Genomic DNA, 60109 nt, shown 5'->3' with positions numbered 1-60109 from the left:
TGAATGATGGAATTCATGCTCCCATGATGGGTAAGATTGGAGTGTGGTACGGAAACACTTAAGACAGGCACAGTCATCTGAGAGACTCAGTGGGGTCTTAAAATAAATAAAAAAGGAGGAATTGTGGGAGCCCACAACTAACTCAATTTCCCAGTTTGAATCTGAAGTCTATTCTGAGTCAATAGAGTTCAAGCTTGTTTGCTCCAAGGCTGTGAGAAAGTTCTGATTAGCCTACAGAGCCTCTTTGAAGGACTGTGAGAAAGTCCTGATTAGCCCACAATAAGAAACACACTATCTAGCTAGATGCAGGCTGCTGATGCCAGCCGGAGGTACATCAAGATAGAAAATGAAACTGCCTGCTCCTTCACTCAAGGGCAGGATAGACAGTGGTTGAATGCCTGTGCTGTGCATTGTTCTACCTCTGTCCTTCAAGACTGTATATAAGCTGACTGTGAAATAAACTCAGGGCTGTCCGGCATTGACTGGCAGACCTCTTGACTCATTTCTGTCTTCTACATTGTCTCTTCAATCCGCACGCCTCTACCCAGCTACCCAGCTGACTGTCGGCAGGCCCAACAGAGCCAAATATAGGGCAGAAAGCCTTAGAGAGATCAGGGAAATAGGGAAATCCACCAGCCAACCTTACCTCACCAACTCTACAGCTTCCAATTGCGAGCTACTTCCTGCCTTACCCATGCCTTTATTGCCTTGCTGTTCTGCCCTCTCATTGGCTATCTTAGCCCAGCTACCTCACTTGCTTGTCACTGTCTATCTGTACAGACTTCCAGGTCTCTATGGTTGGTACTGGGATTAAAGCCGTGTGTCACTATGCTTGTTTGGCTCTGTTCCCTACTATGGCCTTGAACACACAGAGACCCTGCCAGATTGTAGATAAATTTCTAAACAGTCTTATTAAATAAGAAGCACAGAGCCAAATATAGAGGTGAAAGCCATAGAGATCAAAGCAATAGTGATAACCACCAGCTAACCTTACTCACCATGCCACCGTAGCTTCAGGAGAGGACCAGCTTCTTCCTGTCTAACCTGTGTCTTTATTGCCTTACTGTTCTGCCTTCTCATTGGCTCTTAGCCCAGCCACGTCACTTCCTCATCATTGCCTGTCTGTACAGACCTCCCGGTCCCTATGGTTGGTACTGGGATTAAAGGCGTGTGTCAACACACTTGGCTGTCTCCTTGAATGCACAGAGACTCTGCCTGCCATGTGATCAGCTTAAGGGCATGTGCTACTACCACCTGACTTTTGTTTATGGATAGCTATCTATGTCCTCTGATCTCCAGGCAAACTATTTATTAACATACAAATAAAATATCACCATACTTCCCCTTTTTTCTAATAAAAATAAAAAAGAATTAAAAAGGTATAACTAATATAAGAAAAATTATATACAATAAGTACAATAACTATATACAATATATACAAACAATACATCAACAATGTCTAGTCCATTTGCATTTGACAAAGTCAGAGAAAATATTCCATTATCTACCCTATTTTGTCAAAATGTATATGATTCACTTTGAATCCTAACTTATATGACTAACAGAGAACTATCTTATAATGTCTTTCAAATTTATACACTTTACACCTCGTTAGTGAGTTTCTTTTCTGAAATTCTTAACAAGGAAAACTATAACTACAACTATCTAATCTTCAACTAACTTTAATATAAATTTAATATAACTATCTATTCTTCAACTCCCTCAGAGACCCAAGAAGGAAATAATACTACCTAGTAAAACAGGAAGTGCAAACAAGCGACTTCCAAAAAAATGTGAGTTGACAGAAACAACCAGCTGCCTGGACAACCACCAAAGGCTTCTCCACAACATTGGGGCATCATCTTCAGCCTATAGGCTTAGCATTTCTGACAGACTCATTTGTGAAGTAGGATGTACACAAGGCCTACAGTTCGACCTCACATTCGGTGCGAGTAGTCCACGTACCAAATAAACCTGAATTCCACCAATGTCCTGTCATGATTCAAGATTTTAAATTCTGGAAATTGTTGGTGTTTTTGGAATTCGGCTGTCCATTCTTCTTGGTTTGTGGGTGGCTTCATCTTTCTTACTAAATGCCAGTCTACCATTGAGAGGTTAGACTCTGTCAGCCTAGTTACTCTTTCAAGAATAACCATTTCAGCTACTGTTCCACTGCACACCAGAAGCTATCCGTCCATTGCCTGTTCAGCTGCCTTCAAAGAAATGGGCACTGTAGCTTTTCCGGATTGCAAAGGCCACTGCAGCGATGGTGCCATTTTGCCCTGGCCTCAGAGGACACCTGTTGCTAAAGCTGCAACCACACTTGTCTTGGCAAGGATCAGTAGTCCTTTGTTTTGTGTCCTGTCTGTCCATTTTGTCCTGTTTGTCAGCAGTCAATTCAAGGACACTTTATTGCCCAGTGGCTAGCTTTTGCCTCCATATGCATTTTCTTCAATGCCCATATCTTCTCTGAAGTAGGTGCTGCCAGGAGCTGACATGTCTCATAGTCATAAAAAAGGAAGAAAGAAAGAAAGAAAGAAAGAAAGAAAGAAAGAAAGAAAGAAAGAAAGAAAGAAAGAAAGGAAGGAAGGAAGGAAGGAAGGAAGGAAGGAAGGAAGGAAGAGAGAGAGAAAGAGAGAAAGAAAGAAAGAAAGAAAGAAAGAAAGAAAGAAAGAAAGAAAGAAAGAAAGAAAGAACAGAGAGAGGGAGGGAAAAAGGGAGCAAGGAGGGAGGGAGGGAGGGAGGGAGGGAGGGAGGGAGGGAGGGAGGGAGGAGGGAGAAGAAAGAAAGACAAACAGAAAAAAATTCTAAGTTATTAAAACATTTTAAATGCCATATTTTGTAGATCTCTGAAGGGTTTGAAGATGACCTCCCTATCTAATATATTTCTGTTTGACCTTGAAAACATACCTAATATTACTACAATTTTGATTGTAATGTCTAACTACTAACTTTCATTTCTTTATATCCTAATCGATGGTAATAACAACATTCAAGGATTAGCAAATTGCATTACATTGTTAAATGAGCTGTCTAAGTACAATATCCTGAATAAGATTAGAAAAAATACGTACAGCATTTTCTAACAATATCAATCTCAATATATATAATTTGTATACAATATTTAAAAATCCAGCCCAATGTAAAGTATTTAAAACTAGTAATTGTCATTTAAAAGTAGATTCACTAAATAGTTATTAAAACTCATGCTTAAACATTGTAAAGAGAATAAAAGAAACAGGAAAGAGGACATGAGTACCTTACAGAAATGAAAACAAACAAACAACAACAAAAAACCAGTAAGAGCCTACTGTCTCCACTCAGAAATAGCTTCCTTGTGAAATACTATCCATCATGTGAACTTCTCCTTTGTATAGAGGTTTGCACTTTGCTCTTAAGGCAGGATGAGTACAGAAATAAACATTCCTGAGAAAAGAGAAGAGGTCTCATTACTCCATGGTGCCAATCTACTTCCTGTATTCCAATAAGCAAACCTAATATTCTCCTAATTGTATTTCTAATACATGACTTTCAAAATTCTGCCACACAGGAGCAATTCCAGGATCAGAGAAGACAGTAGTCAGACTTTGCTTTGGGCCACCATCTCCTAAATAACAACATGGAGACTTACTATTAATTATGAAAGCTCAGCCGTAGCTTAGGCTTGTCCCACTAGCTCTTATAATTTAAATTAACCCATTTCTATTAACTACATTTTCCCCTGTGGCTTTTTACTTTTCTTTCATACTGTATGTCCAACTCCCTCCATGTCTTATTGGCCTCTCCCTGCACCTCGATTATCTCATCTTACTTCCTCTCTCTGCCCGGGCTGCTTTGAATTTGTGATCCTTTCATCTTAAGCCAGATAAAAGGCGAGGTCACCAAAGTTGATTTGGAAAATCATCTTCAAGTGATAACCCTCCCACTTTAGCCTCTTGCTTATTTTAAAGTACAATTAAGTGAATGCCACCTGTTCCTGAGGGTAATAGGATTTTATAATTTGTAGACGACGGTTTGACCAGATATAACAAACTTTCCTGCGAAAGTCTCAAGTGACGTTCAAACACATCCTGTTTCCAATCGGAGATTAAAAGCACCCTGACTGCCTGCACTTGGTGCAGACAGGGCTTATTTCCATTCATCCTCCTCTGCAGACAGCAGGGAGACAACAGAATTCTGGGAAATGTAGTCGCGTTCACCTTGACGTCACAAGCAGTCGCTCTGCGATCCGCACTTCCGCATCCCGTCTGCAGACGTTTGTCTTCCCCCTAAGTTCGGTCTTTCGTGTTGGGTCCTGCTCTTCGCTCTCGGTCGGAACTCTGACATGGAGGTTGGTCCAGGGTGCATCGCAGCCCGGGGGACTGTGCGGGGTGCAGGGGTCGGCTTGGAGAGTGCGGAGCTGGGGTGGACCAGAGGCGGGGAGAAGCCGACTTGGAGATGCTGTGCAGACCTAGGCTGGGCCACTGAGCCTGGATGCAGGTCTGGGGTGGGAAGAGCAGTGTGGGGGTGGCGCTGTGAGTGGGAGCTTTGTTAGGACGCGGCTGCCAGAGTCCAGAGTACGCTTCTGGGGTGGGAGAGCTAGCTTTGTAGCCCAGAGTGTGGAATGGGGGAGAGTCCAGTATTGCCCCTCAGCGTTGCCCAGCTCACTGCCTGCACCTGAGGTGTTTCAGGAGCCCCCTTCAGCTTGTCTGGGGAAACTGCTCTCCCTAGCTGACCCACGCTCATTTGTCTGTTAGATTTCTCAGGACTTCTACAAGTTGGAGATCTGGCTCCTCCTGTACTTTATGGCCGGCCTGCTACTCTTGGTTTGAGTTGATAGAAGTTTCCAGGAACAGATTTCTTTTAAGGAGATTAGTGTATGGGATGTTAGTCCCATTTTCTTTGGAATAAATTATTAGATTTCTGGACTGTTGTTTTGAAGGGGAATCCTTTGTGGCCACATCTGTAATCAGAATCCTCAGACTTAACACTCCTAGGTAGAGACAGTATAATGTCCTAAAGGAGGTTTGAGCTTGCATCATTAAAGCAATTATTGATCCTATATTGCAAAGTGAAAAACACTGGAAAATAATACTTCATCCAATTATGTCAGAGATTGTGTGGTGTCAGAGGTTTGAATTCCTTTTGAGAAACAAGTGATGAGTTGGTGGGAGGGTAGAAGTGGCCTAGTGACTTCAGGGAGGGAACTTGAGTGTCCCCGGGGATGAGAAGTGACCCTGCATATCTCACAGAGTCTTTACATTGCTCTTTGACTGTGAGCTTTTCTACTGTCTCAGGGTACACTGCAGTGTCTAAACTCCCCTACCGCTACTCTCACTGTCCCTGAAAGTGGCATCTAGGATCCCTGATGCTCCCCTAACAGTCCTCTGGAAACATTTGCCCAAGCATTTATACACTTATCCGAAAGATTGAAAGGTGAATTTGAAGAGCTGTTGTTCATCCAGGGTTCTTTGATTTGTACATAGAAGACTCCCCAACATATCTTTTGTATAGATATGAAAATCATTTCATATTTCACAATACTTTAATTCAACCAAGTGCTTATGTGGCATTAAAGGCTATTCATAAGAAACATGGGCTCTAACTCATCTTCAATATTAATATTCCTGTTGACTCTGCAACTATAAATACAATACAGACACTTCCTAGTTAACGTCACTAGCCAACAGGACAAGAATGACGTTGTGTTTTACATTATTTAAAGTGAGAAGAGTACCCTGCCTTGTGCATCAAAACTGGTTTCCTACAAAGTAGGGATGATGCAGCAGTATGCTCTCATAGAACTCAAGACCCTTCAGGTATGTATAATTTAAACATACCTGCGAATGAAAACAAAACAAAAACAGGCAAACAAACAAAAAAACTGAAGCCTGCTCTTAGTGCATTTTTTATCATCTCTGCATTGTGAAACGAAGCCAGGGAATTAAGAGTTCAAGATTATCCTCCATATCATAGATTATTCAAAGACCAACTTAGGCTAAACTTAGATTCTGTATCAAAAAAGAAAAAAAGAAAGGTTTTTTTTTTAAATGTAGTTTATGGATGTATTAACTACTTGTGGCTTCTATCACTTAGCTTAGCACCAATGAACTGACAGAAATCTGCCTAATTGACACTGACTTTCAGAATGTATACTTGAGAAGGTCTATTGGCTGTATTTAATGTGTAATTTAAAATGCTCCAAAAAAATGTCAGAGGCATTAAATTTTGGTGATTAGAGAATTGTTTGCATTTACTCTGCAAGGGAGGATGCTATTCTTTGCCTTGCTAATATTCCTCCATTTTTGCAGGGAATGTTCATTATCCTTGATTATTAATTTGTATTAGTTTCTGTCTCGACCTCATGATGTTTTCTTCTGGTCTTCCCTGAGTTGTTCCTGTTTGTGCTTCTTAAACATTTAGTCTGATATTTCAATCCTTTCCCATTTCTCTCTTCAGTTCTTGACTGATGCAGCCCTTAGTGGTTTGCATTGCCCCCCCCCCCCCCTCTCTCTCTCTCTCTCTCTCTCTCTCTCTGTGACTTGGATGCCTGCCCCTGTCTTTTCACACCACAAGTTTAGCTGTGTAAGGAATGCTTCTTTACATTTAGCCTGAACAGAACTCCAGTTCTGTGTGTGGCTATGACAACCACATCCTTCACTGTCCTTCACATGTGTTATTGTCACATTCAGCCAGGACACCAAACTGCCAATGTGAGATTTCTTCCTCTAATATTTTATGCTACCCATTCCTGTCCCTTTCTTTACAGACTCTTTATTTTTATTCTTAATGTTTTTGTGCGTGACTGAGGTAAAGGGAAAGAATTGCTTTTTTTTTTTTAAAGCAAACTCAAGTAGTAACCTTGTTATGTTAAGCATGCCATTCTTGGAAAATGCTGAAGTGAAGTTGTGCTGGGTGATAACATTCAGTTACTGGTGATTTCTGTGGCATACATATGTCAGAGGCCATGGAAAGTAGCAATAGAAGGTATTTAGAAAGATTTAAATAGGAGTCAGTCAAAAACATATATACAGAGAATAACAATGAGAAGTACAGGTTTTCTTTATTTTCTCCATTTCAGTTGTTCTCTGGAACATTCTTTGTACACTATGAATATGTATTACTCTCACTGCTAATAAAAAGCTGATTGGCTAATAGCTGGGCAGGAAGAGATTGAGTGTGTAAATCCTGGGAAGAGGAAGGGTGGAGTCACAGAGTTGCTGGCAAACTCAGAGAAGCAAGATGAGAATGCTGTACTAAGAAAAAGTACCAAGTCACATAGCTAAGCATAGATAAGAATTGAGTTTCAGTGTAAATGTTAGCTAGTAACAAGCCTGAGCTATTGGGTGAACAGTTATAATTCATATTTAGCCTCTGAGTCAGTTATTTGGGACCAGGTAGTTGAGACAGGAAACATCCAGTTACACCGTTGTAAATATTTCTGTCAATGAGCCCCTCCATAGTTGTTTTCAAATGCAGTGGTATATTATGAGTTGAGCAGTTCCATGTGTTTGTCTAGCAGACTCTTTCAAAGACTGTATTTAATTGTTTTCTTTGAGGTTAGTAAATAAGAATCATATGGATGAGAGTTTGAGTCCTGTTTATAGGATGGACTGCACCTAATATTTCATTAGGAACATACAATAATAGTGTTATGAGTATTTTAAAAATCAGTCATACTGAGACATCTGTCATACAGAATGAAGCATCTGTCATTGATATTAGAAGTAGCAGTTTAAATAAATTTACAGTCTGTGTTTCTAATAAAGATATGACATTTGGTCTCTCATGTCTTTTTCAGGGTTCCAATTCTACACTCCTAGTCATTATTGCAAAACGTGTTGACTAAATACAAAAATTCATGATTGCTCTGTCACACACTTATGTGGATCAGGCTCAGGAGGAAGAGAGGCCTGAGGAGACACTGATGAATGAACACTCTGGTAAAGTTAGATAGGATAAAGAAGCTTATGGAATTGTGGCCCAGAGTAGTAGCTATAGATAACCAGAATATAGTGTATATTTCAGATGCTTGGAAAGCAAGATTTTGTACATTGTAAACAGAAGAAAAGTATTTGACCAGATAGATGAGCATAAGAAACTGGTATGAAGACTTATGCAAAGTACCCTTGTAACAGTTATTACAAAATTAAAATGAACATTTCTCATATTTTTGATATTTAATCAGGAAAAGTGTTATCACTACTCTCATAGATCATTTTTAGAATTCTATGTGATAAGAAAAAACACTGAAGTGTAGAAAGTATTAAAATAAAAGAAAATAGCAAGTAGCATCACAAATTGTAATTCTTGACGTCTGGATACCAAGGCATAGGTATCCTGAGCTCAAGGCCTGCTGTAGGATTACAGCAAATGCACAAATAGCTCTCTGAAAAAGGAAAACATACAAGGGGAAAATGGAGGTGAGAAAAGTTAGAGGGTTGTCTAAGTGTATTTTAAATCTTTAAACAATGTTATTACTACACTTAGTAATTTGTAATTTTTTGAAATACTTGTGATTCCATTTTGTCTGTGAGTTCATCCTACTGTTCTGCTTATCCATCTCATTTCTTGGTGTACTGGTATTAGCATCACTGTTGAACTCTGTACAAATTCAGTAACCCATACCTCTACCTGAGCTTCTACATCAGAATCTATACTTTCATTGCATTTCACATTCATGATTGTGCATATTAAAGGTTAATAAGTACATTCTCCCTCACCATGACTTTTTCCTGTGAGAAATGTTTATATGTGTTGTAAGTCAAATATCCATATGAGATAATAGGATCTCTGCATTCTCTCTGCTTGAAGATGAATTATGGGTGACCCTTTGTGAGACCAAGGATGATATCATATGACCATATCAGAAGTGTCTTAGGAATGTTACTTGTCGGCAGAGTTTCTCTGTAACCCAGCAGCTGCTCCCAAATAACCAAACTGAGACTTACTATTATTTATAAATGATAGGCCAGTAGGTTAGGCTTGTCTCCAGTCAGCTCTTACAACTTAAATTAACTCATTTCTATTCATCTATATGCTGCCCTAAGACTTGTTTACCTCATCTATGAACTTCCCAAGTTGCTTCTTCCAGGTTTGGCTCGAAACTCCTAAGACTCCTCCCTTTTTCCCAGAAGTCCTGTCCCAAAAATCCTGCCTAGATATAAGCCATTTAACTTTTTAGTAAACCAATCCAAGTGATAAATCTTCATAGTGTACAAAAAGATTGTTCCACAGCAGCTACTTATCTATGTCTGAAGCACTTCTAGCTTTTTTCTTATCCTGAACAAAACTTAGAATTGTATTCACAAACACAAGATGCTGGTGTTCATGTTATTCTTATGGTTTTAATTTAATATGTATAGTTAATTATTTGTTTTTATTTCAGGAAATGCTGTCATTCAGGGATGTGGCCATTGATTTCTCTGCAGAGGAATGGGAATGCCTGGACCTTGCTCAGTGGAATTTGTACAGGGATGTAATGTTGGAGAATTACAGCAACCTTGTGTTCTTGGGTGAGGATCACTTCTGTGGTGAACTCTTATTTCCCCCCTAATATGTAACTTCCACCCTTTGTAGAACATCCCATGAGAATTTGTGCCTTCCAGCAATGACTTTTGTATACCTGCTTCTTTGGGAAAATTAGGGACATTGTGGATATGCTAAGAAATATTTTATTGTATTTCTTCTTGTGTTTTTAATGTGGCTTTTTGATTGATTGTTTTTGGTTTTTAATATGTTTCCTTCATTCTGGTTGTAATTCTATAAACTCAGTAGTATGAGGCATGGAGCACAAAGGACAGACAGGGTAATCCTTTGCCTCAGTCTTCGGGAAACTCCCAGAGGAGCCTCATGCAGGCCTCCATAGCAAATCCAGTTCAAACCTTTCCTGCAGCCGCAGAGGGAACCCCTGCTCAGAACAATTAAATAACCAAATGCCTATTGGAATAAATCATGCTGGTCAGGATGATGAAACAGAGAGAATAAAAAATTCAGGAGAAAACATAAAGAAATTTTTTTGGCAAACTTCTATTAATGAACAAAGACCAAAATTAACAATAAAAGTAAATGGTGTTTTGTTGTCTGGTCTGGTAGACACAGGTGCGGATGTTACCATAATTGCACCAGAATTTTGGCATCCAACTTGGCCTCTTCAGGAGGTAAACGTTCAGCTGTTAGGAATTGGGACATTATCTCAGGTAAAACAGAGTGTGAGATGGCTCGAATGTATAGGTCCAGAAGGACAGAGAGGAAAATTAAAACCATATGTGGCTAACATAGCTATGAACCTGTGGGGTCGAGACTTGTTGCAACAATGGAATACTCAGATTAACAACCCTCCAATCTCAGAAACAAATCATAAACTAGCACATGTTACTGAGAGAAATATTAGAAGATATTATTCTAATGAGTAGTCACCAGCCATCCCATATTATACAAGAACAGGGCACAACAACTGATGATCTGCCAAAGACACCAACAGCTCTACCTTTAAAATGGTTAACAGACAAGCCTGTATGGGTCCAACAATGGCCTTTAACAACAGAGAAACTCCAGGCTTTAGAAGAGCTGGTAGAAGAACAGTTAAATGCTCAGCATATTGAAGAATCAACCAGCCCTTGGAATTCTCCTGTATTTGTTATTAAAAAGAAATCTGGTAAATGGAGAATGGTAACAGACCTTAGAGCAATTAACAAAGTAATTCAGCCAATGGGCTCTCTACAATCTGGAATTCCTTTGCCTACTCTGTTACCAAAAGGATAGCCTCTCATAGTTATTGATTTGAAAGACTGTTTCTTTTCAATACCCTTACAAGAAAAAGACAGAGCTAGATAAGTCTCTGTGTGTTCAGGGATACAGCCAGCATTGGAGACTCACGCCTTTAAGACCTGGAGGGCTGTACTTACAGGCAGTGACGAGGCAGTCATGTATTTGGGTTTGCAACCAATGAGAAGGCAGAACAGAAAGACTATGTAAAGACAGACACACAGGAAGTAGGTCTCTTTCAGAGAGGTAGGACCACCGCAGGAGGAAGGGTAAGGTTTTAGCTCTGAGCTCTCACCTCTTGGCTTTCTCTTTTACATTGGTTCTGTGTTACTTATTTAATAAGTATTACTAATTTTCTACAATTCTTTAGTCTTTTCTTATAAGCTTAATAATGGAATAGGATGCTCATTCCCAGTAGAAAACACTGACAATGATGTTCCCCTTCCCCCACAACAGGTCTTGCTTCCTGTAAGCCATACCTGGTCACATTTCTAGAACAGAGACAAGGCCCTTCAGACGTGAAAAGACAAGCAGCAGCCCCTGTGCATCCAGGTGTGTAGGAATGAGGGGGAGAGTGGGGGACTCAGAGATCCAACAAAAAGCTGGCCTTTATCTTGAGCGTTGAGACAGAGTGTTCTGGTAGAATCATTTTTTAAGGCTCTCCTTCTCTGTCTTTTGCTGTCACAGAAGGACATCTGCCAGATGTCTGGTGGTTTAAGTCTCTAAGCTTTGTTCTTACCCTCCAGTGAGCTCTGCCTATATTTACAGTGAGTCAGAGTTCTTAATTGTGCTGAGTTCATATTGTAACTGACTTTTTACTGTTTTCTACCACTGAGAAAATTCCCACACATTTTCAAAGACAAAGTGCAGTAACTTTAGATATGAATTTCTTCCATGTCTTGTGCATCTTGTTAATTACAAATTTCTCATCAAGCTATAAATGACTATGCTGTATTCTAGTGATTTTTTTTTTTTTGTATGACATACCTAGGTCATTTAAAATGCACTCCCTTTGTGGGTATAACATCCTAAATAAAAGCTACACACCTAGAAGCAAATTTTTGATGACCATCAGTAGGTCTTGAGAATTTTATGGACTCACTAATCTTTTTCTTATTTTGCAGTTCTATTTTCTGTGTTACTATTTTGTACTCTAAGTTCCTTAAATTATTTCTTCACATGCAACTTATATATTTCTGTGAGTCAAATGTCCAATGCTAAGTAATTCAGGACAATATAAAAAAAATTTTCTTATAAATATATGAGCATTAGTTCTGTGAACATCAGGAATATATATTTCCACTTCATGGGTAAATATGATCCCATGTTTTTATGTCTTCAGAGTTTTACATAAGTCTGTATCTTTCAGGAATTTATTTTCTTTTTATGAAAAGTTAACATAAAATACTGTCTTCTACTCTTGAAATCTATTATTTAACAGTATTATAAGTGGTTAACTTGTTAGGAAACAAATCTTTTCAAACATCCAAAACTAAAACTCTATTCTTTTTTTTTTTTTTTTTTTTTTTTTTTTTGGTTTTTCGAGACAGGGTTTCTCTGTGTAGTTTTGCGCCTTTCCTGGGACTCACTTGGTAGTCCAGGCTGGCCTCGAACTCACAGAGATCCTCCTGGCTCTGCCTCCCGAGTGCAAAACTCTATTCTTAAGATAAAAACTATGTGTTTCTACATTTATTTAATTTAAGACAATCAAAATTAACATCCAGATATTCAAGTTTGGCTGCTGCAGTTGAATGAGAATGTCTCCCCATGGATTCCTGTCTCTGAATCCTTGGTCCCTAGCCTTGCTGGATGCGGTACATAACTGGGAGTAACGTTAGAATCCTCCCTCTACTGCTAGTTTGTTCTTCTGCTTCATGGTTTGGGCATAGTATGAGCCACAGCTTGGACTCCGGCCCCCTTGCCTGCTGTTTGCTTTCATATGGTCCTCCATGATGCACTCATATGGTTCTGTAAATTTGCCTTAGTCATGGTATTTTTTCACAGCACAGAAAAGTACCCAATATAGATAATACACTTTTTGTGTTTGATCAAACAATTTGTCTAGTGGGCTTATGTCTCCTAGCATAATGCCCTTAAGAAGTTTTTATTATTTCTGATGGTACAACTTCCTTAGCCATCTAACTTGGATAATGGTTTCAATATTTTCTATATTATTTTTTGTCTTCATCTTTCAATAGAAGTTTATATTGTTTTCATCTACAATGTTTTCTGAATTTCACTACGGTGAATATAGGTATGGAAATGTAGTTTCTTATTTGTCTATAAAATTATAAGTATGAGTAACAGTGTCCATATTAAAGATAAGTACCATAAATATAAAGGACTGTTGCTCAGATTTTATTCATATCTCAACTTTTACTCACTAGGGGGAACACCCTATAAATGTCAAGAATTTGACAAGGCCTTTGATTGGAACTCACTCCTTATTCAACACCAGAGAATTCATCCTGTGGAGAAACCCTACAAGTGTGAAGAATGTGGGAAGGTCTTTAGTGCTCACTCAGCACTTTCTATACACCAGAGAATTCATACAGGAGAGAAACCCTACAAGTGTGAGGAATGTGGCAAGGCCTTTAGTACTCGCTCAGCACTTTACATACACAAGAAAATTCATTCTGGAGAAAAGCCTTACAAGTGTGAGGAATGTGCAAAAGCATTTTATTTCCCTTCATTACTTAAGCAACATCAAAGAACTCATTCTGCAGAGAATCTCTGCAAGTGTGAAGAATGTGGCAAAGCATTTTATTTACCTTCATTCCTTAAGCAACATCAAAGAATTCATTCTGCAGAAAATCCTTACCGGTGTGAAGAATGTGGTAAAGCCTTTTCCTACCCCTCAACCCTAAAACAACATCAAAGAATTCATTCTGGAGAGAAACCATATCGTTGTGAAGAATGTGGCAAAGCATTCCGTAGATCTACATACTTTCACCAACACCAAAGAATTCATACTGGAGAGAAACCCTACCAGTGTGAAGAATGTGGTAAAACGTTTTACTATCGTTCAAACCTGAAGGGGCATCAAATTATCCATTCTGGAGTGAAACCCTACAAGTGTGAAGTATGTGGCAGCACGTTTAGAACTAGCTCAGACCTTTCTAAGCACCAGAGAATTCATGCTGAGGTGAAACTCTACAGCTGTGAGGAATGTGGAAAAGCCTTTTCTACTCATTCATACCTCATTCGACACAAATTAGGCCATTCTAGAGAGAAACCATACAAATGTGAAGAATGTGGCAAAACATTTTGTTATCCTTCAATCCTTAAGGAACATCAAAGAATTCATTCTGGAGTGAAACCATACAGTTGTGAAATATGTGGCAGTATGTTTAGAACTCGCTCAGAACTTTCTAAACACCAAAGAATTCATGCTGAAGTGAAACTCTACAATTGTGAGGAATGTGGAAAAGCCTTTTCTACTCATTCATACCTTATGAGGCACAGACTTGGTCATTCTGGAGAGAAACCCTACAAATGTGAAGAATGTGGGAAATCATATAGCTACCCTTCACTCCTTAAGGAACATCAAAGAATTCATTCTCAAAATCCCTACAAGTGTGAAGTGTGTGGGAAGGTCTTTTGTACTCGCTCAGGACGTTCTAAACACCAGAGAATTCATAGTGGAGAGAAACCCTACAAGTGTGAAGAATGTGGAAAAGCTTTTTCTACTCATTCATACCTTACTCTGCACAAATTACTCCATAATGAAGAAAAACCTTACAAATGGGAAGAATGTGGCGAAGTATTTTATACTTGCTGAAGACTTAGCTAACACCAGTAAATTCACACTGGAGAGAAACCCCACAAATGTAAATAATGTGTCAAACTTTACCATATTTCAGGCTTTGAACAACACCAAAAAAATCATTCTGAAGAGAAACCTTACCTTTATTAATCTTTAAGTCTTTATTAAACATGAGATACTTCCTACTGTAGAGAAACCTTACAGATATGAAGAATGTGGTAAATTGTTTAACTGTACTTCAGACTTTAAGAAACATCAAAGGGCTCATTCTCAAGAGAATCCCTTCAAGTGTGACGTATGTGACAAGGTATTAAGTGGTACCTTGAGCTTTGTCTAAGAGAGTATTTATTCTGGAGAGAAACTTTGCAAGTGTAAAGAATTTGGAAAATACTTTTTAACTCATTCATCCCTGATTCTGGCAGAGTTTGGGGTGTTTGTTTTTGGGATTGTGGTCAGACCTGTTGATTATGGTAAGAACCATCTATTTTGAACTAGGATCCTGGATTGTATAAAAGGAGAAAATGAACTGAGAACAACCATTCATCCATCTTCCTTTGCTTCCTGACTGTTGAGACATGAGCAGCTGCTTCAGCTACTGCTGCCCGTTCTCACCATGATCCACAGTGTCATGGTTTGAATAAGAAATGCATCCTGTAGTCTTAGGCATTTGAACATTTGTTCCCTGAGGTGGTGGCCCTATTTGGGGAGGTTAGGAGTAGATCACTGTAGGTGAACTTTGAGAATAAAAAGCTCCCTCTGCATCCAGTTTGCTCTCTGCTTCCTGCTTCCATTGAGGATGGGAATGCCCAGCTTCCTGCTTCAGCCACCATGCAGCTTGCTGCCATCCCCTCCCTCTGTCCCGGACTTTTTTTGCTCCTTTTTGTACCATAAAGTCAAGTCAAGTCATTCCTCTATAAGTTGCCTTGGTCATGGTGTTTAATCATAGCAGAAAAGTAACTAATAAAAACATTGCCTGTGTACGATGAGCAATATTAAACTGTTTCTTCTGACATTACTCATGTAAGAGTCTTTTATCGCAGCAAGAGAAAAAATAGTGTTGCAAGCCAAAGAAAAGTAATAGTTTGTTATTTAATGCTATACACCATTATCTTTTGCTCCTGTTTTCCTATTTCCTTTTTGTCCCAGTCTGACAATTACCTCATTCTTTTCCAAAAACCATTTCTTTGCTTACACACACTCCACAGATGATGTAACAGTAAAAGATTACTTACTATGATATTTTTTTCTGCAGACTTTTGATAGTACATGTAGTATTCATGTTGATGCAAATCTGGTATTAGTGTTTATAATACTTTTTTGCATTTTTTTTGTTTTAATTTTTGGATTTTGAGACAGGGTTTCTCTGTATAGTCCTGGCTGTCCAAAAACTCCCTCTCTAGACCACGCTGGCCTGTAACTCATGGATATCTGCCTGTCTCTGCCTCCCAAGTGCTGAGATTATAGACTGCCATCAATGCCTGGCACTTTTTTGGATTTTTAATATTCAGTGATTTTCTCAAGTCCCAACTGATTTTTCTACAGGATGAAATACACAGATCTAGTTTTATCCTTTTACGGCTGTACATCTAGTTTTGCCCTCTCTAATTGTTGAAAAGGCTCTGGTACACGACATGGTTTTGACATTTTTGTTACCATATTGGTTCAAGTCTGTATATCACTTTACATTATATGGATGGGTTTTTTTGTCTTGTTTTTGTTGTTTTGTGTGTGAATATCTTGCAGTCCTTTGCACTAGGTTGTATAGTTTGAGGTCAAGTAATGTGATATATCTCACTGTTCTTTTTTTCTGTATAAGTTATGTTATCTGTGGTCTTTTGTGTTCCCAAATGAGTTGCTTTTTTCCCCCTGGTTCTATGATGAATGTCATTGGAATTTTGCCCTGGATAGCATTGACTGTGTAGATAGCTTTTATCAGTATTGTCAGTGTGAGAGTGTGAGCTCTGCCAGTCCATGAACATGTGGTTTCTTTCTATCATCTAATATCTTCCTTTGGATTGTTTTCAGTATTTTAAAAGTTTTGCTAATAGTAGTTCCAGGCTTGCCAAGACCACATACTGAGTGCTTGTAGTCTTTCACACCTTGGTTAATGTTACCCCAGTAAATACTTTCCCCTTCCTCCTCATTTCCTCCTCCTCCTTTTCCTCCTCTTCCTCTTCTTATTCATCTCCCATTATGAATGGGCATTTCTCCCCAATTTCTCAGAGAGTATGTTATTGTAAATAAAGGCTAATGATTTTTGTATGTTGTTTGTAAGCTACTATTTTACTGAAAGTATCAGATTCATAAATTTTTGGTGGTGTATATGAAGTATTTAAATAAAGAATCATGCCTTCTAGATATAAGGATAATTTAGCTTCAGATCACATTTTTGTCCTTTTGTTCTCTATATTGTCTTAATTCTCTAGTTAACAATAGAGCACATTATTCAGTAAGAATACAGATAGGTAACCCTTGTCTTATATCAGATTTTCATGGGACTGTTTTCATTGTTTTTCCTCTACTTACTAAAGTTTGGCCATCCACTTGTCATCCATTGCCTTTATTATGTTGAGAGATGTTCTATCTATTCCAAGTTTCTTCCTCAATGTGTTTTGCAGTTCATCAGGTACCTTTTCATCCATTGAAATGCTCAAGTGATTTCTCTCTTTATGTCTATTAATATGCTGCATTATGTGTTGATTTACATATGTTGAGTCAACCTTAGGAGATAAAGCCCTATTAGTTGTGATTTATAATCTAAGTGTGAAATTCTTTGAGAAGTTTTTAGGTTTGGGGGTTTTGTTTTGGTTTGTGGGGGAAAGGGAGTATCTAAACATTCATTATGGATAGTGATATGCTATGGTATGGGTGCCTGTGTGTGTGTGTGTGTGTGTGTGTGTATCTTCTAATTTTATTATGGTTATACCAGTTCCTTAGGATTAGCTTGGTGGTTCCTTCTGTTTCTTGGTAGTTTCCTTTCTGTTCTTCTTGGTAGTTTCTTCTGTTTCTATTTATGAAAAAATTTGAATCGTGTCACTCGATCTTTAAAGCTTGGTAGAATTTTGCAGTAAGTCTATCTGGTCCTGGATTTTACTTTGCGGTTAGACTTTTAGTTACTGCTTCAGTGTACTTATTGTTATAGGGCTGGTTAGGATATTTATATCTTCTGGCTTTATGTTCACTCAGTTGTATATATTTGGAAGTGTATTCATTTCTCCTAACCTAAATTTTTTTGGAAAATAAGTTTTCAAAGGCTTCTGTGATGGTTTTCTGTATTCCACTGGAGTGTGTTGTAACAACTCCATTTTGTCTTCCATTAATTTAGGTCTCATTCTTCCTTCCCTCCCCTCTTCCTTCCTTCCTTCTTTCTTTCCTTCTTTTCTTCCTTCCTTCCTTCCTTCCTTCCTTCCTTCCTTTCTTTTCCCTCTATTCTCCCCCCTCCTCCACTATCACCCCCATCTATCTCTGGTTGCTTCACTGGGAGTTAGACTCTCTTGTCTATCTTATGAGATATCTGCTTTTTGTTTAGTATACTGTTCTATCTCTAGTTCATCAATTCCAGTCCTCATTTTTTATTACCTTTAGTATATATTGTTTATACTTCATGTCAACTTCTGCATTTTGGTTTGGCTTCTTTTCTCCAGCTTTGAAGTCATCATTAGATTATTTATTTGAGACTTATATTCATTTAAGAATCTTAGTGTAACTTTTCTTTATAGGACTGCCTTCCTCTTGGATTTATTCCACTGTTCATTTAAAGATATATATTATTTCCTCACTGATTAGTTGTCCACTTTCTGAGGTTACTCTATTTCTACTTTGAGTACAATATCCTCTGATAGGATGTGCAGAATTATTTCTTTTCTTTTTTCAATTTCAGCTGGTATTGTGGGCATTTATCTTTGGAGTTTCTTACACAACATAGATTATTTGGAGGTCCAGAAATCTGACTCAAAACAAATCTTGCTACATCTGTCTTTGAGTAACTAGACACAATTTTTCCTCTGCACTACATTTGTACTGTCTTTTAGGTAGCTGTCTCACTTCATGGACATTATTTTCATGTTGGCCTAAATTAATTAATTCTGTCATAGCCTTTTTACCTTATAATGATCTGGCCCAAAGGGCTCATCAAAGCCACTAAAGCTGTATACAAATCTCCAGATCTCTGAAGAATCAATCTGTTTCTTTCTTTTTTTTTAAGATTTATTTATTTATTATGTATACAGTGTTCTGCCTCCATGTATGTCTACAGGCCAGAAGAGGGCATCAGATCTCATTACAGATGGTTGTGAGCCACCATGTGGTTGCTGGGAATTGAACTCAGGACCTCTGGAAGAGCAGTCAGTGCTCTTAACCGCTGAGCCATCTCTCCAGCCCTCAATCTGTTTCTTTAAGTCCTCTATGAACATAGTTCTATTTATGTTCCCAATGAACTGTGGTTTAAACACAGCTTTTGTTGTTCTTGGGTCCCTCAGTAGTACCTGTCACTCTATGGTCCTCTAGCCCCTAGTATTTATGAGCACCTCAGTTAAAGTGACCAAGTGTTTCTATTTTAAGGACTCTAATAAGCCTGTCCATCAGGGATGATTTCCCTGCTTGTGACGCCTTTGCCTTAAGGAATGATGAGTAGTTGTATTGCTCTGTTGTTCTGCTTCCACAGTGTAGCTGGAGTTTTTCCTCTCTGGGTCCCCCACGTTGGGCGCCAGATATTGGTTTAAATATTATGGCAACTCCATGTAGTTAAAAGACAGGTTTATATTGTGGGGTAACTTACAAGTGAAGGGATAGGTTACAGGGTCTGGGAAAGGTGTAGTGCAGTTCAGCGGTATTCTCTGGAGAACTCTGCTTGGTCTACCTCCAGCGTCTAGGATCCAGGAAGCAAGAGATCTCGCCCATCTGGATCTCAGGTCTTCAGAGGTCCTCTCTTGGCTCTGCCTTGTAGGCGTGACAGTTACTGAAGCCTCAAAGGGGGTGGTACTTCCAAGTCAAAGCTGGAATGGCTACCCACTATACCACAGTCAGACTGATGCTATCTACTCAGATGTCCCACAGTTTCACTAGCCAGGCTGTAACAGAATCTTTCATTTCTCATTTAAAAGTCTTCCCTAATTCCATTTTGACTGCTGAGTATTTCCTGATTACACTACTTTCATTTATTGACCATTACTATACCTGCACCTACATATTGGACCACAGCTTTTGCTTTTTTTTTTTTAATCAAAGATGGGACCCGAAGGGTGCTGACTATCACTTTTACTATCTTCTCCTTTTGGCCTCCAAGCTGTAAGAAAGGACAAGCTAAGACACCCCTCTCATCCTCTCCTTTATCTAATTTACTTGCCAGATCATAGAAGAGCCATGCAGCCACTGTCAACATGAAAAGGGATGACTGTGTTCGAATTCTGTCCTTAGTTGCGCCCGCTCAACCTGATCAACCTCAGTTGCATGCCTTGCTCCAATAGCCAGCCATGCATTCTTTTCTTCCCAAATTATTGGCTCTGTTGTGTCCCTTTTTGGACACCAATTATGTTGTGTGACAGACATTTTCTGGAAAGATGCAACATGTGTACAAGCACACACATCAAGTGCAGATGCACTCATCTACAACATAACCTTCTTGCCTGAGGCTTAGTTAGTGAATGTGGGTGGATGGGGGAGGGCATTGTAAATGTTGGAAAGCCAGAAAGTGTGCTGTTAGGTCATGTCTCCTAGAAATGAAAGGAAGCAACAACCATGGTACTGTAACAATATGGCTGCTGAAATAAAACCCAAACAATGACAATACCAAAAGATGTGCTGCAGTGGAAGGGCAAATCTCACTGACAAAGAACTAGGAACAATTGATGACTGCTGAGAGAGGAAGAATTAATCTTCCTTAGGGAGCTGCCAGCTAATTGGTTATCTAATACCAAGTGGTCAATCATGAAATCATAAATATATAAATAACACTGAATGGACTCAGCAGGTTGTATTTACATATTTATGTACTTACATGTATGTAACAGTAACAAAGAGACCATGACTTTGAGGGGGAAGAAGAAGGAATATTGGAAGCTTGGAAAGAAGAGAGGGAAATAATGTAATTATATTTTTATTTTTTTAATTGCAAAAAAAATAAAAATGGAAGAGGAAAGAACATTGTATGAAATTATCAAGGACTAAGAACAGTATTTTTAAAAAGCCAAGAGCCTGAGAATTAATGTAAGAGATAGTGTTTGCTTCTAATATGTGGTACTAATGATGCTGATTTTATCAGAAAGTATCTTTGTGATGGTGAAAGAGGTGACAGGCTAATCTGTCTTTTGAAAAGGCTGTAACCATTAAATTACTGTGAAGTAAACTGACCAGATACAAATTTCCTAAGTGTATTTCACTAAATTCTTGGTAAAACACTAACAATCCTTACGTGCACTCTTGTTATTACTGCTTCCTCTTCAACACTCTGTATTATTCACTTTCCTGGGTCTATTACAATATAAAGACTGCATTCTTGTCACCTAATCCAAACTCATATCATGAACAGTTATTGAAGTTCTTAAGAAGACAGAGGATAGGAGTTGCTAGTAAACTGATCACTTTTGCAACTCTGTGGATTTGGTGTCCCGGGTTTTGGCACCAAAAATGTTAGTAAACTGATTACAAAATGTGAGTTTTGCAACTCTGTGGGTCTGGTGTCCTGGGTTTTGGCACCAAAAACGTTGGTAAATTGGTTGCAACAACTCTGGGGAAAGGTGTCCTGACTACCTGGGGAGTCAGGCAACACTTTGAGCTGCTTAGGACAGCTCTGATGCCTGAAACTGCAAGGAGATAGTTCAGCCCTGGAGGGTGAGGTATCCCGGACATCTCAAGCTGCTCAGAACAACAGCTCTGCCCTGAAGGTGTCCTGGACACCTGGAGCTGTTTAGCACAGCTCTGACAGCTGGAACTGCAAAGAAGCAGCCCAACCCTGGAAGGGAAATTTTTCTGACTTCTTGGGAGTCAGGCCTGGAACTGCTTCATCAAGGAAGGGTATCCTGACTCTTCAGGAAAGTCAAGGTATACCTGATGTAATAGAGGATGGTTTCCCCACAAAATATAGCAATCATGCTCCTCTCCTGGAGAGCCTCTATAGCTGAGCTTTGCTCAGCCCCCTCTTAAGGGGGCTTTCTAGTAGAGCTCTGGTTCTGGACTAAGAGGTTGCTTCTTTTGCTTTACTCTGGTAAAGGGGAAACCCCTGCAGAAATGTAGCAATCTCCTCCAGCTCTGGAGAAAAGTGTTACTTTCTCTCTCTCTCTCTCTCTCTCTCTCTCTCTCTCTCTCTCTCTCTCTCTCTCTCTCTCTCTCGGTATTTTTTAAAGCAGTTTGTCCTGTAAATGATAGTTATCCCAGGTTTGAAATGGAGGGATACTACTAGCTGCAGGCTGATCAGGAATTTCTCCCTCTCTTTGCAACTAGCTTTGACTTCTCACAATCTTCTGGTAGTCAGATTTGTATGGATTCTCTCACAGATGCCTCTGTGGGACACAGGAAATGCAAGAGTTCTTATGATTTCTACTCTGTCACTCCTGCTGGTCTAGGCTTCTGTTCAGCAACAGCTTCATTAATGGAGAGAACATTACATTCTACCTCCCAATTATGGGATTAGTTTCAATTTACAGCTTTTTTTTTTTTTTTTTTTTTTTTTTTTTTTTTTTTTTTTTTTTTTTTTTTTTAGTGAATCACATTTTGCCTCACTCCATGCTAGAAATTATTTGTATTTCTTCCACATATAAATTAGATTTTGCCAATCTTAGGTGCCTCTGAACTTCTTGCCTCCAATTGTATTGGCTAAAACAAAAATCCAACGAGATCCTGGTAGCATGTCTTCTGTGTTTCACACATAGGCAGTACACAGTAAGGAGACTGGCCTGAACATCAAACACTTCTCCATACAAAACAGTGATGTCCTGTGCAGAGTATTCATGCATAGTGATCTCAGCAGTGAATTCTGCCTTTGGGGTCCTGCTTTAGTTCTTTCAAACAAAACTGTCTCCCAAGTTCAGCTCTTGCCATCCTTCAAGCTGAGTATTCCCTGGCTGGTGGGAGTGGAGCTATGGTTTTTCATTTAAGCTTTAGAATTCTAATGTGTTCAGTTAGCTACAAAGATGCTTTCTGTGGAGTCTGATTACCCTCATTTGTGCCAAGTTGACAAAAAGATGACCAGCGTAGTTGATTTCTTGTTACCTTGACAAGAAACCATAACTTTTCTTTTTCCTATTTATCCTCAAGATTTGATGTCAATATTCATAATATAGACCACAGTATATAAGTCTAAAAGTCCACAGCCTTTAAAGATTCAAATTTAAAGTTCATCTTTTTAATATCCTGAAGCATGATCCTAATTAGTCTTAACAATAAAAACCCAGAGTCGGATATCTTGGGTGGAAGCTGAAAGATTGGAGAAGCAGAGAAGCCAGCCACCAGAGACTTCTTACCTTTACAAAATCTCAGACCGAATGGCAGTATTCCTGTTTCTATGAAACCTCAGACTGAATGGGCCCGAAATCCTGTCTCTGCCCACCTTATATTTTTGTCTCCCCCTCATAATTGTGCTTGGATTAAAGGGGTGAGCCTCCCAAGTGCTTGGATCAACAGCATGAGATCCCAAGTGCTGGGGTTAAAGGTGGATGTCACCACTGCCTGGCCTCTGTGGTTAACCAGTGGCTAGCTCTGCCCTCTGATCTCCAGGCAAGCTTTATTGTCAGAACACAAATAAAATACCATACAACAATATCCAATGTCTCTTTCAAAGTCCCAAATCTCTCAACTGTTATTTCTTTCCAAATCAAAAAACAGGCTATATCTTATTCCAAGAGTGGGTAACCAGGGCTGGTTAAAGTCAGACCAAAGCAAAAGCAAAATCTAGAAGTCTGATACCTCAAGGTGGGAATTAAGTTGAGGTTTTATTGTATCTGTGTTCATTAGGAATATTGGTCTCATATGTGTGTGTGTGTGTGTGTGTGTGTGTGTGTGTGTGTGTGTGTGTGTGTAGTTTTCATATTAAGCTCACACTGGCTCCTTAAAATGAGTTTGGAGTTTCCTTCTCTCTGTACTTTTGGAAGAGTTTGAGAAATGTTGGTATTAGATGTTCCTTGGAAGTTTAGTAGAATTTAGCAGTAAATTCATGTGGTCCTGGACTTTCTTTACTTTGTGATAAAACTTTTAATGACTGCTTTAATCTCCTTTTTGATTTTGGGTCTGTTTAGATTGTATCTATCTCTGGCTTTATGTTCAGTAGCTCATAAGTATTTATAAATGGATCCATTTCTTTGAAATATTCTAATGTTCTGGAACATAAGCTTGCAAAGCATTTCCTGATCATCTTCTGGGTTTCATTAGAATCTGTTGAAACACTTGCCCTTGTTATGGATTTTATTAGTTTAGGGTATTTCTCTCTTTCTTTCTCTCTTGGTGGATGAAAAATAAAAATAAAAAGGAAAAACATGGCTGCTTCTGGGTATGGTAGGGGAGCTTTATTGTAGATAAAAGGGAGAGCACAGCCAGAGGCAGAGACATCTGGGAGAGTCCAGAGTGAACAAGACCCTTAGCTGGGCCATGAAAAGAGATAGGGGAGGAGAGTGTGGAGAAGGGACAGCCAGGAGGATAAACGGTAGACAGAAAAATGCCGGGTAACCAAAATGGCAGAATTATATAGGGAAGGGCAGCTGGGGAAAGGGCAGTCCAGCTCCTGAGCAAGCAAGATCAGGGTAGAGGCAAAGGAGGGGCAGGGCTGGGTTTGCCAGCCACAGCCTGTAACAGGTAGGGACTGAGGGATGCTGGGTGAACCTAGCAGCCTGGTCCACTTTGATATGTTAAATAGGCACCTTCAGTAGCCATTTGTCCCCAGTTTGAGACCTAACACTTGTTGGCTTCGCTAGGAGTTGGATCATCTTATCTTTTTAAAGAAGCAAAGGTTTGGTTAATTCTGTGTATCTTCAAATCTCCATCTCACAGTCTGTTCTTCATTTCATTATTTGTTGTCTACTTCTGTATTTCAGTTAGGCTTCCCTTTCCTTTTCAACAACTTTGAGATGGATCACTATTTACTTGAGACCTCTCTGGTATTAGAATTAGGAATATGTCTGTTTAACCATTCCTCTCAAGACGGACTTCCTACCTGATTTATTCCCTGAGCCACTGTGAGAATGCAGTACTGAAGTGGCCAGTGTTGCATTATTGTGTATCAGTGTGCAGTCTGCTTTGGCTTTTAGTGTTATCTGCATGATATTGGAGGTGAGATACCCATAACTCTGCTCAGAACTGCTGCATCAAAATCTGCTTTCATTGCATTCGTGATTGTGTGTGTTAGGAGCTGAGGGCTCCCTCCCTGACCAGGATTTTTTTCTGCTGTGATAAATGTATGTACTGTATATTATAAGCATACCATAGAAAATGCACATGTTCTTGTGGATGAATTCATTTTCCTTTTTATCTTTCTTAAACCCCCAGTGTTGATATGTTTATAGCCTCCTCGGCCATTCTCTTGAAGATAGGTCCAGTGTGAGGTCAGGTGGCTGCTCAGTTGGAACCCCCAGCTTGCCCTTCCACAATCTGGAGGGCCCAATCCCCCCCCCCTCTCTCTCTCTCTCATGGGCTGCAAAGATGGTGCCCAGAGGAAGTTGGACAGATGGAACCCAAGTTTTTTATGCTGAGATTAGATACAAAAGTCAGACATGATGATGTCAGTACATAAACAGCTCGTAGACAAAGGAATGAATATAGGGTGACCTTTAAAAAGTTTGGTTGGTTCCTTCCACCGTCTCCTAGGGTTCTGAGGTTTTCTGCTATAAAACATGCTTACTGGCTAGTGATAAATGAGTTCCTGCTTGACATGGCTCCCTGCTACATCTGATTGTCTCTGTCTAAGAAGAAGGCTGGGAAACGGGTGAGCGGCGCACTTATCTTTCCTTGGTTGCAGACCACCTCCTCAGAGGTGATCTACATTCCTGGTGGGGTAAGATCCCACCTCTCTCCAGATGCCACCCACTCTGAGAGCCTCTGGACAAAGGAAAGGCACCCAAAAGACCAGTTCCACATTGTTGGCTGCTACTGCAGCTCCATTCCCTAAAGTTGCCAGCCGCCCAAGTCTCTGCCTAAAGTGCTCAGCTTTGGACCACACATGGGCACAAACAGCTTGCGGAGGATGTGTCATCACCATTCACCCTCAACCTATAAAGTCTCCCTGTTTTAATATGTGGGCTCAGCTTCTTCAGCCTCCATCTCTGGGACTAGAGAATCTGCCTAGGAGTTGCTTTGTTCAAATAAACCTGTCATTATACTTTTTCAATTCCACTTGATCTGGCTAACTGCATCTGCAGAAAAACCTATTATGGGGGGGGGGCAGAAAGCCTATTAGTGGCCACATCAAAAGTATCTATAATATCATTCACCTATGTCAGAAACACTTCCAGCTCTCCTGTCATCTTGGAATTTTATCAACAGACACATGATGCTTTTTATATTCATTTATTATTGATAGTTTAATGTGTGTTATTCATTAATTTTTCTGGATTTTAGGAAACAATGCCTTTCGGGGATGTGGCCATTTATTTCTTAGCAGATAAGTGGGAATGCCTGTACCCTGCTCAGTGGAATTTGTACAGGGAAGTGATGTTAGAGAATTACAGCAACTTTGTTCCCAGGTGAAAATCACATCCATAGTGAATTCTTAATTCCCTGCAAAGATGTAACTTTCTCCATTTGTAAACTATCTCACGGGAGGTTGTTCTTTCCAATAACGAGTTTCATAGTCCTGCTTTTTTATTTGTTTGTTTGGTTGACTTTTTGAGACAGGGTTTCTTTGTGTAGCCCTGGCTGTCTTAGAACTAGCTCTGTAGATCAGGCTAGCCTCAAACTCACAGATCTCCGACTACCTCTGTGTCCTGTGTGAAGGGCTTAAAGGAGTGTTTTAGCTTCACCCTCCGATCTCCAGGCAAGCTTTCTTTGTCAGAACACAAATACAATATCACACAACAGTCTTAAATATTTGAAATATATTATTAATAGCATTATGGACTATCTGCTTGTTATGCAGTCAAGTCTTATGAGTTCTAAAACTAACACTCTACACTTAAGATAAAATTTGTGTATTTCTGTGTCCATCCAATCCTACACAATCACAATTAAATTCTCCCACCCCCCACCCCCCCACTCCACCCCCTCACCACCACCCCCCACTACCACCCCCCTCCCAATTTTGGCTACTTTATACTTTTTGTGTATGTCTAGTCATACAAATTTCTTTTTTATGGGCTTATTTCTGTTAGCATAATGCCCTTAAGAGTTTTCATTATTTTTGATGTAACAACTTCCTTAGCTGTTTAACCTTGAATAATATTCTGTTACTTTTGTAGTTTATTTTGTTTTCTTCTTATTATTTCATTGGAATTTTAGATTGTTTCCACTTTTATTCATATATCAACTTTTACTCACAAGCACCAAAATCCCATACATGTAAAGAATGTGATAAAGCCTTTGATTGGAACTCTCTGCTTATTAAACACTGGAGAATTCACACACAAGTGAAACCCTATAAGTGTGAACTATGTGGTAAGACCTTTAGTGTTCCATCAGTACCTTTTTAACACCAGAAAATTCTCACAGGAGAGAAATCCATCAAGTATGAAGGATGTGGAAAAGCCTCTTCTAGTCACACACCCTCTACTTTTCAGAAAGTGGGTCATACTGGACTGAAATCCTGCAAATGTGAAGTGTGGCAAAAGGTTTTACTATCTTTCTTGTCTTAAGGAACATCAAAGAATTCATTCTCAAAAGAATCCCTGTTAGTATGAAGTGTGTGACAATGTCTTTAAAACTCCATGGCAATTTTCTAACCACCTGTGAATCCATTCTAGAGAAAAATTTTACAATTTTGAAGAATGTGGGAAAGCCTTTTGTAATTTTACATACTTGGCTCAACACAAATTAATTCATATTGAGGAAAACCTTAGAAATGGGCAGAATATGGGAAAATGTTCTAATTTACTTCAAGCCTTAGCCAATATCAAATAATTCATTCTGGAAATAAGCCCTACAAGTATGAAGACTCTAGTAAAATGTTTCCCTATCTTCCTCAACTTAAGAAACATCAACAATTCATTAGGGAGAGAAGGGTAAGTAATTAGGCTAGGTATTTTATAGTCATTGAGGACTTCCTAGACATCGGATAACTCATACTGGAGAAAAAGCCCACAAATACGGAAAATGTGAGTTCCGAACGTAGTGAACCCATCTCTATGTTCGCTTTATACAAATTTCTAGTCAGAATGAATCCCACTGAAAGTTGGCTAGACATTGCATTTTTGATATAGATTGCATTTTGTAGAATTGACATTTCAATACAACCAATTCTTCCACTCCATGAACTTAAGATGTATTACAATCCACTCAAGTATTTTTTTTATTTCATGGATATTTTATAGTTTTCTTTGTACAAAGTTCTCACTTTGTTGGTTTAATTTACTCAAATATTTTGATACTGTCATGAATGGGATTATTTATTTGATTTTTTCAGACAGATTACTGTTCTGTTATGAAATGCAAATGTTCAATATTTTAAACTTTAATTTTTAGGCCCTGAAATTTATTGGTGTCCACTATGTACTAATGATTTTAGTAAAGTCCTTAGCATTTCCTGCCTGTAGGATGCCATGCAGAGAAGTGAACATGAGTACTCCTCACCTCTTGATTTAGGTGTTTTCTTTCCCTTTTTATTTTATGGAAGTGTTGGACAACACTTGAGGATGATGTAGGGATAGTGATAAGACTGATCTGTGAGGAAAGGATTGAAAGACGCTTTTGTGTATTTGTATGTGTGATATGAGCTCCAAGGTTTGGATTTGTTTGGCTTGACTTGGCTTTTTTGTTGTTGTTTGTAGGTTTAGTTTGTTGTTTTAACAACTGCCAATATTATGTGGAAATTTCTCTTTCTACACTTGTTTTGCTGAGATCTTAAAGGCTGTTGAACATTTAAAAATGTCTATTCTGCCTGTTCATTTGTTTCTTTGCATCTTTTGTTCTGTTAGAGAATCATTGTGATTTGTTTTTAATGTTAAATTTGCTTTGTGTTTGAAGGATAAGCTTTTTCTCATGATACCTAAACTTATTCTTATGTTCTTTCATGTTATTTGCTAGTGTAGTACCTTAGGATACATGTCTGAATCTGGGGCTGTAGAAATAGCTCAGTGGTTAAGAGCAGTGGCTCTTCTAGAGGTCCTGGCAGTTCACAACTGTCTCTACCTCCTGCTGTGGCATAATCCTTTCTGTACACTGTAAATATGTATTACTCTTAATTGGTTAATAAAGAAGCTGATTGTTCTGTAGCAATCAGGATATAGTTAGGCGGGACAATCAGACTGAGGATACTGGGATAAAGACGGGCAAAGAGAAGGAGCCACCAGGAGCCACAGGGGGAGCAGGACATGCTGGAGGACAGGAAAAGCCACCAGCAACATGGCAGAACATAGGTTAATAAAAATGGATTAATTTAAGTTGTAAGATGGAGTTAGTAATAAGCCTGAGCTATTGGCTGTGCGTTTCTAAGTACTATAAGCCTCTGTGTCAGTTATTTGGGAGCAGAAAGTTGGGACAGGAAACTCCACCTACGACCTCCAGTTCCCAGGATCTGAAGCCCTCTTCTGACCACCATGGACAATGCTTGCACATGCTGCACAGACACACATGCAGGATAAACAACTATATACATCATTTTTTAATTAAAGAAATTCTGAATCTCTATTCATAAGTTTCATTATTTCATACTTGAATCAGATATTTCCTTGCACTGAAGGAAAAACCTGTGGATGGGTAATGTAGATACTTGTCTTACTTGTGTGATAAAACTTCTGTTACAAGAAACTGAAGAGGAAGGAGGGGAAACTGTGCCCAGGGTGTAAAATGAATAATTTTTTTAAAGAAAGAAACTGAAGAAAGGAAGGGTTTATTTAGACCAAGAGTTTGAGGCTACAGATCACCACAGTGAGAAAATTATAGTGCACGACCTTGAAATACCTCACCACATTGATTCACAGTCAAAAAACAAAGTGGTGAGTGTTTGTGCTTCCCCCCACTTGTCTTAGTTTTCTGTTGTATTAAAATGCCATGACCAAAGCAACTTAAAAAAGAAAGCACTTAATTTGGGGCTCATGGTTCTAGGGAGTTAGAGTTGATGACTATCACAGTGGGGAGCATGGCAGGAGGCAGGCATGGCACTAGAGCAGTAACTTAGAACTTACATCCTGATCCACAAGCCCAAGGCAGAGAGAGTCAATGGGAATGGTGTGGACTTTTTGAAGCCTCAAATCCCAGCCCCATGACACACCTCCTTCAACAAGGCTAAGTCTCCTAATCCTTCCAGAACAGTTCCATCAACTGGGGACCAGGTATTCAAATACATGAGCTTGTGGGGGCCATTCTCATTCAAACCACCACACACTCCTTCTCCGTTTTATTAGTTCATGAGCCACGGAACAGTTACACCAACATACAGGGTGGCCTTTCCAACCTTAACAGTCTAGAAGCATTCTGTGTCCATCACATTCCCTGTACTTGATCTATACAATTAACAGAGATATATTTTTATTAATGTATCAAACACTATATGGCATTTTTCCACTTGACAAAGTAAAGTGGTAATAAATCATCCATGTCATGGCTGCAAGGTTGCTTGAGGAGGGAAGTGATAGAGCATCACCACTCCCATATATAACTGATTTATAACTTTGTTCATGCATGTTTGGCAAAGGTTCTTCCCCCACATAGGTGTATCTTCCCTTCTCCAGCATGTGAAAACTCCCAAGAGCTTTTTAAAATGACTAACATGGACTTCCAAATAGGAGAGTATGATGGTTAGATTTTATCAACTTGACACAAGTTAGTCCTCTAGGAAGATGGAGCCGTAATTATGGAGTTATCTGTATCAGACTGACCTATAGTTTGTGGAACAATTTCTTGATTGATGATTGATGCGTGAAGGCTCAGACCCCGAGCAGCTGGTCCTGGGTTGTATAATAAAGCAAACTGGGCAAGCCCGTAAGCAGCATATTTCTATATTTTCTGCTTCTGTCCTTGCTTCCAGTTTCTTTCCATGACCTCCTGCCCTGACTTCCTTCAATGATGGTTTGTATTCATTAGGCTTCTACTGTTGTTATAAAACATGATAACAAAAGGCACAACCTGGGGTGGAAAAGGTTTATTTCAGTTTACACTTCCAGATGACAGAAGAGTCATCACAGGAAATGGGAGGCAGAAGGCATGCGGGAATGCTACTCACTGGCTTCTCCAGCCTGCTCTCTTCTTTTGATCCCATCCCACTTAAACACACCAAGAACAGGGCCCACCCACATCAATCATCAATAAAGGAAATGCCCTACAGGAGATCGAGATGGAGTCAGTTTCTCATTTGAGCTACCTCTTCCCAGATAACTACCCCGTGTCATCAACAAAACCCAACCTGGGTGTGGTTCATAACCTGTGAGGCAAATAATGATTTCCCACCACCAAGGTGCTTTTAATCAGCGTGTGCTGTGATAGCAACAGAGAGGGAAACGATTCCATAGGCTAAGGAAATGAACAGAAGGAATATGCCTTCCTTTGCATGGATGTATGTATATGATGAGCCAGCATTTTTATGCTCTGATAGTTTCTAGTAGAAACAAGATAACAAGAAACGGTGAGTGACTAAATATATTTGCTCATTACCACTTACTGGTATCTGTAGAACAGCTCTTCTGACTATGAAGCCTTCTTTTGCTTCTTTGAATTAGAATGCTCACAAGCTGCACATGCTAATAAAAAGCCATGTAATCCTGTCTTAGCGAGAGGCCCAGCATTATCAGCATGTGAAGCTGACCTTGGTTGCAGATGACCTGCAACCAAGAAAAGAATAACCACAGAAATAGGCCAGAAGGTGGACAGCCAGAAGGCACATGATCCATAAGGTAAGACATACTCCCCATATACATAAATTGATAGTAAAATCTTTGTTTTTGTCAAGCAGAACTGGGGAAATATTTGGACGGCATTACATCATATAATGCAGTCCATTGATCAACCTTTTAAAGGAGTCACCATTTGCCTTGTCCTAAGATAGTTCAGTATGTCTTTAGAGAGGGTACAAAACTATTTACACAGTCAGGTCATGGACCAGAAATGGCTCTAAGTCTAATATTTCTGTCAAAGGCTTGACTCACATTCACACATCTCGTGTTGAAGATCAGGAGGTGAACTCCATCCTCACTCCCCATGGCTGCCCTGCAATCCCCGCTTCTTCTTCCATACTCGACTGCAAGTTGCCAGGGTCAAACGCAAGAACACCTGGGTTCCCGGAACTCCTTCGCGCAGACTTGTGGGAAATGTAGTCTGGTCCTTGTGACGTCACAGGGACCCACTCCGGAAACAATACTTGTTCATTCTGTCTGAAAGTGTGCTAATTCTTCAAAGTTGGGCGAGAGTCCTGTCCTGCTCTACATTCCTGCTGCGTCTCTTACATGGAGGTTGGTCCAGGGTGCAGCGCAGCCCGAGGGACTGTGTGACGTGCGGGGCTCCGTCTTGGAGGGAGCGGACCTGGATGGGAGGGCAGAAAAAGATGCCTTGGGGATGCTGTGCTGACCGTTTGTGCTGGTCCATAAGGTCCAGGTCAGGAGTGGGGGGAGGGCGTGCCTGATGCGGGCTGATGGTTTTGTTAGGATGCTGAAAGTTCTGGATTGCCAGGACTTGGTGGGTCAACCGAGAAGCTGCATTTCAGTTGGTCCTGGGAGCTTGGCTAGGGGGTGGGTAGGTACATTCTCTTTTACCCACTCTCAGATGGATGTTGACGGTTTTCTCGGTACCTCTAGAGTAGGCTGGGTTTTTTTTGTTTTTGTTTTTGTTTTTGTTTTTTTTTTAATCTCTCATATGCTCCGTAGCAAGCCTTGTAATGATCTTGGGGGTATTGATTCTTTTAGTTTTTTTCGGCCAGTTCCTGAATTAAAAGGAAACAAGCAAATAAACAAACAAACAGAGACATAACAGTTCGCAGCTGGAAAACTCTGGAACATTGCAGACAAATTTACCAGAATCAGCTGGTAAAGAACAGCTGTGACTGGGGGTGAAGGAACAATGGACACACAGAGGGAAGGAATTGGGGGAGTTGATGCTCAGCTTTACTTTGAGGACTGGGATGTCTTAAGCCTTTGAAGGAAGGACCTTCTATCCCTAAGTAATGGTTAATTACTCTCAAGAAACACAACTATTGTATAAATATGTCTTGATCTGGCCTTGAACTTGTTGAGCCAATCCATCAGCCGGGGCCCCAGGAGCAGGTGGAAAGGCTTTTGTGCCAGGGTGCCAGGCTTTTGTGTCAGGTCAGCAGGGCGAGGAAGAACTCACAGACCTGTGTGTGTTCGTGCGATTTAAAGTAAACGGACCTCATTCCCTCTCTGGACTTCTCCATGACTGATGCAGCCCACAGTGGTTAACATTCTTCCCTGCTTCTCCTTCGAGAAGAAGGATGTCTTCTCCTTCCTTCACCAGAGGTTAAAGTGTGTGTGGACTGCTTCTCTACAGTTACCCAAAACAGAACCCACTCTACGTGGGGATGATGACATCTGCCTCTTCCACTGTCACTCACGTGTGGTTCTGTGTCATCCAACCAGCAAGCAAAGTTCTGTTTATTACTCTTCCATGGGTAGGAGTTTAGTCCCCTAAGGTGTCCAGTCCTGCCGATTCCAGGGTATTTTTATTGTACACTAATGTTTGTGGAAGCGATGCTATGAGGGAAGGAGTTACTGGTTTTTACAGACTCCTGTACTACTCTTGCTATGTTAGACAGGTCATTCCTGGAAAACTCTGAAGGGAAAGTGTGCTGGATAATGGAATTCAATTCATGGTTGTCTATATGATTATGCCAGAGACCACTGAGAGAAATTACAGAAGATATTTGGACAGAATTAAATAGAAACCAAACATGTATGCACAGAATTAATTTCAGAAACATAGATCTTCATTACTTTGTCTTTTCTGTCATTGAGTCCATCCAAAATTATTTTCAAATACAGTGGCATATTTTGAGTTGAAAGGTATGTGTCAAATTGGCTAGCCAGCTGTTTAAATTCTGCATCCCATTGTTCTTTTCTTTGTGGAGCTACATAAGTCAGCGGATGAGAATGTGAGTCCCAACTGTTTGTTGGATATACACCACTTACTATTGTATTAAGATTTAGTAACAATGTACTGATTATTTAAAATCTGGATACATCAAGACCTGTCATACAGAGCAAAGCATGTGATATTTAAGTTGAAGCTAAAATTCTAATTATTCATTCCATTTTTCAATAAATACATTGCATATGATCTATCATGTCTGTTTTAGGGTTCCATTTACAGTATTTGGGTCATCATATTGCAAAAATGATGTCCAGTGCAAACACTGACACAGATACAAGAGGTCTTATGAGTTGGGCTCTGTCTACTGTGTTGTAGGCTTGTCTCTAGGACCAGCCTCCATTCAAGGGGAGGACAGTTGGACTCCACCTCCTGATTCGGGGATTAGAATTAATTTGCAGTAATTTTTAATGAATCACAGTTTGTCCCCTTCAGGCCAGAATTTATTTGCATTTCCTCTCCTTAGGAAGTAAACATTGCCAGTCTCAACTTCTCCTGAAATGTTTGCTTTAATTATATTAAAATTTCAATTAAATGGTGGCAGGCCTTCTGCCCCGCATCCCCAGGCAGCCCACAGTGCAGACAGTGGCCGGCTCAGCACAGCAACCACTTCCCCATCCAGAACAGTGGTAACGGGTGCTAGGCAGCGTTAGGGAGAGGTCCTTGCAGTCAGTTCACCAATGGGGACCTGCTCCAGTTCTCAGAGAGAATAGTGTTTCCATCTTCACTCTACCCTGAGTTCCCGCAGTTCTCCAAGCTGACCTGTTGTCGGTGATCTCCTAAGTATGGAAGAGTGAAATCTGTGGTTTTCATTTACTTGAAATGTGGGAAAGTGTTCTACTACCTACACAGAAGCTTTCAACAGAGTGTAATGGCTTTTTCTTCGAGAAATGACAGGGTTTTCTCTTCATCAACTTCCTTCAGTCTACTTATGACTTGGAAATCTATTGGCCTCCTCTCTGCTACTTTGCTCATAAGGAAAAATATTTTTCAGCATAATTTTTATTTACAAAGTATGTTTCTTTTGTGCCAAAAGTCTTTTGACTATAGCTACTCCCTTTTCCCATTGCTGAAAACACCAGGCATTTCCTACCCAAGACTCAGACGATTGGATCTGGATCTGACCTGAAAGTCTCCTCCTCTGTGAAGCTGCTTTGCAAGCTTCCCAGGGAGGGAAGGAATAAATAGTCCTCCTTAGCTGTTTAGCGTATGAACCACAGCAATGACCAATGTGAACAGATGTCCCTAAAGATGCTTCAGTGACATTCACATCTTCACATAAACAGCAGCTGTCTAATTGAACTTAAGGCCATATCAAGAATACTAGAAGCCTAGGCAAATATCCATAGTTAGTTAATTTATGGATCTTAGAAGAGAATATATGTCTGAAACATAAAGTCATGGAACTTAGAAGAGAATATGATTGGAGTTAGGAGAGAGATTGGGAGATTTTTTATTTATTTTAATTAATATTTCAGAAGAAAAGGAATAAAGTCATGTAAGTTGTGACAGTATGACTGAAACTGGAAATTATTTCAGGCACAGAAAGACATGTATCACATGATATCATCCATACGTTAAAAGTAAAGAGTTGTAACCAACAGAAGTTGGAAATATAATGGTTTTTCTCATTGGCCAGTGACATCAGAAAGCTGAGGCTTGAGGACATACTAAACTTGGATGCTCTGAAACAGTACCATAGGAGGACAAAGCTCACAGTACTGTTGCTCTGGATGCTGGATTTATGTAAACATTATGTGTATATTTCAGAAGCATACAAGACAGTCTTTTTGAGATTTTAATAATAAAAAATAGTATTTGAGGAAATTAGCATACTAAAACTGATGGAAAGATTATGCAAAGTTTATCCATAAAATTAATACAAAAACTTCATTAATATATAAATCTCTTATTTCTTTCATTTAAAAAGGGAGAAGAAGTATTATATGATTTCTCTCATAAGTCATTTTGGGGCCTCATGCAATAATATGAAAAAAAATTCTGAAATATTGAAAATTTAAAAGTCAGAAAAAACTGTTCCTGTTGCTATCCTAGTCACTGTTGTGTTATGATGAAGAGAGATGGTGCAGAAGACAACTGATAAAGCAGAACATTTAGTCTGGGGTCGTCTTACAGTTTCAGAAGGTTAGTTAATGATCGGCTGGTGACGAGCATGGCAGCAGGCAAGCAGATATGGTGGTGGAGCAGTAGGTGAGATCATGCATCCTAATCCACGGGCAAGAGGTAGAAAGAGAGATACTTGGCCTACATTGGGCTTTTGAAGCCTCCAAGTCCATTAACACATCTCCGCTGACAGGGCCACATCTACTCTAAAAAACCCACACCACCTAATCCTTCCCAAAGAGTTCCACTAACTATGGACAAAGTATTCAAATAGATATGCTTATGAGGGCCATTTTCATTCAGTCTTCCCCAGCCACCCATTATAATTCTTCAACACAACACAGTGAGACACAGATGTCACGTGGTGTAGACATGCTTCAGGAATATATCAAACAGGTCAGTATATGTCTGAGAAAAAGAGGAAAAGGGAAATAGCAAAGTCAGAGTGAAGTCTAGTGTATTTGAAATACTAAAAAAAAAAAATGTTGTTATTCCTATACCTGATTGATTTTTTTTTTTTTTTTTTTTTTTGGTTTTTCGAGACAGGGTTTCTCTGTGTAGCTTTGCGCCTTTCCTGGAGCTCACTTGGTAGTCCAGGCTGGCCTCGAACTCACAGAGATCCACCTGGCTCTGCCTCCCGAGTGCTGGGATTAAAGGCGTGCGCCACCACCGCCCGGCTCCTATACCTGATTCTTATTGGTTCTGACACCTAACATAATTTTCTGTGAGTTCTTTTTTTTTTTCTTTCTATCCCTTGGGTGCTCCATCATGTGTCTCTTGATGCACTGACATTAGCATCACTACTGGACTCTGTACAAATTAAGAAATCCAGACATCAGCTCATTGCTGCTACATCAGAAACTGCATCTTCATTACATTTCATATTCATGATTGTGCACATTAAGGGTTGAGGAGTTCCTTCCCTCCGACCATGTTTTTCTCCTGTGAAAAAATGTATATATGTTTGGTAGATAAAACAAGCATGTAGAACTAAATGCATGTTTTTCTATGGAAACATTCATTTTACATTTCATCCGTCTTAAGAGTTTCCACGTGGACTTATAGGAAACTCCTCTCTTTCCTTGATGGGTCCAGTGTGAAATCATATGACCACATTTGAAGTGTCTGAGGAATATGATTCACCTATGTTAGAAGCATGTCACTTATATCTAGCATTCTTTTCATCCTGGGCAAAATATAGAATTGTGTAACACAAGTACAGGATACCTGTTTTAGAGTTTCTTTTACAGTGATAAACTCCATGAGCAAAGCAACTTGGAGAAGAATGTATTTATTTCAACTTACAACTTCAGGTAATAGTCCAACACTGCGGGAAGTCAAGGCAGGAACCTGTAGGCAGGAACTGGAGTGTAGGCCATTAAAAAACACTGCTTATTGGCTTGGTATCCACGGCTTGCTCATCCTGCTTTCTTATACCATCTAAGACCACCACCTGCCCATGGGTTGCAACACCCACAATTAGCTGGGTTGTCAGTGAATAATTAAAAACAGCCTCCTATAGGGTCGCACACAGGACATTCTTCTGGAATGCACATTGTCAGTTGACGTTCCTTCCTCTCAAATGACCCTAGCTTGTGTCACATTGACAGAGAACTCGTCCCACAATGTCTGTTATTAATGGCATTAATCTTTATTTCAGGAAATGCTGTCCTTCTGGGATGTGGCCATTGATTTCTCTCCAGAAGAGAGGGAATGCCTGGAGCCTGCTCAGTGGAATTTGTACAGGGATGTGATGTTGGAGAATTACAGCAACCTTGATTTCCTGGGTGAGGCTCACGTCCACTGGGAATTCTTACTTTACTGTCAGCAATTAACTTCCCCACTCTCTACATCATCCCGTGGGAGCTTGTGCTCTCCAACAAAAAGCTTCATAGTCTTAGCTAAGAAACGTTGCTTTCTTTTTTTGTGAGTTTAGCCTGTCTGTGTTGGAAGAATACATCCTTCACACTAATGGGAATGGTAGAAACTCAGTTACAATGGGCATGTGCCTTATATACTAATGAAAACGTTTCACAAGTCAGTTTTAATGTTTTTTCCCCTTAAATGAAACTCAGAATCTGGATGTTGTAAATTCCTTCATGTACTGTAGTGGTCCTCTGAGAAAACATTTAAGGAACTGATTGTCTGCAGTCATTTATTATACCATCTCTTTCCTTATAAGCAGTGTACTGGAACAAACATGCCAATTCCCAGTAGAAGAACACTTAATCGTGTTTCCTTTTCCTACAAACAGGTCTAGTTCTCTCTAAGCCACACCTGGTGACATTTCTGGAGCAAAAGCAAGGGCCTATGGGTATGAAGAAACAAGTGGCAGCCACTGTGCATACAGGTGTGTAGGAATGGGGGGAGGGGGGGAGGCGTCAAGAACAGAGTTAAAGCGCAAATATTCAACAGAAAGGCAGAATTTCCCATCCACCTTGAATCATGATATAGACATAATTCTTGAGGTCTCTCTTTGTTTTTGTTGTCAAAGGACCTCTCAGACCTTTATGATGGTTTAAGTCTCTTAAGTAATTCCCCAGTGTTGAGCTGTGCTTGTATTCCCAGTGACTTCCAAAGGTCATTTTTTTTTTGAGTTTACATTGTAACTTCACACTATTTTCTAAACCTCTGAAAATTTGCACACATTTCTGAAGACCTATGTGTGAAACCATTGTAAGACAGTAACTTCACATATAAATGTATTTTATATCACTTATTCTCATGTTGATCAAAATCACCTCATTAGAGTCCTTTGTGAATGATGAAAAGGTATTCTTATTTTTAATCCCATACTCACTAAAGATTTACAATGCATACCCTTTATGGACATATAGTCATAAACTAAAACTGTCCCAAACTAGAAGAATTTGAATAGCTTATCAATAAGATTTCAGAATATTGAGAATTCAAGGATCTTTTCCCAACTATAATCAGTTGTCTATATGTAACCTGTATAATTTTGTGGATAGATTGTCCAATTATGAGCACTTCATCACAGTGTAAGGTAACAATGTATATGAGCTCTAGTTATATGAATATGGGAACGGTGTATTTCCACTTCATGTGAAAAAGAAGTCTCATGTTTTCATACATTTAGCATTGTCTCTTTTCATAGCTCATTGGTTGTAAATTAATAATTCTTAGAAAGTGAGCTAATTTTAACTCCTTTTCACTGACAACATATTTTCTTTGGAAAAAGTTGTTACTCATTGGTAAACCTAAATTTTGTCATAATTATGATATCATTGAGATGTTTGTCATCCAAATAAAACATGAAGTGCTGTCTGAAAATTGTGAGGTGTATTACTTAAGATTTTGTAGACACACTTTAATTCAAACCTAAAATTCTGAACTTCATACTTAGGATAAAAATGGTATTTCTTTATGGCTCTAGTCTCACAAAGTTACTTTTAATCTCCTCCCCCTTTCTCGCTTGGTAATGCCATGTATGTCTACATTTAATACCTGTGTTTGTTTAAGGTGTTTATTTCTTTTTGTGTAATACCCTTAAGAGACTCCTTCATTATAGATAATTACTACTTAATTAGCTACTTAACTTTGAATAATGTGCCTTCCTTCCTCCCTCCCTCCCTCCCTCCCTCCCTCTTTCTTTCTTCCTTTTTCCTTCCTTTCTTTCTTCTTCCTCTTCTTCTTTCTGTTTTTTATGAGACAGGGTTTCTCTTTGGTATCCTGGAACTCACTACATAGACCAGGCTGGCTTCAAACTCACAGATATCCACCTGTGTCTGCCTCCCCAGTGCTGGGATTAAAGGTGTGTGCTACCACCACCTGGCGTGCCATTATTTCTACATTCAATTTGATCAGGTTTTTACTTGATAGAAGTTTAGATTGTTTCCACCTACTGTAGATTGGGTTATTTTCAGTGAATATAGATGTAAAAATATAGTGTTGTTTCTGATTTCTCCATCAGAACGTGAGTATGGGTAAATGTCCCCATTTTTAAGATAAGCATTATGAATATAAAGAATGTGCTAAGCTTTTGTTCATGTCTCAACTTTTGGTCAACAGGAAAAACAGACAATAAAGGTAAAGATTACAGCAAGGCCTTTTATTGTAGTTCACTGCTTATTCAACACCACACAAATATACAGGAGACTCCTTACAAATGTGAAGAATGTGGTAAAGCCTTTCGTATTCGCTCAAGACTTTCTATACACCAGAGAATTCATGCTGGAGAAAAATCCTACAAGTGTGAAGAATGTGGTAAGGCCTTTAATACTCAATCAAAACTTTCTGTACACCAGAGAATTCATACCGGAGAAAAACCCTACAAGTGTGAAGAATGTGGTAAGGCCTTTAGTACTCACTCAACACGTTATAGACACCGGAAAAATCATACTGGAGAAAAACCCTACAAGTGCAAAGAATGTGCCAAAGTATTTTCCTACCCTTCATTACTTAAGGTACACCAAAGAATTCATTCTGCAGAGAAATCCTACAAGTGTGAAGAATGTGGAAAATTATTTTACTGTCCTTTATTGCTTAAGAAACATCAAATAATTCATTCTGCAGAGAAACCCTACAAGTGTGAAGAATGTGGCAAAGCTTTTCACTATCCCTCGTTGCTTAAGCGGCATCAAAGAATTCATTCTGGAAAGAAACCCTATAAGTGTAAAGACTGTGACAAGGCATTTTACTCTTCTGCCTTCCTGAAGCGTCATCAGAGAATTCATTCCGAAGAGAATTCCTACAAGTGTGAGGAGTGTGGCAGAAGGTTTTACTCTTTCCCACACCTCCAGGATCACCAAAGAATCCATTCCGGAGAGAAACCATACAAATGTGAAGAGTGTGGGAAAACATTTTCTACCCTCTCGTACCTTCCTTGGCACAAGTTGCGTCATTCTGGGGAGAAATCTTACAAGTGTGAAATATGTGGAAAAATGTTTTACTCTACTTTAGACCTTAAAAAACACAAAAAAATTCATACATATAAGTGTAGGGAGTGCCACTGTGCCTTTCCAAATCACTCAGCCCTTACTGAACACCAGAGAGTTCACACTGGAGAGAAACCCCATATATGTGAACAATGTGGAAAAGTCTTTTCTAGGCTTGATAGCCTCAATCAGCACCAGATTGTTCATACTGGAGAGAAACCCTATAAGTGTGAAAAGTGTGGGAAAAGTTTTTTCCGATCTTCATCCCTTAGAAGACATAAAGGGATTCATTCTTAATAGGAACTTGACATGTATGTGCAAAGTTATAAAATCTTGCTAAATATTCAGTCCTTATCTGAGAAAAGTGATTCCATTGAGTAGAGAAGTCATACATTTGTCTCGGATAAGGAATGAATATTTAGCAAGATTTTATCACTTTGCACATACTTGAATGGTGAGTGCTTTACCACTAAGTCAACACTTTCTACCAACAATCAAGTTCAATATGGAGAGAAGAAGTCCAATTATGAAGGGAGTGATAAGCTTTTAGTGTTTCTTCATATTTTAAGTAACACAACAATCTTCATCCAGGACATCAAAGCTATAATGTGAAGGATGTGTTATTGAAGGTTTGAATTATTGTTCAGTCATGGTTCAACCTCAGTAATTCTCACCTAAGAGAAATCCTACTCATGTACAGAAAAGGACCGGGGCTTACCTATTCCTCATGACTATATAAGCATTGGAGAATTCATTCTGATGAGGAAGCCAACAAAAGCAATCAGTATGGTAAGTTTCCTACCTGTTCTTTACACTGTGAATATCTGCAGATACTTCATACTGCAGAGACACTCTACAAGTACAATGACCTTGAACAATACTTCAATCTTCAGCAACACCAAAGCAGTGATATAGGTGAGAAATCCTGCAGGTGCAAATGTCCTCCTTAGCTTTAGCTGTCAACTTCACCTAGGCCAGCATTATCTGAGTAGGTGCTTTCCTGGATCAGAGTGCCTTATGGGCATGTCAGGGGGCCATTTTCTTGATAGGTAAGTGATGTAGGAGAGCCCACCTAGGACAAACAGCACCACCCTGGGGTCCTGGGTCACATGAGAATTGTGGGTGAGTAGGAGGCTGGGAAACACGTGAGGGAACATGCTTTCTGCTTCCCTTCCAGTTATAGCACCCCTGGAAGAGAACCCTGACCCTTATGTTGAAATAAAATATTTACTCCCCAAAGTTGTTTTTGGTCATACCATTCATGACTCCAACAAATCAGTGTAGGACAGCAAGGGATACAGGAAGGCATTTCCCTCTTCTTCATACCTCTGTTGCCATCAGTCTCTGTCCTAGATATAATGTCAAAGCCTTTAGATGTGTTGTGCCTCTACTGGGCACCAGAGCTTTCACACTGCAGAAGAGTCCTATAGATACAAAGAATATGATAAAGAATTTTATGTTTCCCTTATTTAGCAAAAATGCCATAGTGTAGATGAACTTTGTAAAAATAAAGACAGTAGCTACATGTTGAACAGTTGTTGCAAACTCAACATGAGAAATTTAGCCATGAATGAAACTAACATCCTTAATTGATAAGAGAGGCAATTTATTCTACTCTTCATAGCTTAACATCAAAAAATACATTTAGTATAGGAAACCCTATAAAGGAAGTAGTGACAAAGCCTTAAATCGTTAGGGGCCATGAGTGAATTCATAGTGTAGAGAAACCTTCTACATAAAATGAGTCTGGCAGGATCCATTTTTAGTATACACTCCTCAAAATAGCAATTGAAGTACACTAATATTAGTAGTGTAGCAATGTCTTTTCTTATAACTTACATAGTAATGGATATAAAGGAATTATAGTACGCACATACTATTAATACAGAATGTGGATAAACATGATGCATTGTTTAAAATATGTATGATGTATTTGATGTAATTGAAAGAAGTCATTACAAACATCAGAATCCTGAAAATCACTCAAGTCTGGAGGTATCAATCTGTTACATAACCAAACTGATAAATGACCAGATTAAACCCTGTCTCCTATAAGTTGCCCTTGTCAGGTAATTTATAACAGCAACAGGAAAAGTTGCTTAGACTACATGCCAAGTAAAAGTACCAATTTGACATCAGTACATATGCATCAGTATTTTCTACCTCTTTCCCCTTTTACTCTCAGTCTGCCCCCTTCTAATGACTCTATTCCCTCTAAAGGTGTTGCCTTTCTTCCCATCCATGTAACACACACTCAACACAGTCACCACAGATATAGCATCAGTACATAGATGACCTATGTACAATGAATTTCCTCTTTTGGTAAAAAATTTGAATGTCCGATGTGGTGTGAATGTGTGTGCATTTGTGTTTGTGCTGTTAATTACTATGATGACTCATCTTGGTTGGCACCATGGCCTGACTTGGAATCAACTGAAACCCAAACTTCTGGGCACTCTTAGAAGGGATTTTCTTAATCACATTGTATGAAGAAGGAAGACCACAATAAAGCTGTGCTACACTCTTTTGTTGATAATACAAAAGGACATTGAAGAAAGAAATTGTGCTTTCTCACTGCTTGCCCTAACTCTCCATCCACTTGCTGCAACCTTTATTAAATCCAACATCTTCTGGATTCCAAAACAGATTAAAAACCAGCAACTCTTCAAGTATTATCCAAAATTCTTCAGCACCAGATTGGAACTGTAGAGACATCCAGCCTCTTGTACTGAACAGCTGCTAGTATCATTCGCTTATCATAGTGAAACCACCACTATTGGACTACCTGGACCACATCCTATAAGCCAGTTTAATAAATTCTAAATATTTGCATTCCATTGTCCTATTCCTTTAGAGAATCCTACAACAGTCACCATATGACACTTTTCCCATTTCCATGTTAAATTAATATGCCCATTGCATTAGCACTTGTCTTTGGGTCTTGTTTTATATTGCAATGGTCTGTACACTTGTTTTTGTGAATCTTATTCAGTCCTCATTATAGCTCTGTAGTAGAGGTGGAAGTCAAGTACTAAGCTGTATCTGACTATCCTTTCTCCTATCATTGCTTTTGTTATCCCTGTTCTTTTATGTTCCATTGTATTTTTTCCTACTCTATGATGACTAATGTTATGGAAAGTCAGAAACAAGAGTGAGGCTACTAAGTAACAAATTAAAGAATTTATGAAATGCGTAGAGAAATTAAGATTGCAAACAAGATGTTCATGGACAGTAAATGGGCTGATATGGACAATTACTGGTCACATAAGCCTGAAGACATGGTTTTGAAAGCAGGATCCATGTCAATGTGGAAGATGAGTGCTTAGCAGTGTTTAAGCAAACCCAGTGTAGTCAGGTCAAGATAGACTTTAGTCATTTTAGTACCACTGAGGGCTTTAGGTTGTTTGGAGAATTTTACAGACTCCTGTCCATCATGTTCATGTGATTGCCAAGTTGCAAAGCAAGATATAGTAACTAAGCTAAGGGATATTTCTGAGACTCACTACCAGGACACTTAGAGCAGATGGGGGTCACCCTGATGTAGATGGCTTTCAAACTCAGTTGCCCAAAGTGTACGACTCTTCAAATGGTGAGATCTAGAATCAAATAGGAGACACACTTTCTGGTAATATCTGTTAGGAAACTTCTGTGGTAGATCAATGGGGCAAGACCCTCGCTAGATGTGTATGGCTCCATCTTATGGGAGTCCACCATGACACTCTAAACAATTTTATCAAATCATTCATTGTGTCCTCCATCGTGACAATATATGCAATACAACCAACAGCAATATCCTCTGAAGTGAAATATCCCAACCTAGAGGGGGCTCATTCACCTTCAGGAAGTACACATGTAATGGGCATGGGAAATTCCTAGACATTTACAAGATTCACAGGACCCTCCCTGCTGAAGCTTATATAAACTGTAAGAACTGAAGGGGCGGAGACCACCTCATCAGTGGAGCTGCCTGCAAGTTATACAGTGAGCTGCAGGGGTGTGGCTTGTTTGGGTTCTCACCTAGCATCCAGTAAGCTTTTTAGTGCTGCTTCCACTGCTGCTGCTTCCTCTAAGTCATCCCTGTTCTGTTCTCCTCCCTCAACCATGCTCCTGCCATTAATCCCAGTGAACTCACTGTTTCATGCAGATTGGTACTTGGATGGAATATTTGTTTAGTCTGTAATCACAGACCAATGTGGAGTAACTAAACGTTCTTTCTCTCTTCATTAGAACATCACAGAGATGAGTGAGTATCTTGATAATGTTTTAATTGCTGTATGATGAATCAGAAAAGAAAGAATTTAATGTGTTGCTCAAGGGTCCATAGGGGGATAGTCGTCTGGTAGAGAGGATGGCAGGAGATAGGTAGACATGATACTAGAGTAATAGCAGAGAGCTTACACATTGATCCACAAACAGGAAACAGAGAAAGCTGACTGGAAATAACATGGAATCTTGGGAGATCTTCAAAGCTCACCCACCCCCGAGCCCCAATGACATCCTTGGCAACAAGGTCATACCTTGCCACCTTGCCAAACAGTTCTCACGAACTGGGAACCAATATTCAAATATATGATCCTACGGGGGGCATTTTTATTTGAGGCAACGGTGACTTTAAAGTGTAAGACTAGACAAGTATGAAATCTGCTGTAACTGTTAAAGAGATCGGCTCCAATACGATGATCCTGGTACTCCGGGCTGACAGCACGAAAGGTGCCCTGAGCCAAGACCACATCCTTGGAAGTCTCATTTTGTGGAGGTGTAAATTCATTTGAGAGAGCAAAACTGAAAAGGCCGTTGAATGGGCTCCATGCTCAAAACTACTCTTCCAGGAAAGTGTTTCCCCAGGATCAGCGCCTAGTGTCAGATGAAGCAACCCTATTGGGCCTGGCATCATCCCAAGCTGGAAGCAGAACTTGGCAGCAGTGACCACATGCTTTGGTGTTGTGGGCCTTTGTGATGCAACACATAGGTCTTCGTGGAGCTTTGGAACACTGTTACAGAGAGTTGCTTCACCGGGCAATTTGTGGATGCTCAATGTCTTCCTCACACTCCTTATGTGGTCACCGTATGAAAGAGTACAGGTGACAGCTGAGTCGCATTGGAACCCAACCATGCAGCCATGTCAGAATCGTAAGAGTGTCCACTGAAAAATCCTATTTGAAAGGAGAACCGCTAACCTAAGACAAGGGTTATTTCGCTTCATGCCACAGAGATGAAGGCTTGAGTCAGCACAATTCCTTGTGGTCCAGACCATTCCGTTGGGGGCCTCAGATGCCATGCATGTGGTGCTGTGGGATTTGAGCCATCCCTGCTGCACTAATGCATGCCCCGGGCCACCGCCACAAGCTGTGAATGTGGGATTTTAAAAGCAGCTTGTTGCTTGTCCATGAGCTGACTCAGCTTTTGCTCTCCACCCCCCCCCCCCACCCCCCGTGATGGCTAAGGAAAAGTCCATTTTGTGCTAGGCAACCACTCTGAATTCCTAAAAGATAAGCTCCCAGTAACTCTGACTCCCCACCCCCTCGTCCCCACCCCCCATCCCCCCCCCCCCCCCCCCCGTGTAAAACTGTTGGGAAATGGCTAAAGCTTGTTTTGGTTTCTGTAAACTAGCTTACTGCCGCTTAGCTGGGAGTGAGGCAGTTCCTCAAGGAGCTGTAAATTCCGCAGAAATGAAGTTATGGTCACCCTTGCCTTTAAAATGCCTGCTACTTGTTAAGCTGGGCCAAGGGAACTGATGACAGCCGCATGCGACATAAAATTTCGACTCATTACATCTCGATACAGTTCGTGCTTTTCATGTTTCTTAACTCTGGGACACTACAGTGCAAACGTCAGTACGGAAACCCAGGAACAGTTGGAAACACTCTTCCAGGCCTCCTTGAACTCCATCGCACAGACTTGTGGGAAATGTAGTCCTAGTCACTATGACGCCTGGAAAACAGTTGGCTTTTTGGTAATCACATGAGTGCTGATCTTGTCCAAAGTTGGGCGAGAGTTTGGTCCTTCTCCGTTCTCCAGTTGGATCTCTGACATGGAAGTTGTTCTAGAATTTAGTGCAGCCCGAGGTTCTGCATGGGGTGCGGGGGCGGGTGGGGGACCCTGAGGGAGCAGGCAAGGGATGGAGTGGAGGCAGGGAGGAGTCGACTTGGAGAAGCTTTGCTAAAGTGAGCTGAGCGACTTCCGGATGCTGACCAGGGCTGGGAAGAGGTCCGAGGGGATGGTGAGGGCAGTGACCGCTGTGTTAGCATGAATCTGGTTACCTGGATTCAACTTGTGCTTCTGAGATACAGAAGCTGGCTTGGTACTTCCGGGATGGAGACGCTTGAGAGAACCGGGGTTGCCTGGGCAGTGTGGGTTGGCTGAGGGTCCTCGCCTGGAGGTCGTGCTGGACACTCTCATTCCAGTTTGGTGGTGGAAGCATTTGCTTGTTAGCTGGGCCATTCTCACACGGCTGTTTTTCGGTTTCTCAGTACATTTAGGCAAGGGGAGATCGGGTCCTTTCTGTAATTTAGAGCCGTCTGTTTCAGACTTCAAGACCACCGAGCAAGACCGCCAAAACAAAACAAAAATTAGAGATCAAAACAAATAAAAATAACCGTTTATTTAGAACAACAGTCTCTTTGCCAATTTGAGAACTGCTGCAAAGGGGAAGACAAGGGCTGGAAGTTTTAAAGGCACAAACCACAGTTGTCTCAACTCCGGAGATTTTCTTGCTACATAAGGCATATTATGGTGTTGATTTTTGTTTTTGTTTTCTGAGCAAGCAGTAGTGGAGAGAGACTACAGAAATAGAATATGCATCTGGTTAACATTTTAGGATAACATTTACACAATAAGAGGCAGGGAAAACAATTCTGGGAAATGAGCCAAGTGACTCTGAGATCATTCGCCTCTTTAGATTGCCCTCAAGATTCAACTGCTGATCTGCAGAACTGAGGGTCCTGATTAGCAGCCTTGGGCTAAGCAAGAGGAAAGTCTTGCTGTATCCTCGGTTTGTTTTTGTTTGTTGTTGTTTTGCATAACAGTTTGAAATGGAGCTACTTTTTAACCATCGCACATGCAATCACTCTTGTACTTTGAACTGACAGAAGTTGCTAGGTTCCAAGGTCAGAGTCCAGTGAGTAGATTGGTGTATGTGATGTTCATCCCATTCACTTTGGAATGAACTGTGGATTTAAGGGTGGTTCACTTCGAATAGGAATCTTGAATGTCCATTCCTGTGAGCTGAATCCTCCACTAATACTCCCATAGGGAGGCAGAACCATGCCATAAAGGGGATAAGCTGAGCTTTGCATTATCCCAGCAATGTTGATCCTACAGTGTGGGATGAAAAATAATAGAAGATAACAACTTAACCTGTTCTGCCGAAGACTGTGTGATGTTGGAAGTGTGGACACTTTTCAGGATGGAGACACGAGTCCGTGTGAGGATAGACATTGGTCTAGAGATTTTTAGTGATTGGAGGGGGGGCTTGAGAGACTCTGTGGAGGAACCACAGCCCTGCACACCCGACAGCCTGTGTGCATTGTCCTCCATTCACAACCTCCCCCATGCATCTGTGTACTTTGACATTTCTGTTCAACCGTCACTGAGTGTGGCATTCAGCTTCCGGGATGTCCCTGTAGAGTGCTAATGGAAGCGTTTCTCCAAGAACTTATACTATGTCATAAACACTAAGAGATGGAAGTGAAGAGCTCTGGCTCACTCAGGGTCCTGTGACTGGCAAAATGTAGGCACATTGTAGACTCCTCACCCTTATCTTGTGTGGTTTCACATATTGCCCACTTAAGGTAAACCTGCTGGAGACAGACTTATGACACTGAAGTCTGCTTTTACAAAGCATGGACTTCCAACCACCTCATCTTAAATATGGGCATTTTCTGTGAGGGGTGTGACTATAATAAAGTACAAGGAAATGGTAACATTGAGCTTTACATTTTAAAATAGAAAAAGTACACAGCCTTGTCCATCAAAACCAATTTTTATACAGATGATTCTATAGCATGCTCATTATGAAATACAGACCTTTCTATATACATGAAATTTACAGTAAACAGACCATTGATAGAAAAAGAAACTTCAGCCTACTCTATGGCACATCCCTGTCAACTCTGTATGTGAGGGGGAGGCAGGGTCCTCTGGTCTAATCCTGCTTCATAGTAAATTCAAAGTCAGCCTAGGATACCTTAGTCTGTGTTAGAAAACATTTAAACATTTTTTTAAAGATTTATTTATTATGTATACAGTGTTCTGCCTGTATGCCAGAAGAGGGCACCAGATCTCATTACAGATGGTTGTGAGCCACCATGTGGTTGCTGAGAATTGAACTCAGGACCTCTGGAAGAATAGCCAGTGTTCTTAACCGCTGAGCCATCTCTCCAGCCCCATTTAAACATATTTTATGGGCATGATGAATATTTTCTGTGTTTCATTTTATGGTTCTTACAGTGAGCACCATGACAGATCCATGCCATCAACACTTGCTGACTTAAGAGCTACTTGTGTTTAACATCTGTTGACATCTGTTAGTTCCTGTCATGACCTGACGATGCTTTTGTCTAGTTTTCACTGAATTCTTCTGCTATGGGATGTCTTTCTGTTGGCTGTGAATATGTGTTGCTCTGATTGGTTAATAATTAAAGCTGCATTGGCCTATGGCAAGACAGCTTAGAAGCAGGCATGAAATCCAAGCAGATATGTGGAGAGAAGAAAGGAAAGGGAGAAGGGTCATGTGAATTCTTTTTTGTTGTTGTTGTTTTTAATCTTGGTGTGATCAGACATTGGATGGCCTGGGAGTTGAACCTGGGTCCTCTGGAACATCAGTCAGGGCTCTTAACCACTGAGTCCTCTCTCTTTCCCCTTCTTTTTCCTGTCTCTCACAGCACGCAGAAAAACATCCCACAGCTTTCTTCCACTTGTCTCTTTTTGTATCTAATCTGAGGCTTCCAGCACTTTCCATTTCACTCTAGCTTCTTGGCTGATATAGCCTTCTGTGGTTTACATTCCTGTCTCTTCCTATGTTGCTTGGATTCTTATGAAAATGGCATGCAAGGCCTTGGTGGGTTGGGAGAAGGAGCCCCAGTGGGTGAGGGAGACAAGCCATGCAGATGTGGCAGTGGGCAACATGGTACAGTGGAAAGTTACTAATACCATGCAGATGTATGCCCATGTGGAAAGTTTATTATTATTATTATTATTATTATTATTATTATTATTATTATAGATAGATAGATAGACAGATAGGAGAGAGAGAAAGACAAAGAGAAAGAGAGGGAGAGAGAGAGAGGGAAAGCAGAGGTATGCACTACTTCATGGTGAGAGAAGGAGGAAGGAAAAGAAGAAGAAGAAGAAGAAGAAGAAGAAGAAGAAGAAGAAGAAGAAGAAGAAGAAGAAGAAGAAGAAGAAGAAGAAGGGAGGGGTTTCTCCTTAAAGGAGGCTCTTTATATAAAATGATGTCAGGATGCTAGGCAACCCCAAGGGACAATTGAGAATGCTAACACTCTCCCTTTTCTGATTATTATAAAAAGGTGAGTTATGGATGGCAAGTGCAGAAATAAGAGCACTGAATTCTCAAATCTGCTTCCTGCTGACAAGGGGTGAAGTGGGACGGGGAAGTTGTGAGTCCGGAGTCACGCATGGCAGGAGGTGTGAGTGAAGAAGCATTCAATTAGCTGTCATTGTGGAGATCTCAAGCATCTGTTCCTTGAAGGAGCTGAGAAGGCAGCTTGTGAGAAGAGAAATAGATTGTTATCATGGGCTGTCAGGGCTAGCCATGGGAAAAGTGATAACTGCAAGAAAGAATAGAATGGAAAGGTGCCCTGGTTGTACAGAAGAGGCAAGGTTAAATAAATGTGACATGAGAGCAAATATGCCTTTCATTGGGACATCTGGGGAAACCAGTTGCTGGGTAGGTGCCTGCTTGAGCCTGGAGAGGTGGTACCAGCAGTGACTTGAGGGATGATGTGCTCTTTAAGAGTACATGAGCCATCACATCTGCTGTTTCTCTGGAGGTGGAGGTGCATACAGCCTGTAAAGGTGTCAATACGACTTACAAGATATTGAGCCTTCTTATGAGTGAGGATGTGGGTGAAATCAACCTGCCAGTATTCACCCAGTTGGCATTCTCAGAGCTGGTGCAGAGGTTAGCATATCTGGAGGACCCCCTGTGGATTGGCCTTGGCATGAGTCTGGCAGGAGGGGTGGGTCTATGCAGGGACCTGTAAGTGTCTGTAAAACAACTGGAACAGATTTACATCTTGGTGTCATAGCAAAAGCTATGGTTTTGGGTTAAAAGGTATGAACATTTTTTAGCACCTGGCTTCAGCCCAATGGAACGCATCTTTAAATCTATAACCAGAGGAAATTTACTGAATGGAAGTGGTTGGGTGAATTAAGAAGGAGGAGGGAGGCTTTCCTACCCTTTCCAATGCTAACCTGTCTCTAAATGCTGGGACCAGTACAGTCCAGAGAAACCTTGGAGTTGGGGGAGAGAGCTGTTAAAATTGGCAGACATCATCAGATCTGAGAACGATAAGTGAATGAACAGAAGTGAGACAGCTTTCCTGTCTTCATATAAGCAAATCTTAAATCTGTTTCTTTTTATCTAATTCACCTGGAGATGCTGAGAGCAGTATTATCCCTAAGGGAATGAGGCCTGCAATTTTACATAGAGAACTGGGAAGGCAGCTGAAGCAAAGCCTGGTGGTCAAATGGCATCAGAGATCTGAGAGGGATACATTTTACCTGAGTTGGCAATTGAGAGTGACAGAGACTAACTGCTGGCTACCTAGACAGCCACCCCAGGGTCCTCCATGGTCATTGAGGGCCGGGGTCTTAGGGCAACAACATCAGTCTTAGCTGCCAGGCCTAGGCCTGCCAGGTCTCAGAAGATCCAACTGTTGTGGTGTAGGAACTTGTGGGGAGGACCAGCCTACCTTGTCTAGGCAGAAGTGAGGAAATGCGTTCCCAGAGTCCTGTTGTCCATGGTCTGAAGAAGACCTGGCAGCAGTCAGGTTCTCTGTCCATCTCAGTGGCTGGTGCTGCCACTCTGAAGCAAGTTCCGGGTGGAGGTTCTTCTGTGCCCAGCCATCTTCTTTGGAGGAAATGAAAATGCTGCCAGGAGGCAGCATGTCTCTCTATCATGAAAAGCTTTTTAGTTAAACATTTTAAGTGGCATATTCTGCAGATCTCTGAGCTTTTGAGGTCTGTCTGTCCCTTAGGTATGAATGACTATCAACTAGTATTCCCTAAGTCTCCAATATGTTAACATCTTTCATATGGCTGACTTACTGTCCCCTGAGACGGCAAAGAAGACTGACAGGGGAAAGAACTCAGGGTCAAATGGGAACAGGAAAAGGGGGCTTGTGATTTGGGGTGTGGCCCAATTCCTCTGGGAAAAGAGCCCTCTAGTGGGGCCAGAAACTGCATCATAGGATATATATCTTATTTATCAAATATCTTATTTCTCAAACATATGCCATCATTTATTTAAATTCTCTAGAATCCTGGTGTTGAACACTTAGCAAAGACATAAGTGCAAATCTCTGAGTTAGCTTTTGTTGATCTGAACAGATAAATTTCATATCAATCTAAGGTATGTGAGGCTTGTTGTTTCCTTACTCTAGAAGGAGATAAAAGGAACAGAGAGCATGTTAGGACTAAATGTATTTTTTAACCTTAGTAAACCTCAGTAAAAGATGACTGCCAGCCATGTGGCTGTTTCCATCATGATGTATGGCCTTTAATATCTTCTGCTGTCATGAAAGACATCTCTGAGAACTATTTGATGGTTTAAGTGCCTAAGCTTTGTTCCTAGCCACCAGTGAGCTCTGCTTATATCTAATGAGCGTGCACTGTACCTTATTTTTGTTGAGTCTACATTATAATGTAAGACACAGGAGAATGGCACTCAATGCTGGTCAGACTAAGAGGTATTTATTTTCTGGCTGTGAAGAGCACACTCATGTGGTGATACTGTGTTCCCCCAAAATATTGTGCATGGTAATAAACTTATCTGGGGTCAGAGAACAGAACAGCCATAATATTAAACATACAGGTTAGGTAGTGGTAGTGTATGCCTTTAATCCTAGCATTCCAGAGGCAGAGATCCGTTTGGATCTCTGTGAGTTCAAAGTCACACTGGAAACAGCCAGGCATGGTAACAAGAGCCTTTAATCCCAGGAAGTGATGGCAGGAAGCAGAGAGGTACTTAAGGTGTGAGGACCAGGAACTAGAGCTGGTTAAGCTTTTAGGCTTTTAGCAGCAGTTCAGCTGAGATCCATTCGGATAAGGACTCAGAGGCTTCTAGTCTGAGGAAACAGGATCAGCTGAGAAGTTGGCGAGGTGAGGTAGCTGTGGCCTGTTCTGTCTCTCTGATCTTTCAGCATTCACCCGAATATCTGGATGTTTTATTAATAAGACCTTTTAAGGTTTGTGTTACATCTGGCGCCCAATGTTCATGGTACGAATTCTCAAAAAAGCTACTTGCCTGTGACCTTGAGGGCCCCAGCTCAGGCCCAAGCTATACTTGGCCGGTTGGGATTGGGCATGCTCGTAGGATTTATTGAAGGAGTCAGAGGCAGGACAATCCCAAGTTTGCAGCCAGCCTAGGAGGCTTGTTGAGGAAAAGCTTTGGCCAGGGCCGAGCCACAAATGGTGGTGGGACCATAGCGGCAGAGGCTGCTGCTCAGAGTTGCTGGCTCCTTCTCATCGTGTTGGTGACTGCAGTGATGCTGTTACCTGGGATGAAGGGTTTGCTGCTGCTTGTTCAGAGAAGAATTGCCAGGACCATTGTGTTACAAGAAAGCATCGGCAAAGGTCAGTTTGGAAAAGTTTGGCAAGGCAAATGGTGGGGAGAAATTCCTGTGAAGATATTCTCTTCTAGGGAAGAACATTCATGGTTCCAAAAGACAGACATTTATCAGACTGTGATTGCTCCAAACTACAGAGGAGGCACAAAAAAAAAATTCTGCAGGGAGCCATGAAAACACCTAACAGCAACTTTGAAATCTTCAAAAAGATGATGGACCCCACAAAGATGATTCCACATGGACTACGGTAAAGACATTAAGTTGATTAACACCAAGGAAAGAGCAGCTTTGGACCACAAATTGCTCAGGACAATTTTGAGATGGCTAGCTTAGACAATCCTGATTCACAGACTACTCGAGCAAGGACTTGTGACAAGACCTGCACTTTCCCATTATGCAGAGACTGAACAAATGAGGAATTGACAATTAACCCAAAAATTTTCTTTTTAGGATTTCCTAAAAATGTCTTTGCCCCTAGAAAGCAGGAAGTAATATTAAGAAAATGATGCTGACGTCAAGCTAGCTGTTGGAACAGGAATTGTTGGCATCTCTTTCTCAGCACTTAAAAGAATTGGCCTTTTACAGAGTTGAAAGGCACCATTTTTCAGAAAATACTTAAATTTTTCTAAATTTAAATTTAAGAAAGCAGAAAATTTTGTTTATAAAATTTTATAATATTATCAAATTTAAACCTGGCATTCCCAGACATATTAGAGCTTGTAAAATGTTTTGCTGTGCAGTCTAATCCTGGGTAGTCATTGTGACCAGCCCTATAGGAAGCATTATGTCTGTGGCTGCACTCCCACTGGGCTACACCTGGCCTGGTTCCTTGCCCTAATTCATGTTTTGTTTATCAGACACCTTTTGTATCTCCTGTTGTTCCATGTGAATCTTGTCTGAGAGTCTCCCAAGGATACAAAAGATGAGAGAGAGAGAGAGAGAGAGAGAGAGAGAGAGAGAGAGAGAGAGAGAGAGAAGTTACTGGAGAGGAACCACACATATGTGACCTGTGTAGAAAGATATTTACTCAGATCTGTCCTTTCTGAGCACAAGATAACTCATACTGGAGAGAAAGTCTACAAGTGTGCACAGTGTGACAATGTTATTTCCTATTCTTCAGATCTTAAAATACATCTAATAATTCACTCTGAAGACAATCCCTACAAGTGTGGGAAATGTGGCAGAGCCTTCACTAAGCTGTACACCCTTACTCAGCACAAGATCGTTCATACTGGAGAGAAACCATTCAAGTGTGAAGAGTGTGGCAAGAGATTTTCCTGCTCTTCATATGTTAAGATACATAAAACAATTCATTCTGAAGAGGATGCCTACAAGTGTGGGGAATGTGGGAAAGCCTTTGTTAATCTGTGGTGGTATTGGTTCCCCAAAATATTGTGCACCCTAATAAACTTATCTGGGGTCAGAGACAGAACAGCCACAATATTAAACATAGAGGATAGGCAGTGGTAGCACATGCCTTTAATCCTAGCACTTGGGAGGCAGAGCTAGGCAGAAATCCATGTGTTCAAGGATACAGCCAAGCTTGGTGACTCACGCCTTTAATCCCAGAAAGGAGCCTTTAATCCCAGGGAGTGAAGGTAGAAAGCAGAAAGGTATATAAGGTGTGAGGACCAGGAACTAGAAGCATTTGGCCTGGTTAAGCTTTCAGGCTTTTGAGCAGCAGTTCAGCTGAGACCCATTCTGGATGAGGACTCAGAGGCCTCCAGTCTGAGAAAACAAGACCAGCTGAGGATCCAGCGAGGTGAAGTAGTTGTGGCTTGTTCTGGTCCTCTGATCTTCCAGTTCATCCCAATACCTGGCTCAGGTTTGATTTTATTAAGAACTTTTAAGGTTCATGCTACACAGCCACATGCTTAGGTTTCAGCACCCACTCCTAGAATTCTTGTTCCCAGGTCCCATACACCTGTCCCAACTTCTAGTTCCCCTGCGTGTTGAAGTGTTGTAGGCTGACATCAAATATCTGGCCTTCCAGTCTCCAGGGAGCATGTTTCTGCCTGCTGGATACACTCCACCTTTTGAGTCTAAGGAGTTCATAAACCCATCCCTCTTAGACTGACTTACCCAATTGCAACAGACACAGTCATTACTGGCATTATCTCAAAGATTACCGGAGCTTTTACACAGGCTACTAATAATAATCATTATCTTATTCTTTCAAAGCAAGGAGTTCCTTCTTTCCTGCATTGTTTTAGACTGTGGTGCTGACATTGGATATTCAGAGTGCGATAAGTAGATCTTCAATGCACCACAAAGGCCCATGTGATGGGGTTAGCAACGCACCTTGATCAGGTTTGGTATGGATATGTGAGTCAATGTTTTCTACCTGCTTGGAGTCTCTGCAGACCTAGTTACCAATTTTCTCAGAACACAGAGGGAGATTTTCTTATGATTGGAAATGATCTTAATGGATATACATTTATTTTACAAGAGAATGATTTTTCAGAGCTACAGTCTGTGGGGAAAGCTTCTCAAGGGACCAGATTAAGCAAATATAGCAAAGACTAACACTCTTAGGTGGCATTGCTCATTTCTTTCCTTTTTAAAAAATTTTAAACCCTATTGTCTAAATGTTGAAAATGGAAAAAAATGATTACACACCAATATTAACAAGATCTGAATATTACAGAGCTCACAAACTTCTGTACAGTTAGAACTGACATTCAAAACAAGAAGCTGAGATGTTCACATTCAATTTAACACTGCCTCTATTGAATATGTAATATGCACTTTTACACCACCAGATACAAAACCCATGGCATAGCTGGAACCTGAAAATCAGTTATGTCCTCATTCACGACTCTTGGAGGGGCGGTCCTTAATTTTAGGAAAATTAGCACGTCATGGGCCTTGGGAATTTCTAGACGTTGACAAGATGGACAGGACCCTCCCTGCTGAAGGTTATATAAACAGAAAGGACTGAAGGGGAGGAGGCTACCTCACTAGAGGAGCTTCCTATGTGTCATACACTGAGCTGTAGGCATGCAGCCATCCTGAGTTCTTACCTGGGTTCAGTCAGATATTTAGTGCTGCTCCTCTGGCTTCTGCTTGAGTTGTAAGTCTTTCTCACTGGATTTTCTATGTGGACTGCCAGCCCCCAAATAATGACACAGAGACTTATCATTAATTATGAGAGCCTGGCATTTAGCTTAGGCTTGTTTCCAACTAGCTCTTATACCTTAAGTTAACCTGCTCCTATTAATCTACTTTCTGACACACAGCTTTTTACCTCCCCTCCATTCTATATGTCTAATTCCCTCTGTGTCTTGCTGGAATCTCCTGGTGCCTAGATTCATCCTCTCTCTGCTCAGAAGTTTTGCCTGTTCTTTCCAGCTCAGCTATTAGTCATTCAGCTCTTTATCAAACCATCAGGTGTCATGTGCAGGCAAGGTATAACAGTGATACATCTTTACACAGTTTGCTCACATATCCCACAACACACGATTCATCCATGCTCCTGTTCTAATCCCTCATCCAAACTCTGGTCTACAATCTCAATAATAAACTCACTGCTTCATGAAGATGGGGATGTAGGTGGAATCATTGCTGTGTCTGTCATTAGAGGCTTATTTGAGGTGAGTAGACGTTCATTTTCTTCCACACTGGAAAACCACCGAGTGTCTTTTCAATTGCTGTGAGACAACACATATAGAAGTTTAACTTGCTGCTCATTGTTAAAGAGCTGAGAAGTCCTCTTCAGGGAGCACAGGAGCAGGCAGGCATGGTCCTGGAGCAGTAGCAAAGAGCTTACCTCTTGATCCACAAGTAGGAGTCAAAGAAAGCTAACTGGGAATGGGAAGGGATTCTGGAACCTCAAGGCTAGCCCCAGTAACACACTTCATTCACAAAGGCCACACCTTGTCATCCTTCCCAAGCATTTCCCATCAGCTGGGGCCCAAGCATTCAAAATTGTGTAGGACTATAGGTGCAATTTGTAGTGTGAAAGGGCCAGCCAACAAAACACACCCTGACCCCGAGACCAGAGACAATTCACTGCCCTGAAACCAGAGCCAAAGAAACACACTCTGCTCCTGATTAATGCAGCACAGAAACCAACCAATCCCTGAGCAGGAAAACTAAACAATCCCTGAGCAGGAAAACCAACCAATTCCTGAGCTTGAAGTCCAGCCAATCTCTGAATTTGCTCAAGCTCAGGGATTGAAATCCCATCAGTTTCCACTCTGAAAATCTTCATCCTGGAAAAACAGTATAAGCCTTGTACCTGTTCAGTTGAGAGGTGCCTTTTTCCACCCAGGGAGAGGCAGCCACCCTCTGGGATTTTTCCCTCCCAATAAATAAATCACTTGAACGAGTTTTGGGTGAGTCTTTTTTTTTTCTTTTCTTTTCTTTTTTTTTTTTTTTTTTTTTTTGCCAGAATGGAGAGGAGCTGAGAATTAACTTTTGCCTGAGCCAGAGTGGAGCAGAACTGTAACACTTTCACTGGGGAAACCCTTCCCTGCCAGAGGAGATTGTTACATTGGGGAAACCTTTCCCTGGAGCAGGTCTGTAAGCTGCTACCCTTACAATGACTTTGTGGTATTCCTTGGCTCCCAACTGCCAGGATCCATTTCCATTCAAGCTGCAATGCTTATACCATTCTCATTCTAAGAACACAGTGAGTTCCAAGTTATAGACAATGTGAGATCTGCTGTAATTGTTAGAGAGATTCACTCCAATACTGGCAATCCTGGCACTTTGGACCAACATCAAATGTGCTCTGAGCAAAGATCACATACATGGGAGTCTCTATCTTATGGAAGTAAAATTTCATTTGAAAGGTGAAGACCCATTCTTTATCAATAAAAAAATCAGGAATCAGGTATCGGGATAAGAATCTGAAAGATCAGAGAAGATGAAGAAGCCACCAGTCACTTCCTACAAGCTCTGTCCCTCCCTCCAAATGGCCCTGAGACCTTCTCTTGGCTCTGCCTTACTACTTCCTATATCCTGTCTGTTCACAGTCCTCAAACTTCTATGGTTAATTTTGGTCATCTAGAGGCTAGCTCTGCCCTTTGACTCCAAGCAAAATTTACTTATCAGAGCACAATCAAAATATCACACAACAGCCCATTGTAGGGGCTTCGTGCTCACAGGTACACTTCTAGGAAAGTTTCTCCAGGGTCAGCACCCAAAGAAGAAAACTGTGTGATGGGGCTTGGCACTACTCCAAGATAGAAGCAGAACTTTACAGCGCTGCCCACATTATACTGCTTCTGTATGCACTAAGGTACAACCTGTAGGCCAGCACAGAGACTTGCAATGTGAAACAAGAAATGTGTCACCAGGCAATTGGTGGGATGTTCAGTGTTCTGATCAACAGTCCCTGTGTGGTCACCATTCATGGAACATGCAGGTGATAGCTAAGTGGAATTGGAACTGCACTATATACTCATGGCAGAAATATAGGGAACTCTAGACTGGGCCTATCTGTGCTTCAGTCCTGAGTGAATCACCCAGGACCAGTGACCCTTCACTAGGGAGGTAAGCATGAGCTCCTAGCACACCGGTGGTGAATATGGACATGAGTTTGTGAAAAACTGCCCCTGCCAGCAGGGCTTCAACGGGTTCTCGACCACCCTAAGGAGGGAATGTAGGGACAGGAGACACAAAGGAAATACATCAAGTCAAGATTCTGATCAAGGTGCAACTTTATTTTTCTCCAGAAGGGTTTATATAGTTCCTGCAGGGTGCGGGGGAGCAAGAAGCTGTTATCTGCATAGGGTGGAGCAAGCTAACAGGATGTTTGTACAGGATGTTTACAGGGTGAAAGGGTCAAGGGCTCTGACTCAATGTCATGTTGCTAGGCAACCTGACTGTAAGATGATCTAGTTCCCTGTCTTATGGGGGTCTGTATTTTTCTACTAACTAGAGAGTCTATCCTTGTCCCTGACATCTCCCCCTTCTTAGTAATAAATCTAAGGGCCAACATAAACCAGGTTCAAATGGTCTAAAAGGAGGGCTCTGAAAGAGGCTTTGCATGGAGGATTACAGAGGCCCTATCCCTCTAAAGGTTGTGAAAAGGTCCAAGAGGGAATGTCTCTCCAGACTCAAGCACCACAGGCGTCCCCATTGTGCAGGAATCAATGGACCATGCAGTTTTTTGAGGGAGTGGAAATGGGTAAGCACAAGGCTGCTACTGTACAACCACTATGCAACAGGGCATATAATCCAGGCTCTTGGGATTTTGGGGTACCATGGTCCCCAGCCTGTGCAGTCCCAGCTGCACTCCAATGTTGCTGGAGGGCTTCTCTCCAGGTTCCCCAAGCCCCGCAGTCCCACAATCCACTTATAAAATAATCACTCAGACGCTTATATCACTTATAAACTGTATGGCCGTGGCAGGCTTCCTGCTAACTGTTCTTTTATCTTAAATTAACCCATTTTTATAAATCTATACCTTGCCACGTGGCTGGTGGCTTACCGGCGTCTTTACAGGTTGCCTCTCCTGGCGGTGGCTGCAGTGTCTCTCCTCCTTCTTTCTGTTTCCCCAATTTTCCTCTCTCTTTGTCCTGTCTATACTTCCTGCCTGGTCACTGGCCATCAGTGTTTTATTTATATAGAGTGATATCCACAGCACTTCCCCTTTC

General features: G+C 40.6%; 2 protein-coding genes across 5 annotated transcripts; both read left to right on the top strand.

Moving 5' to 3' along the window:
• The first annotated feature begins 4179 nt into the window (after window positions 1-4179).
• LOC102903211 (uncharacterized) lies at window positions 4180-15527 on the top strand. 3 transcript variants are annotated; one of them, XM_042261847.2, is made up of 5 exons: window positions 4555-5798; window positions 7781-7922; window positions 9368-9494; window positions 11203-11298; window positions 13134-15527. In XM_042261847.2, the coding sequence occupies exons 2-5, from the start codon at window positions 7911-7913 to the stop codon at window positions 14525-14527; spliced, it is 1629 nt and encodes a 542-aa protein (XP_042117781.1). In that variant the 5' UTR covers window positions 4555-5798; window positions 7781-7910; the 3' UTR covers window positions 14528-15527. The 3 variants fall into 3 exon arrangements, with proteins under 3 accessions (XP_006980029.1, XP_042117781.1, XP_076408377.1); XM_006979967.4 differs by lacking the exons at window positions 4555-5798; window positions 7781-7922 and adding an exon at window positions 4180-4330; XM_076552262.1 differs by lacking the exon at window positions 4555-5798 and having other exon boundaries at window positions 6809-7922.
• A 16354-nt stretch (window positions 15528-31881) lies between these two features.
• On the top strand, window positions 31882-43527 carry LOC102928132 (uncharacterized). Of its 2 annotated transcripts, none has more exons than XM_042261852.2 (4): window positions 31882-32025; window positions 37458-37584; window positions 38052-38147; window positions 39830-43527. In XM_042261852.2, the coding sequence occupies exons 1-4, from the start codon at window positions 32020-32022 to the stop codon at window positions 40990-40992; spliced, it is 1392 nt and encodes a 463-aa protein (XP_042117786.1). In that variant the 5' UTR covers window positions 31882-32019; the 3' UTR covers window positions 40993-43527. The 2 variants fall into 2 exon arrangements, with proteins under 2 accessions (XP_042117786.1, XP_076408400.1); XM_076552285.1 differs by lacking the exon at window positions 31882-32025 and adding an exon at window positions 32408-35818.
• Window positions 43528-60109: the final 16582 nt, after the last annotated feature.

The sequence above is a fragment of the Peromyscus maniculatus genome, chromosome 15, assembly GCF_049852395.1.
Source record: "Peromyscus maniculatus bairdii isolate BWxNUB_F1_BW_parent chromosome 15, HU_Pman_BW_mat_3.1, whole genome shotgun sequence".
In the NCBI taxonomy this organism is placed as follows: domain Eukaryota; kingdom Metazoa; phylum Chordata; class Mammalia; order Rodentia; family Cricetidae; genus Peromyscus; species Peromyscus maniculatus.
This window is presented reverse-complemented; position numbering and strand designations above follow the sequence as displayed.

Coding starts and splice junctions, on each gene's coding strand:
- LOC102903211 (XM_042261847.2), top strand. Junction 9,495..11,202: donor CAGCAACCTTGTGTTCTTGG/GTGAGGATCACT, acceptor CCCCCACAACAG/GTCTTGCTTCCTGTAAGCCA. Junction 11,299..13,133: donor AGCAGCCCCTGTGCATCCAG/GTGTGTAGGAAT, acceptor TTTACTCACTAG/GGGGAACACCCTATAAATGT.
- LOC102928132 (XM_042261852.2), top strand. Junction 37,585..38,051: donor CAGCAACCTTGATTTCCTGG/GTGAGGCTCACG, acceptor TCCTACAAACAG/GTCTAGTTCTCTCTAAGCCA. Junction 38,148..39,829: donor GGCAGCCACTGTGCATACAG/GTGTGTAGGAAT, acceptor TTTGGTCAACAG/GAAAAACAGACAATAAAGGT.